The sequence below is a fragment of the Mytilus californianus genome, unplaced genomic scaffold (assembly GCF_021869535.1).
Source record: "Mytilus californianus isolate M0D057914Y unplaced genomic scaffold, xbMytCali1.0.p SCAF_2, whole genome shotgun sequence".
Taxonomy (NCBI): domain Eukaryota; kingdom Metazoa; phylum Mollusca; class Bivalvia; order Mytilida; family Mytilidae; genus Mytilus; species Mytilus californianus.
Genome location: NW_026262668.1, coordinates 134,667,424 through 134,739,512, shown reverse-complemented (window position 1 = coordinate 134,739,512; position 72,089 = coordinate 134,667,424). Strand labels below are relative to the sequence as shown.

Genomic DNA, 72,089 nt, shown 5'->3' with positions numbered 1-72,089 from the left:
AATTATATCATAAAGTACCTTCAATTAAAATCAGTAGATTTTTGGCTTCATGGAGAATTATTTTCATTAATCTTCATTTTCAAGCATCATTAATCAAGAAATTTTATAATGTTTACTAAGGTCTCACACAAAATTAATGCACTGAACATTGAACCTGAGCCCATTTCATATCTCAATTAAGGAAATAAATATAATGAGTCATAAAGACCAAAAATAGAAAGGAACAAAATTTAACAACATGGGATAAATAACTTTTATTACTTAGTAACTGTGTAAGATTCCTACAACTCTATTGAAATATGCAAATTGTTAATTGTTAATTGTTAATTGGTAGAATAAAGATTAACATTTACCCGAATGATACTCATAACGAGATTGGTACTTGTAACATAACGGTTGGGGAAGCAACTGTCAACCCTCTCGGAGCACCTGAGTTTATTGAATTTTTTTGAGTTGCAGTTGCTCAGTCTAATGTACTCTTTGTAGTATTTGATGGGCTGTTTTTGTTTGTTTTTTATGGGGGGAAGGGGGTAGGGGGTATTTTGCCCGTTTTTCTCTAACGCTTGGTCCATTTTTATAATACAATATGATACATGGCGTTGATACTATTTTATACTCTCCATCAGAAACGTCATTTTCAACTTCTTTTATCTTTCCTGACTGCTAAGTAATACAAATGCCTCATCCCTCTGTATTCTTGGCTCTGCTTTTATATTGTTCTAATACAAATGCCTCATCCCTCTGTATTCTTAGCTCTGCTTTTATATTGTTTCAATACTCATTCGTACACGCTTTTCCATTTCTAATCCCCTAATCATGATTTAATGAAACTTTCTGAAAATCTGTACCCTATAATGATATTGAGCATCTTCAAATTTTTTTTTGTTCAAATTATTTTTGGAGTTTCCCATTCCAAAGCATTCACCATCTACAATTCCTCCTAAACCCTTATTATATATAAAGTTTCTTACAATCGTAACCATATATAATTATTGTGCACAGATTTTGTTTTTAGATCAGAATCATTTTTCATGTTTTCCTTCGATTTCAATATAATGTGTGCACACTACATTACACCTTGAAGTTTATCATATCTGCACACATTTGTATCCGCTTCTTTTCATCAATCCCTAATCATAGTTGAATTAGGCCAAGTCAATGACGTCGTTTAAGAGCATTGAAGACAATAATTTTTAAAACATTGCACCAAATCTGTTTAAGGCCAGAAATAACTAGGGACAGAAACAAACTTTGTTATATTGAATGATGCTTTCGAAAGAATGACTTCAACTTTACCAATAGAGACTCTTAGTTCAATAGTTTGATAGCAACAATCCTGTGTCAAGCTGTTATAAGGACATAATGATACAAAACGTCACAGGAACTAGAGACGTATAAACTGGAAGATCTTTTTCTCCTTAATTATGCAGGGTCTGCAAAATTGTTGCTATATAGGAATGGACAGTTAACAATTGGAAATATGAATTCCTCCCCTCTGTCGTAAATTTGAGCTCTGAAATCGACATTCATTATCAATGTTATTTAAAGTAAGTTACTAAACAGACAAGCCTATCTGTGGTGTCTTTTATTTCAGGTTCGATATGTATTCCAGAAGTCCCAAAACTATGAAGTATTTAGTGAAAGGACTTCGTTTATACAGCGGGACGTGAAGTTAAAGGATGCCATCTTCTTGCTGATAAAAATCACGTGAGGGGACATTTGCCACATCTCTGGAGAGGCAACCCTTATATACTTTTTCAACATATAATAGCATTTCTGACTCTATGAATACTATTATTATATAGATATAAGAAGATGTGGTATATGAATATGTCATGTTAAAATGTTAAGTTGTGAATGATCATGTTTGTTATATGTATATGCCAAAATGGGGACCTAATTTAGAAAAATAAAATATATATATCTTTATCTAAACAGAGCAACACGAACCGCCTTTATGCCTACCTCTGATCTCAAAACATGATACAAAGAAACAAAAACCGCAAACCTTTCAAGATATTAACCTTCTTAATATGGACATCGTTGATTGGAATGAATAGATTATCCTTAGCACTGCTAAACTGAGTTTCTGTATACGAACAGCAGTAAGCATTTGAAATATGTGTTAAGTATTAAGCATATGTCAATGACAGCAGTATTAAATATATACCTTTAAAAATTATTCGATATTATTCGGGTTTTGGTTTTTTACAATTATAGTTTGCTGTGAAGCTCACATTTGTATGCCTGCTAGATTATCTTGGCATATAATAGAAAAACAAAAGACATGGGGTATCCATCCATATGTCCTTTCACTGCTGACAAAAAGTACTGGTTATAACGTCTCTTGATGTAACATCTACAGATCAGCATTCTTCTTATCAAATGCCAACACTTCATGTACATTTAATAAGTTAATAAACTAGCAAAAGACTAATATGTGTCACTTATCCATCTACATCGAAATATTTTACAAATTGTTCTGAGTATAGTTATTTAGTATATTATCTATTATTGCTCTTTAAATATAATTTTAAATTGCATTGCATTATACTCTTTGTTTTCAATTTTCTCTTTGTTATATTTTGTTTTTTTGTAAGTTGTTTTTTTTTTTTTTTTTAATATGCTTCGTCTCGGTTTGATGATTTAAGCCCCGTTTTAATGTTAACAGTTTGTTCTTATGAAGCGCTGTTACACCACTGTCTCAGAAACTCACAAACAGGTTTAACCCCGCCACATTCATCAAGTGCCTGTCCAAAGTCAGGAGCCTGTAATTCAGTGGTTATCGTTGGTTGCTGTCTGTATGTGCCTGTCCAAAGTCAGGAGCCTGTAATTTAGTGGTTATCGTTGGTTGCTGTCTGTATGTGCCTGTCCAAAGTCAGGAGCATGTAATTTAGTGATTATCGTTGGATGGTGTCTGTATGTAGTTATCAAAGGTACCAGGATTATAATTTAATACGTCAGACGCGCGTTTCGTCTACATAAGACTCATCAGTGACGCTCAGATCAAAATAGTTATAAAGCCAAACATGTACAAAGTTGAAGAGCATTGAGGACCCAAAATTCTAAAAAGTTGTGCCAAATACGGCTAAAGTAATCTATTCCTGGGATAAGAAAATCCTTAGTTTTTCGAAAAATTTAGAGTTTTGTCAACAGGAAATTTATAAAAAAAATGACCATATAATTGATATTCATGTCAACACCGAAGTGCTGACTGCTGGGTTGGTGATACCCTCGGGGACGAAACGTCCACCAGCAGTGGCATTGACCCAGTGGTGTAAATAGTTATTAAAGGTACCAGGATTATAATTTAATACGTCAGACGCGCGTTTCGTCTACATAAGACTCATCAGTGACACTCAGATCTAAACTCAGCAGCCTGTAATGCAGTGGTTATCGTTGGTTGCTATCTGTATGTGCCTGTCTAAAGTCAGGAGCCTGTAATTTAGTGGTTATCGTTGGTTGCTGTCTGTATGTGCCTGTCAAAAGTCAGGAGCCTGTAATTCAGTGGTTATCCTTGGTTGCTGTCTGTATGTGCCTGTCTAAAGTCAGGAGCCTGTAATTTAGTGGTAATCGTTGGTTGCTGTCTGTATGTGCCTGTCTAAAGTCAGGAGCCTGTAATTTAGTGGTTATCGTTGGTTGCTGTCTGTATGTACCTGTCTAAAGTCAGGAGCCTGTAATTCAGTGGTTATCGTTGGTTGCTGTCTGTATGTGCCTGTCTAAAGTCAGTAGCCTGTGATTTAGTGGTTATCGTTGGTTGCTGTCTGAATGTGCCTGTCTAAAGTCATGAGCCTGTAATTCAGTGGTTATCGTTGGTTGCTGTCTGTATGTGCCTGTCTAAAGTCAGGAGCCTGTAATTTAGTGGTTATCGTTGGCTGCTGTCTGTATGTGCCTGTCTAAAGTCAGTAGCCTGTAATTTAGTGGTTATCGTTGGCTGCTGTCTGTATGTGCCTGTCTAAAGTCAGTAGCCTGTAATTTAGTGGTTATCGTTTGTTGTTGTCTGTATGTGCCTGTCTGAAGTAAGGAGCCTGTAATTTAGTGGTTATCGTTGGTTGCTGTCTGTATGTGCCTGTCTGAAGTCAGGAGCCTGTAATTTAGTGGTCATCGTTGTTTGCTGTCTGTATGTGCCTGTCTGAAGTAAGGAGCCTGTAATTTAGTGGTTATCGTTGGTTGCTGTCTGTATGTGATTGTCTGAAGTCAGGAGCCTGTAATTTAGTGGTTATCGTTGGTTGCTATCTGTATGTGCCTGTCCAAAGTCAGGAGCCTGTAATTTAGTGGTTATCGTTGGTTGCTGTCTGTATGTGCCTTTCTAGTCAGGAGCCTGTAATTTAGTGGTTATCGTTGGTTGCTGTCTGTATGTGCCTGTCCAAAATAAGGAGCCTGTAATTCAGTGGTTATCGTTGGTTGCTGTCTGTATGTGCCTGTCTAAAGTCAGGAGCCTGTAATTCAGTGGTTATCGTTGGTTGCTGTCTGTATGTGCCTGTCCAAAGTCAAGAGCCTGTAATTCAGTGGTTATCGTTGATTGCTGTCTGTATGTGCCTGTCCAAAATCAGGAGCCTGTAATTTAGTGGTTATTGTTGGATGGTGTCTGTATGTGATTGTCCAAAGTCAGCAGCTTTTAATTTAGTGGTTATCGTTGGTTGCTGTCTGTATGTGCCTGTCTAGTCAGGAGCCTGTAATTCAGTGGTTATCGTTGGTTGCTGTCTGTTTGTGCCTGATTAAAGTCAGGAGCCTGTAATTTAGTGGTTATCGTTAGTTGCTGTCTGTATGTGCCTGTCCAAAGTCAGGAGCCTGTAATTCAGTGGTTATCGTTGGTTGCTGTCTGTATGTGCCTGTCCAAAGTCAGGAGCCTGTAATTTAGTGGTTATTGTTGGATGGTGTCTGTATGTGATTGTCCAAAGTCAGCAGCTTTTAATTTAGTGGTTTTCGTTGGTTGCTGTCTGTATGTGATTGTCTAAAGTCAGCAGCCTGTAATTTAGTGGTTATCGTTGGTTGCTGTCTGTATGTGATTGTCTAAAATCAGCAGCCTGTAATTTAGTGGTTATCGTTGGTTGTGGCTGTATGTGCCTGTCTAGTCAGGAGCCTGTAATTTAGTGGTTATAGTTGGTTGCTGTCTGTATGTGCCTGATTAAAGTCAGGAGCATGTAATTTAGTGGTTATCGTTGGTTGCTGTCTGTATGTGCCTGTCCAAAGTCAGGAGCCTGTAATTTAGTGGTTATCGTTGGTTGCTGTCTGTATGTGCCTGTCTAAAGTCAGGAGTCTGTAATTTAGTGGTCATCGTTGGTTGCTGTCTGTATGTGCCTGTCTGAAGTCAGGAGTCTGTAATTTAGTAGTTATCGTTGGTTGCTGTCTGTATGTGCCTGTCTAAAGTAAGGAGCCTGTAATTCAGTGGTTATCGTTGGTTGCTGACTGTATGTGCCTGTCTAAAATCAGGAGCCTCTAATTTAGTGGTCATCGCTGGTTACTGTCTGTATGTGCCTGTCTAAAGTCAGGAGCCTGTAATTCAGTGGTTATCGTTTGTTGTTGTCTGTATGTGCCTGTCTAAAGTCAGCAGCCTGTTATTTAGTGGTTATCGTTGGTTGCTGTCTGTATGTGCCTGTCCAAAGTCAGAAGCCTATAATGCAGTGGTTGTCGTTGGTTGCTGTCTGTATGTGCCTGTCTAAAGTCAGGAGCCTGTAATTTAGTGGTTATCGTTGGTTGCTGTCTGTATGTTCCTGTCTAAAGTCAGGGGCCTGTAATTTAGTGGTTATCGTTGGTTACTGTCTGTATGTGCCTGTCTAAAGTCAGCAGCCTGTAATTTAGTGGTTATCGTTGGTTGCTGTCTGTATGTGCCTGTCTAAAGTCAGAAGCCTTTAATGCAGTGGTTGTCGTTGGTTGCTGTCTGTATGTGCCTGTCTAAAGTCAGGAGCCTGTAATTTAGTGGTTATCGTTGGTTGCTGTCTGTATGTTCCTGTCTAAAGTCAATAGCCTGTAATTTAGTGGTTATTGTTGGTTACTGTCTGTATGTGCCTGTCTAAAGTCAGGAGCCTGTATTTCAGTGGTTATCGTTGGTTGCTGTCTGTATGTGCCTGTCCAAAGTCAGGAGCCTGTAATTTAGTGGTTATCGTTGGATGGTGTCTGTATGTGATTGTCTGAAGTCAGCAGCCTGTAATTTAGTGGTTATCGTTGGTTGCTGTCTGTATGTGATTGTCTAAAGTCAGCAGCCTGTAATTTAGTGGTTATCGTTGGTTGCTGTCTGTATGTGCCTTTCTAGTCAGCAGCCTGTAATTTAGTGGTTATCGTTGGTTGCTGTCTGTATGTACCTGTCTGAAGTCAGCAGCCTGTAATTTAGTGGTTATTGTTGGTTGCAGTCTGTATGTGCTTGTCTGAAGTCAGGAGCCTGTAATTTTGTGATTTTCGTTGGTTGCTGTCTGTATGTGCCTGTCAAAGTCAGGAGCATGTAATTTAGTGCTTATTGTTGGTTCTTGTCTGTATGTGCCTGTCTAAAGTCTGTATGTGCCTGTAATTTAGTGGTTATCGTTATTTGCTGTCTGTATGTGCCTGTCTAAAGTCAGTAGCCTGTAATTTAGTGGTTATCGTTGGCTGCTGTCTGTATGTGTCTGTCCAAAGTCAGGAGCTTGTAATTCAGTGGTTGTCATTGGTTGCTGTCTGTATGTGCCTGTCTAAAGTCAGGAGCCTGTAATTCAGTGGTTATCGTTAGTTCCTTTCTGAATGTGCCTGTCTTAATTCAGGAGTCTGTAATTTAGTGGTTATCGTTGGATGCTGTCTGTATGTGCCTGTCTAAAGTCAGTAGCCTGTGATTTAGTGGTTATCGTTGGTTGCTGTCTGAATGTGCCTGTCTAAAGTCATGAGCCTGTAATTCAGTGGTTATCGTTGGTTGCTGTCTGTATGTGCCTGTCTAAAGTCAGGAGCCTGTAATTTAGTGGTTATCGTTGGCTGCTGTCTGTATGTGCCTGTCTAAAGTCAGTAGCCTGTAATTTAGTGGTTATCGTTGGCTGCTGTCTGTATGTGCCTGTCTAAAGTCAGTAGCCTGTAATTTAGTGGTTATCGTTTGTTGTTGTCTGTATGTGCCTGTCTGAAGTAAGGAGCCTGTAATTTAGTGGTTATCGTTGGTTGCTGTCTGTATGTGCCTGTCTGAAGTCAGGAGCCTGTAATTTAGTGGTCATCGTTGTTTGCTGTCTGTATGTGCCTGTCTGAAGTAAGGAGCCTGTAATTTAGTGGTTATCGTTGGTTGCTGTCTGTATGTGATTGTCTGAAGTCAGGAGCCTGTAATTTAGTGGTTATCGTTGGTTGCTATCTGTATGTGCCTGTCCAAAGTCAGGAGCCTGTAATTTAGTGGTTATCGTTGGTTGCTGTCTGTATGTGCCTTTCTAGTCAGGAGCCTGTAATTTAGTGGTTATCGTTGGTTGCTGTCTGTATGTGCCTGTCCAAAATAAGGAGCCTGTAATTCAGTGGTTATCGTTGGTTGCTGTCTGTATGTGCCTGTCTAAAGTCAGGAGCCTGTAATTCAGTGGTTATCGTTGGTTGCTGTCTGTATGTGCCTGTCCAAAGTCAAGAGCCTGTAATTCAGTGGTTATCGTTGATTGCTGTCTGTATGTGCCTGTCCAAAATCAGGAGCCTGTAATTTAGTGGTTATTGTTGGATGGTGTCTGTATGTGATTGTCCAAAGTCAGCAGCTTTTAATTTAGTGGTTATCGTTGGTTGCTGTCTGTATGTGCCTGTCTAGTCAGGAGCCTGTAATTCAGTGGTTATCGTTGGTTGCTGTCTGTTTGTGCCTGATTAAAGTCAGGAGCCTGTAATTTAGTGGTTATCGTTAGTTGCTGTCTGTATGTGCCTGTCCAAAGTCAGGAGCCTGTAATTCAGTGGTTATCGTTGGTTGCTGTCTGTATGTGCCTGTCCAAAGTCAGGAGCCTGTAATTTAGTGGTTATTGTTGGATGGTGTCTGTATGTGATTGTCCAAAGTCAGCAGCTTTTAATTTAGTGGTTTTCGTTGGTTGCTGTCTGTATGTGATTGTCTAAAGTCAGCAGCCTGTAATTTAGTGGTTATCGTTGGTTGCTGTCTGTATGTGATTGTCTAAAATCAGCAGCCTGTAATTTAGTGGTTATCGTTGGTTGTGGCTGTATGTGCCTGTCTAGTCAGGAGCCTGTAATTTAGTGGTTATAGTTGGTTGCTGTCTGTATGTGCCTGATTAAAGTCAGGAGCATGTAATTTAGTGGTTATCGTTGGTTGCTGTCTGTATGTGCCTGTCCAAAGTCAGGAGCCTGTAATTTAGTGGTTATCGTTGGTTGCTGTCTGTATGTGCCTGTCTAAAGTCAGGAGTCTGTAATTTAGTGGTCATCGTTGGTTGCTGTCTGTATGTGCCTGTCTGAAGTCAGGAGTCTGTAATTTAGTAGTTATCGTTGGTTGCTGTCTGTATGTGCCTGTCTAAAGTAAGGAGCCTGTAATTCAGTGGTTATCGTTGGTTGCTGACTGTATGTGCCTGTCTAAAATCAGGAGCCTCTAATTTAGTGGTCATCGCTGGTTACTGTCTGTATGTGCCTGTCTAAAGTCAGGAGCCTGTAATTCAGTGGTTATCGTTTGTTGCTGTCTGTATGTGCCTGTCTGAAGTCAGGAGTCTGTAATTTAGTAGTTATCGTTGGTTGCTGTCTGTATGTGCCTGTCTAAAGTAAGGAGCCTGTAATTCAGTGGTTATCGTTGGTTGCTGACTGTATGTGCCTGTCTAAAATCAGGAGCCTCTAATTTAGTGGTCATCGCTGGTTACTGTCTGTATGTGCCTGTCTAAAGTCAGGAGCCTGTAATTCAGTGGTTATCGTTTGTTGTTGTCTGTATGTGCCTGTCTAAAGTCAGCAGCCTGTTATTTAGTGGTTATCGTTGGTTGCTGTCTGTATGTGCCTGTCCAAAGTCAGAAGCCTATAATGCAGTGGTTGTCGTTGGTTACTGTCTGTATGTGCCTGTCTAAAGTCAGGAGCCTGTAATTTAGTGGTTATCGTTGGTTGCTGTCTGTATGTTCCTGTCTAAAGTCAGGGGCCTGTAATTTAGTGGTTATCGTTGGTTACTGTCTGTATGTGCCTGTCTAAAGTCAGCAGCCTGTAATTTAGTGGTTATCGTTGGTTGCTGTCTGTATGTGCCTGTCTAAAGTCAGAAGCCTTTAATGCAGTGGTTGTCGTTGGTTGCTGTCTGTATGTGCCTGTCTAAAGTCAGGAGCCTGTAATTTAGTGGTTATCGTTGGTTGCTGTCTGTATGTTCCTGTCTAAAGTCAATAGCCTGTAATTTAGTGGTTATTGTTGGTTACTGTCTGTATTTGCCTGTCTAAATTCAGGAGCCTGTATTTCAGTGGTTATCGTTGGTTGCTGTCTGTATGTGCCTGTTCAAAGTCAGGAGCCTGTAATTTAGTGGTTATCGTTGGATGGTGTCTGTATGTGATTGTCTGAAGTCAGCAGCCTGTAATTTAGTGGTTATCGTTGGTTGCTGTCTGTATGTGATTGTCTAAAGTCAGCAGCCTGTAATTTAGTGGTTATCGTTGGTTGCTGTCTGTATGTGCCTTTCTAGTCAGCAGCCTGTAATTTAGTGGTTATCGTTGGTTGCTGTCTGTATGTACCTGTCTGAAGTCAGCAGCCTGTAATTTAGTGGTTATTGTTGGTTGCAGTCTGTATGTGCTTGTCTGAAGTCAGGAGCCTGTAATTTTGTGATTTTCGTTGGTTGCTGTCTGTATGTGCCTGTCAAAGTCAGGAGCATGTAATTTAGTGCTTATTGTTGGTTCTTGTCTGTATGTGCCTGTCTAAAGTCTGTATGTGCCTGTAATTTAGTGGTTATCGTTATTTGCTGTCTGTATGTGCCTGTCTGAAGTCAGCAGCCTGTAATTTAGTGGTTATCGTTGAATGCTGTCTGTATGTGTCTGTCCAAAGTCAGGAGCTTGTAATTCAGTGTTTGTCATTGGTTGCTGTCTGTATGTGCCTGTCTAAAGTCAGGAGCCTGTAATTCAGTGGTTATCGTTAGTTCCTTTCTGAATGTGCCTGTCTTAATTCAGGAGTCTGTAATTTAGTGGTTATCGTTGGATGCTCTCTGTGTGTGCCTGTCCAAAGTCAGGTTCTTGTAATTTAGTGGTTATCGTTGGTTGCTGTCTGTATGTGCCTGTCCAAAGTCAGGAGCCTGTAATTTAGTGCTTATCGTTAGTTGCTGTCTGTATGTGCCTGTCCAAAGTCAGGAGCCTGTAATTCAGTGGTTATCGTTGGTTGCTGTCTGTATGTGCCTGTCCAAAGTCAGCAGCCTGTAATTTAGTGGTTATCGTTGGTTGCTGTCTGTATGTGATAGTTTAAAGTCAGCAGCCTGTAATTTAGTGGTTATCGTTGGTTGCTGTCTGTATGTGATTGTCTAAAATCAGCAGCCTGTAATTTAGTGGTTATCGTTGGTTGTGGCTGTATGTGCCTGTCTAGTCAGGAGCCTGTAATTTAGTGGTTATAGTTGGTTGCTGTCTGAATGTGCCTGATTAAAGTCAGGAGTCTGTAATTTAGTGGTCATCGTTGGTTGCTGTCTGTATGTGCCTGTCTGAAGTCAGGAGTCTGTAATTTAGTAGTTATCGTTGGTTGCTGTCTGTATGTGCCTGTCTAAAGTAAGGAGCCTGTAATTCAGTGGTTATCGTTGGTTGCTGACTGTATGTGCCTGTCTAAAATCAGGAGCCTCTAATTTAGTGGTCATCGCTGGTTACTGTCTGTATGTGCCTGTCTAAAGTCAGGAGCCTGTAATTCAGTGGTTATCGTTTGTTGTTGTCTGTATGTGCCTGTCTAAAGTCAGCAGCCTGTTATTTAGTGGTTATCGTTGGTTGCTGTCTGTATGTGCCTGTCCAAAATCAGAAGCCTATAATGCAGTGGTTGTCGTTGGTTGCTGTCTGTATGTGCCTGTCTAAAGTCAGGAGCCTGTAATTTAGTGGTTATCGTTGGTTGCTGTCTGTATGTTCCTGTCTAAAGTCAGGGGCCTGTAATTTAGTGGTTATCGTTGGTTACTGTCTGTATGTGCCTGTCTAAAGTCAGCAGCCTGTAATTTAGTGGTTATCGTTGGTTGCTGTCTGTATGTGCCTGTCTAAAGTCAGAAGCCTTTAATGCAGTGGTTGTCGTTGGTTGCTGTCTGTATGTGCCTGTCTAAAGTCAGGAGCCTGTAATTTAGTGGTTATCGTTGGTTGCTGTCTGTATGTTCCTGTCTAAAGTCAATAGCCTGTAATTTAGTGGTTATTGTTGGTTACTGTCTGTATGTGCCTGTCTAAAGTCAGGAGCCTGTATTTCAGTGGTTATCGTTGGTTGCTGTCTGTATGTGCCTGTCCAAAGTCAGGAGCCTGTAATTTAGTGGTTATCGTTGGATGGTGTCTGTATGTGATTGTCTGAAGTCAGCAGCCTGTAATTTAGTGGTTATCGTTGGTTGCTGTCTGTATGTGATTGTCTAAAGTCAGCAGCCTGTAATTTAGTGGTTATCGTTGGTTGCTGTCTGTATGTGCCTTTCTAGTCAGCAGCCTGTAATTTAGTGGTTATCGTTGGTTGCTGTCTGTATGTACCTGTCTGAAGTCAGCAGCCTGTAATTTAGTGGTTATTGTTGGTTGCAGTCTGTATGTGCTTGTCTGAAGTCAGGAGCCTGTAATTTTGTGATTTTCGTTGGTTGCTGTCTGTATGTGCCTGTCAAAGTCAGGAGCATGTAATTTAGTGCTTATTGTTGGTTCTTGTCTGTATGTGCCTGTCTAAAGTCTGTATGTGCCTGTAATTTAGTGGTTATCGTTATTTGCTGTCTGTATGTGCCTGTCTGATGTCAGCAGCCTGTAATTTAGTGGTTATCGTTGAATGCTGTCTGTATGTGTCTGTCCAAAGTCAGGAGCTTGTAATTCAGTGGTTGTCATTGGTTGCTGTCTGTATGTGCCTGTCTAAAGTCAGGAGCCTGTAATTCAGTGGTTATCGTTAGTTCCTTTCTGAATGTGCCTGTCTTAATTCAGGAGTCTGTAATTTAGTGGTTATCGTTGGATGCTCTCTGTGTGTGCCTGTCCAAAGTCAGGTTCTTGTAATTTAGTGGTTATCGTTGGTTGCTGTCTGTATGTGCCTGTCCAAAGTCAGGAGACTGTAATTTAGTGGTTATCGTTAGTTGCTGTCTGTATGTGCCTGTCCAAAGTCAGGAGCCTGTAATTCAGTGGTTATCGTTGGTTGCTGTCTGTATGTGCCTGTCCAAAGTCAGCAGCCTGTAATTTAGTGGTTATCGTTGGTTGCTGTCTGTATGTGATAGTTTAAAGTCAGCAGCCTGTAATTTAGTGGTTATCGTTGGTTGCTGTCTGTATGTGATTGTCTAAAATTAGCAGCCTGTAATTTAGTGGTTATCGTTGGTTGTGGCTGTATGTGCCTGTCTAGTCAGGAGCCTGTAATTTAGTGGTTATAGTTGGTTGCTGTCTGAATGTGCCTGATTAAAGTCAGGAGATTGTAATTTAGTGGTTATCGTTGGTTGCTGTCTGTATGTGCCTGTCCAAAGTCAGGAGCCTGTAATTTAGTGGTTATCGTTGGTTGCTGTCTGTATATGCCTGTCTAAAGTCAGGAGTCTGTAATTTAGTGGTCATCGTTGGTTGCTGTCTGTATGTGCCTGTCTGAAGTCAGGAGTCTGTAATTTAGTAGTTATCGTTGGTTGCTGTCTGTATGTACCTGTCTAAAGTAAGGAGCCTGTAATTCAGTGGTTATCGTTGGTTGCTAACTGTATGTGCCTGTCTAAAATCAGGAGCCTGTAATTTAGTGGTTATCGTTGGTTACTGTCTGTATGTGCCTGTCTAAAGTCAGGAGCCTGTAATTCAGTGGTTATCGTTTGTTGTTGTCTGTATGTGCCTGTCTAAAGTCAGCAGCCTGTTATTTAGTGGTTATCGTTGGTTGCTGTCTGTATGTGCCTGTCTAAAGTCAGAAACCTATAATGCAGTGGTTGTCGTTGGTTGCTGTCTGTATGTGCCTGTCTAAAGTCAGGAGCCTGTAATTTAGTGGTTATCGTTGGTTGCTGTCTGTATGTTCCTGTCTAAAGTCAGGAGCCTGTAATTTAGTGGTTATCGTTGGTTACTGTCTGTATGTGCCTGTCTAAAGTCAGGAGCCTGTATTTCAGTGGTTATCGTTGGTTGCTGTCTGTATGTGCCTGTCCAAAGTCAGGAGCCTGTAATTTAGTGGTTATCGTTGGATGGTGTCTGTATGTGATTGTCTGAAGTCAGCAGCCTGTAATTTAGTGGTTATCGTTGGTTGCTGTCTGTATGTGATTGTCTAAAGTCAGCAGCCTGTAATTTAGTGGTTATCGTTGGTTGCTGTCTGTATGTGCCTTTCTAGTCAGGAGCCTGTAATTTAGTGGTTATCGTTGGTTGCTGTCTGTATGTACCTGTCTGAAGTCAGCAGCCTGTAATTTAGTGGTTATTGTTGGTTGCAGTCTGTATGTGCTTGTATGAAGTCAGGAGCCTGTAATTTTGTGGTAATCGTTGGTTGCTGTCTGTATGTGCCTGTTAAAGTCAGGAGCATGTAATTTAGTGCTTATTGTTGGTTCTTGTCTGTATGTGCCTGTCTAACGTCTGGAGCCTGTAATTTAGTGGTTATCGTTTTTTGCTGTCTGTATGTGCCTGTCTGAAGTCAGCAGCCTGTAATTTAGTGGTTATCGTTGAATGCTGTCTGTATGTGTCTGTCCAAAGTCAGGAGCTTGTAATTCAGTGGTTGTCATTGGTTGCTGTCTGTATGTGCCTGTCTAAAGTCAGGAGCCTGTAATTCAGTGGTTATCGTTAGTTCCTTTCTGAATGTGCCTGTCTTAATTCAGGAGTCTGTAATTTAGTGGTTATCGTTGGATGCTGTCTGTGTGTGCCTGTCCAAAGTCAGGTTCCTGTAATTTAGTGGTTATCGTTGGTTGCTGTCTGTATGTGCCTGTCCAAAGTTAGGAGCCTGTAATTTAGTGGTTATCGTTGGTTGCTGTCTGTATGTGCCTGTCTAAAGTCAGGAGCCTTTAATTTAGTGGTCATCGTTGGTTGCTGTCTGTATGTGCCGGTCTGAAGTCAGGAGCCTGTAAAATCGTTGGTTGCTGTCTGTATGTTCCTGTCTGAAGTCAGGAGCCTGTAATTTAGTGGTTATCGTTGGATGGTGTCTGTATGTGCCTGTTTAAAGTCAGGAGCCTGTAATTTTGTGGTTATCGTTGGTTGCTGTCTGTATGTGCCTGTCTGAAGTCAGGAGCCTGTAATTTAGTGGTTATCGTTGGATGGTGTCTGTATGTGCCTGTTTAAAGTCAGGAGCCTGTAATTTTGTGGTTATCGTTGGTTGCTGTCTGTATGTGCCTGCCTAAAGTCTAGAGCCTGTAATTTTTGGTTTCCAGTGTGGATTGTTTCAGATTTTGTCATGCCGGAGCGTTTTATAGCTGACCATTCGGTATTGGTGTTGTTCGATAGGCCTTACGATGACCTATAGTTGCTTACATCCACGTCATTTGGTCTCTTGTTGATAACTGTCTCATTGGCAATCATACCACATCTTCTTTTTAATATTACGAAGTTTATTAAACCAAATCAATTTAACATGGTATATAAATAAATATAAGCAATATCAAATAAATGTATGTAAAATGTTTTCAATAATCAGCTGTTTGATTAGTTGATAAGGTATTTGTAACATTATTTGTGTTAATATTTTTCAAATTATCAAATAATTCATCTATTGATGCAAACTTTCGAACGCTAACTACAAATATTCTTTGATCCATCCGTCTAGCTTCTTTATGCATCGCCTATCTGTTTGATCGTTTAATTTAACGACGCATAAAATATTTGTTAATAATAACTCTTTATTAGATGGCAGGTGCATCTACAATTGTACATTATAAGTTCTTCTCTTTTTCTTTGTAAATTTATGAATATATTGTCTATATATTACTGGTTTGATATAGTTATTTAGCAAATTTTCATATTACATGTATATGTGTATAATTTAGATATCCGATGCAAAGAACCATGGGCATGGCTTTAACTGTTATCTATCATTGACAAACATATGTATTTCATATTTAGGTTTTGTACGTGAATGAAAAAGTAACACCACTACATACATAACCATAACAGACACTCGCAGGTCAACTGATAGTCTTGTAAAAAAGATATGATTCTTCACACCGCCACTGCTTGTTATACATTGTTAAGGTTTTTTTTTGCTGGTTTATATTTAACAAATAAATGAGGTGGACAAAAAGTAATCTCATTTACCAGAAAACATATATGTATGTAAATCTGTTGTAATCCCCTTAAAGTTCTTTGAAAGTCATTTATAAATAATTCATGACCAAGATTCTAATTTTTAAAAAATAGGCTTAAGCGCCTTTACCGCACTTGTAAACAATTGAGAAAGACAAAAATAGAACACCTGCAAAGTGATTAAATGCTAGAAATAATTCTTATGTTTTGTGACGCTTTTCTGCGAAAGCCTAAAAGGTCGTTCGAGGTGCTAATTTGGTAAATTCGAAATCTAATATCTAAATTCTATACGCAGGGTTTGAAATTTAAAAAAAAAACAATAACTAAAGATTTTAGATACATTTAACAGAAACAAAGATCTTTCATTGCTATTAAATTCTGTAGATGACTGTTAAGATAAAACAAAAGACAACTACCATACATAAAATACGTACAATAAAATTCAGTACAAAGAAGCAATTAACCCTGCCTATATATACGGTTCAAATCACAAGTTAAAAAGTGTACATGAACAACAATGATAAACAAAATAATTTCACCTTGCCACATGGTCAAGTTCCAGTCTCAAGTCGGACATATCGTACGAGGTTGTTGATAGTTTTATATTCATGTGGTTGTCCTTTAGTCATTGGGTATTAATGGCAGATTCTTGATCGTCCTTGCAAGATGAAGACACTATGTTTAATTCTAGAAAAATGATTTTAATCCTTATAATTCTAAACGATGTAGTTTTTTCGTTATACTTTCAACTTTCTTGTTACCCAAAGTTATTGCGCATGAATATATCACAATGAAATCGACATAGTGTTTGCATAGGCTAAGAAAGAAGTTTCGTCAATGAGGCCTATCGAAGTGTAAATCCGAACTAACCAATCGCATTCAAGTTTAGAATGTATATAAAATATCAATAGTGATGCTCAAATTGTGCTTGCAATGAAATAAGGCCATTCTGTTCATAACATGTAAATCAGAAACCTGACAATAAAATCACGCAATCCCGTGTAAAACGTGTATATTTCAGAAGCACCGTGTTGTGTGCACAGAAATAATATCAAACAAATGTTACAGACTTTTTGTATCAATGGACTTAATATCTCATGTGGACGATGCGTATTTTTTCCTATGGTATCATAAACAAACTATCAAAATTATTTTTGTCGGTGTTATGACCATGTATCGTCCACTGTATGTATACAAAGGAGTCAAATGTAATTCGCGTGAGATAAGCTAATTTGGTTTTGGAAATGAAATAGTTGTGTTTTATTTCAAATGGTTCATTGGGTTTGAATTAGTATTTGTTTATCCATTACTCTTTTCTAAATTAGATTATACTAATTAATTAAATATGCTTTATATTTTATTCTTTGAATTTAATCATAAACGAATATATTGTGTGATTTCCTTTCAACACCTAAAAAGCAGACGCAATCCATCAATTGTCTGCCAGATACCATACTTGTGTTTTATTGCTTGGACTTATGGGGTTCTATATAACATCAAATAATATTAGAAGCTTTTTGATAATGAAATTATCCAGTCTTGTATAAATTCATCAGGAAAAAAAGATGAATGAAAACAGTGGAAATCTAATAAATCAAAACATTGTGCTGTATTGGTGACCACTAAACAAGATACTTCAGTAGATATTCCACAACACGATTTTTTGGTCATAAACACAAATCCGATTAAGGAGTATATACATGAAGAGGAATAATTTGGCTGTGAAAGTGAAGAAAAATGGTAAAACTCGTCGATCTTTTCAAAATAACGAAATTTTTATCGGTGATATAGTGCGGTAATTACAAGTTAAGAATGTCACCATAAACTGGCGTCATAAACATGTCAGAATTCAGATACATGTATTTGAATTCATATGCTCATTGCAAGTTTGATCCTTTCTAAAAAAAAGTCATTCCCGGAATCATTAATTTTATTTTAAAATTATAATTTGAAGCAGGTTTTCTGTTTACTTCTCATCTCATCAAGTTTGGGCTTCCGGAAGTTAGTTTCAAGAACGTCCTATAGGTCTTTGGTCTTCTTTTTTTTCTTAAATAAAATTGAGAATGGAAATGGGGAATGTGTCAAAGAGACAACAACCCGACCATAAAGCAGACAACAGCCGAAGGCCACCAATAGGTCTTCAATGCAGCGAGAAACTCCCGCACCCGGAGGCGTCCTTCAGCTGGCCCCTAAACAAATATGTATACTAGTTCAGTAATAATGGACGTCATACTAAACTCCAAATTATACACAAGAAACTAAAATTAAAAATAATACAAGACTAACAAAGGCCAGAGGCTCCTGACTTGGGACAGGCGCAAAAATGCGGCGGGGTTAAACATGTTTTGAGATTTCAACCCTTCCCCTATACCTCTAGCCAATGTAGAAAAAACAAACGTACAACAGTACGCACAGTAAAACTCAGTTTAAGAGAAGTCCGAGTCCGATGTCAGAATAGGAAACAAAAGAAAATAAACAAAATGACAATAATACATAAATAACAACAGACTACTAGCAGTTACTGACATGCCAGCTCCAGACCTCAGTTAAACTGATTGAAAGATTATGTCTTCATCATATGAATATCAGGCACAATCCCTCCTGTTATGGGTTTAGTATTATACCGTCATAAAATATATGAAAAGAACATAACCCGTGTCATGCCAACAACTGGTTTTAGAATAAATATGTTTAATTCCGATGCAAAGACCCTACAAGTGAATCAATATTAAAGCCAAAATATGCAATTTTTTATGACCTGACAACAGTATCGTAACTATATCCCTTCTTAATAAGTCTGTTTAAAGGTTTTGTTAGCTTTTGAGGTGAATACTGACATTTTTGTGCTTTGTAAAGAATGTTACCATAAAAGATTGGATGTGAAATACCCGAACGCACAATTGAAGGTCTTAACGATAACTAAATGAATACCCGTATGTGATGAATGACAGCAACAAAATTACCCAACTAAAGGAAAAGCAATCGTTCAACAAACACTACACAGAAGTAAAGATTCAGCAAAACAAACCCCACAAAACGGAGGTGAACTCATGTTTTCTGAAAGGGTAAAGATTTCCTGTCATATTTATCAACGATAGCCCCTTACATATGATATCGTAAGTAAAACTTTCAGCTCACTAACATCCTTTGCAACTCTCTATTAAGAAAACTCTAGATCTGCGTTATTTTATAAAAAAAAATATATAACTGAAGAACAATTTCGAAAAACGTTCGCAGAATTTATCAAACTCTGAAAACTACTAGCACCGCATACATAGAATAAAACTAGGATATTCGTTATTCAGCGATGCTTTATATTATGTGTCTTTATTAAATACTGAGAATAAAATTGTGTTCAACATTTACTTTACTTAGCGGCTTCGGAGTAACTTTGTATGTTATAACGTAAAAATAAACTTAAACAAGAACTTAATTGGCTAATAATCAGCAGGAGGGACAGAAACATGAACTTCGAATTAACCAGAAAGTTTATACATATGTCAACATATATCAAACTCTCTCACTTATGAAAGATAGCCACAGAGTTCAGTAAATACGATTGATATCTATTAAGACAACATGTTACAAAATAGGCTATTCTTTAGTCATTTTATTTCATATTCATACTTTATTCAATAAAGAGATCAAAAGTTTAGACTTTGTATTATTATTGATTAGCTAGTGTAACCTCATTCAGTTGTAAAATTGACAAATCCACACGTTCATGCATTAAAACGATCTTAAGTTCTTTTACAAATAAAAGTATAACTGTTTATATACTGCACAGGACAATTCTACACAACACTGTAACTTGAGAACGAGCATGACTTCATCTAAAGTAAGTCTTCATATACGAAATATAGATATTGTTGAAATGTTTAGGGCAGAAATAAAAAATTCTACTGTGGATATAAGTGTTCTATTTTGAGGTACTTTGAAATAACAAATAATATAACTGTAAATAAGAATTGAAATAAGTCAAAAATAGATTTCAAAGTTTAAATCGACATTCAATTAATAATTTTTGTTATTTCATTTTTTTTTTCGTAACATTTGGTAAAAGAGAGGCTGGAGATACCAAAGGGACATTCAAACTCATAAGTCGAAAATAAACAACGTCATTTCGGAGTCTTTTATAGCTGACTATGCGGTATGGGCTTTGCCCATTGTTGAAGGCCGTACGGTAACCTATAGTTGTAAATTTCTGTGTCATTTGCTCTCTTGTGGAGAGTTGTCTCATTGGCAATCATACCACTTTTTATTTTTATAACGCTATGGCAAAACATAATAGGTCCAAAAAACAACAGTATACAAAATACAACATAGAAAACTAAATACTGAGCAACACGAATACCAAAAAAAGCGGGGATCTCAGAGGCTCCCGGGAGGGGGTAAGCAGATCCTGCTCCACATGTGGCATTCGTCGTGTTGCTCATGTAAGAAAAAAACCGGTAATAAGTCTAAATCGGTAGGTCATATTCGAGGAAAAGAGAACGGGATTGTGGTTACAACAATTGGAACATATCCGTCGTCATCTGTGTAACAGATATTCCATAACGGTCAACCAAATCGTGATGGCTTCAATAAATTTTTAAATGGATGATTTCAACTTCACCACTAGGAAATCTTGGTTTGATAGCTATATTTTGAGCAGCAACTCTCTATCAAGGAAATCTTGAAAGAAAATGAAAGCCCTTGAATATTGATTCAACTGGAAGATATATGTGACCCGCCATGACATTTCCAGGCTTATGGCGGTAAACGTCATAATGAGAAAACGTCGATGTAAAGTCACGTAACGTAATCGGGGCACCTACTATTGAATGTCCATTTATATCATGCGGTAAAATAAAGTTTAATTTTTTCATGACTTCAGGAAATTTGAATTTCATATTCAAATATACAAAACAAGTAGATTTTAATAATTTAGATTAAAATCCCGTTTTGAATCGCGTTCTAAATTCAAACAATTCAATTAGATTTTATTGCGTAAATCACTTTCTCCTAAATCATTGATATGTTTTCGATTATACAAAATGGTTTAAAGTATATCACCATTGCTAGATATTATTTAGAAGAATAAAGTAACTAAAAATTATAACTTTCCCGAATCAAATTGCAGCATGAACACCAAGTGAACACCAAGTTTTTGGAGTAAATCTCGTTGTTTCACATTGTAAGGGAAATAATGAACATATGTATGGACAAGCAAGATATACCTGCCCATGAGGACCCCAATAGTGTCTCATCCCATGTTTATTCCTAGTTTTTTTTATCTATGACTGTCTTAGAACTACATAAACAAAATGTATGTGTTGTTGAAAGTTTTCTTACATCCCTTTCACCTACATGCCCTAATATTATTGATCATGCTGTTTGATATTTCATCTTACTCTGCATTAACAGGTCTTAATTCACTTTGTCAGGATTCATATACAAAATGTATTCGCCAATAAGATAATAGATACACATTAGAAAGCATATAAAATAATACACAGCTCATTGATGGTTTATTATATATTTTGTTATACACTTTCTTAGCATTGATGTAGTTTTCATTACGAAAGAAAGAAAAAATTTAAGTCATTATTATTTCGATTGCAGATTCCGGTACATTGTTGTTATGGCAACCGAATTAAATTATTCAGTTATTTAGTTATTAAAACTACAATTACATGTTGATTTATTGAAGACCGTACTTTGACCTATAATGGTTTACTTCTATAAATTGTGACTTGGATGGAGAGTTGTCTCATTGGCACTCATACCACATCTTCTTATATCTATTTACTCATTTTGACCCTGGTATCTCCATTAGACTAAAAATCTCATGGCTTGTTACATATATACTACATATGCAGCTACTGCTGGAATGTTGCTACATAGAAATGGAAAGTTCACAATTGGGACGCTGAAATTATCTCTTTAGTCGTGAAGTTTTGTTCTCAATCGACCCTCATTGTCAATTTCTAGATATAATTCATGATATGAGGTGTATCTATTTTATCTTTTATTTCAAGTTCGATGGGATAGATGCGTTCAACATAGTCACCAAACTTTGAATTATTCAGTGAGAGGACATCAGCTACATAGCAGAAAGTGAAGTTAAAGGATAATGCTAGCTTCTTTTTCTTATTCCAAGGAAGCTTGTGTATAATGTCATACTAATATGAATAAAGAACAAGTCGGAAAGAAGAGAGCACATTTGGCTTCCATGGACATGCCAATTGCTTGTTAAAAACATCTCCTCCAAAGGTAACAAGTATGTTGTCAATTAAGAAATCAAGCATTCTAATCATTTCAATTTCAGAGTGGTGTTTTTTTTTACAAAGAACGATTTATTTCCGTAAAACAAGATACTTGTATCTACGTTTGCCATTCTTTTTGATGAAACAAAGCAGGACCAACTCTTTTTATTTGTTTTTTAGTTTGGATTGGGGAGATATTATCGGTGTCGAATAGTAAATTAAAGAGCCGATAGGTTAGAGATGATCATAGCCCTTGATCAGATATCACCATCTTAATTTATAAACGAAAATATATTTAGATAAAATTCCATAAAACAGTTATTTGTGAACCGATATTATTATAAGTGAGATGACACCCAAGGGAAGTCAACCAAACATCGTATCAAAACGTTATATATAATCTTAATGGATTTGATAATGTATTCGACCTTTGAAAGTTCTATTGGGAAATTTATAACTATCACTATCCGGGATTTTTATGACACAGAGAAATATATATTTCAACTTTAAACGTATCTCATAAATCAAACGTATTGCAGTTAACCCAACGCATTACAGGATAAGCAAGTCTCCTGTGTAGAACGAGCTTCTGGTATAAGAACAGAGTGAACGTCTTATGTCGTATTAAGAAGGTTTCATGGATTTTTGACTTGATCAGTAAAATCCCTAAAATCCGTTTTGTTCCGAGTGTGTCCTTTTTAGGTTTGAATTTAACAGACAGCTAAATTATATTGTATCGAGTCCATAATCTTTTTCATCTAATAATAAGCTTTTATGTGGCTACTTAGTTTTATAGATTAAGTAATGCATTTGTTAATTTAATTTTTGTTATATCATTTTTATTTTTATTTCGACAGCTGCAAGGTAGATGAAGATGAAAATCAGACATTAAATTTAACATACAAATGTATCTTCTTTATAATTTCTTTGAACACCTCGCGGCTCTGCCCTAATTATATCTAGGAGAACACCATGGCTCTGTTCTCATTAACTCCTTATAATTGTACGTTATCTGTGTAAAGTAATAATCCCCTTAAAAGTCTTCCTTTGTGCAAGATGCTTTGGAATATCGTTTGTAGTTTATAATTCAGCGATTCTCTCAATGGGAACTCTTTACTTGGACTGTATCCCGCAATTCTGTCCTTGGTATAAATGTAGCTCATTTGTAAGTCAGATCATATCGAACATAATCTCACAATCTATAAAGAATTAAGGATATTAACAAATAATTCTAGTCGTAAGATATTACAAGAAGTCAAGAAGACACTAGACAGAAAGCTAAAGTTTGTACTTCAGTATTGACATAATTTTGAGCATATTTTTCTTAAAATTTCTCGTTGATAGATTAAGAAACTAAGAAGAAAATACGGTTCCATATTCCTCATGCAAAGTTGACCTTAAATGAAGGTAGCTAGAGTTTTGGGTCCCTTTTGGTTATAAATCTCCTAACGATTCTAAGGTGGCTTTGAAATGTTAAGGACGCACGACATTTAGGAAATGTTATTTTCATTTAGTAGGACTGGGTCGATAACACTGCTGGTTAACTGTTAGTACCCTGTGGTATCATCAACTCAGTAGTCAATGCTTCGGTATTGCCATGCCTTTTAATATAATTTGCCAATTGATGGATTAAGAAATTAATTAGAAAAATGAGGTTCGAAATCCCTTAGACAAAGCTGACCTGAGATGAATTTGGCTATTCTTTCTATGTCCCCTTTTATTCATACGACTGCTTATGTTTCTACATATGTATAAATCTCCGGCTCTCAAATGCTTAAGTTGGAGGTAAATCCAGAAAAGCACTTCGGACCAAACAAATCATACGGTGTTTATTTTCATTGAACAACACGAAACCTTCCAAAAATTGAAGATGACCTCGAATCCTGAAGAAAATTTTATCAGTTCTTACTCTAGAATTCTAGAATTTTTCCAGTTTAAATCGCAGGGTACCATTCATTTGGGATGTATAAATACGCAGCCACGTTCAATTACTTAACCTTTGTAAAAATCAATTTTTTTTTTAAATCATTATCAAACTGCTATTTATTTGGGATGTGTAAATACGCAGCCTCTGTTGTAATTACGTTACAGTCGTCAAATTTGAAATATTATAACAGCTTAAATTGGTCAGTGCTGTTCATTGGGAATGTATTTCTACGCAGTCTTTGTTGTAATATCTTAACTTTCGTCACCTGTGAAATTTTAGAAATGTACCAGTTCATATCGCACATTACTATTTTTTGTAAGTAGCATATCTATGAATATAAAAAAGAAGATGCGGTATGATTGCCAATGAGACAACTCTCCACTATGCAGTCTGTTGTATATAACTAACCTACGTCATTGTATAAGTGTTGTTGTGTTCGGTTTTAATTGTATAAATTTAAAGATGGGTATAGTTAAATCAGAATAAATTGATATGATTCATTTTACATCATAATCATACTGATGAAGGATATTTGTTATCCGAAATACTTATAGATAATTGCATTTAATGTTGCCTTTTTTTAATATTTGTGTTGTTTTGTACACATTTTAGGCGTTTAAATAATTTATTTATTGTGTACATGTATCGTTACTCGTAAAGATCCAGCACCCTCGTAAGAAAGATCATTGACTAATATCTAGAGGTTTTAAATATTTTATATATATATATATATAAATGTCTGAATAATAGCCAAAGATAAATCTTACTAGGCGATGGATCATATAAATATGCAGTACACTGCAAAATATGATATATAATATGCAAGTCTAAAAGGGTACAACATCTCCAAAAAAATAGTAAAATCATGAACAAATATCAAATATTTCGGATAACTAATATCCTTCATCAGTAAGATGTCAAATGATTCTTATCTTGACATGTGGTAGTCGAACTGAAATACTAATCTTGATCGTCATACAAATTATCACGAATCATCAAATACGCTGGTAATTTTTTTCAATATAGATGTTTGGGAGGAGGAATAAATTCCTTAAAACTGTGAGAGTCCTGTACTGAATCCTGAGTTACAGGAAACAAGTGATTATAGGGACTCATTTTATGTTTTTCATTAATGCCCTCTGGGAAAACTGTCCTTAACTTTCTTACCCAAAAACTTTCGCGAGCATGTCTGTCGCCCTTGACCAACCCTCGTTGTGGTCTATGATCGTGATGGTAAGGTTTTTTATATCAGCTTGGGCGTGCCCATGTGATCTCAAATGACGACTTACGGGGTGGTCATATATATGACCCGACATGACATTTCCAGGCTTATGGAGGTATAACGTCAATTTGAGAAAACCGTTTACTTTCAAGGTTACGTCTAAATTCTGTATGGGGACATGCAAGTCTATTTCTATGATAAATTTAAAGTGTTGATACTTGGGTAAATTGATGATTGCATGGATCGCTAGTAATTGTTAATATTTTATTTTTTACCACATATATGACAGCGATATTCAAAATGAAACAATGCACACTAATCATAGTATGAAGGGTACTCTAACAGGTTAAAAATTGCTGGAGTAAGGCATATTCGAATTTGCTTAAAGACGTTCACTGTATAAAACTAAAAGCAAAATACAACTTCTCTTCTTATACAGTTCCTACAGATAAACAGTTGATCGATTAGAAATAACTAATTGTATTTAAGAAGTATTTGCATATATAATTTCACCAGGTTTATACAATTAATTAAGAAACAATTGTAATTGTTTTTTACGAAGATATACATAAAACTTTTTAATAATTATCTAAAGTAATCTAAAATCGAACAATTATTTCAATTTGATACATTTTGGACAAAAAATATGATGTACAATGTTCAATATACTAAAGTAAAAAATACGGGAAAAAAGCGAAAATAAACCCGTTTTTGAGACAATGTATAAAAGAAAAATATGTAGAATAAATAAATCAGACTTCGTATTGTTGAATATGGTCTCTTTGCATTTTTTAGCAAAACTCTTTTAATTATGTTTCATATGTGATGATAAAAAGCATCCACACTCTAAATATATCACAGAAATATACTTGTATGTCCTCATAAAGAATTTGACGTAACGTTGAGAGTAACAACGTTTTTCTCTCATTGACGTTGTACCTCCATTAGCCTGGAAATGTCATGGCGGGTCACATATTATAATCAAAGATCTAACAAATTAACAACTAGTATAAACATATTTTGTTTTGGATGCAATTAAGATGTTACAAGAACCAACAATTAAATTTTACATAATGCATTCGAACTGTTTGTTTTAGGCGCGTGCTTATTGACCATAAACGGACTTCACTTACAGAGGGGGAGGGGCGTGCTTTTAACATACACCTCCTCTAGCAGGTTTAGCTGAGGAGCAGCTGAAATCGACAATAAACAAGTTTAAACTCACCATCACGAATTGGTTGACCAATACGATGTGTCAGTGGCTCAACTCCCAAGAGACATGATTTCGCTGTCCTTAATCAATCTTTAAATACCAGAATAGTTATCTCGGTATCGTTCCCTTTCATATATTTATGCGACTCTCTTTTTGGGGGAAAATCGGTAAAATACTGTTGTCTGTTATTGGTCTTTTTACTGCGGCATACATGTAAAGCGTGTATATTTTTTTTTAAATAATTCACCAGATATTGACATATGTAAAATGTTCTTCTTTCGGTTTCTGCATCATTACACCCGTATATGGAAAATAACAGATAATTCATTTCATCAAATATTGTCCTGTGAAGAGGTTTAGAGATGATAAGGCAGTCAGTATAAAAAAAGTAACACACAAAACTATTTGTATGTTTAATCTTTTTTCGCTCATTTTAATCGAAATTTAGGCTTGGAAAAGACGCCACTGCACGTATAAACAATTTGGCAAAATCTTTCAAAAAAATTAAACTCAACGTATGGTATACAAGGCCACATATATGGGTAGGGATATACAACGAAAACGCTTTGTTTCGTAAATAATGATAGTTTTTACCCTCAACCCGATTTATTTTTTAAACATAAACTTGTTCCTGATAAAAGCAGTTCAATTGTATACCCAGTTCATTTATTATTGTAAAGGATGGATCATTGAACACATGCTACTCTAATAATAAAAAAAATACCAACTGTAAAATTCCAATTCATTTTTCTCTTCCACTTCCTGACACTTTAAGATATCGCATTCATCGCTCAAAAACTTTAAATATATCAGCAATATCAAAAATAAATATTTGAATAGTTTTAGGAACATTTGAAATCACGAGAATTGATATCTCAAACGTAAAAAAATTAATATAAAACTGTAGAGAGTAATGAACGTCAACAACAAAACTATTTGATTTCTGGATAAGGATATCTTAATTACAACTAATCAAACAAATGTAATTCACAATAAATGTAATCAAACATATTGAACGTTGATATGTTTATATTCTGATAACTTCATTTGTCTGACATCTATTCTGTAATATGTTATCAACGTATTTATCTCAATCAAAATATGGTCATTGACAGCATTTTGGATATTACGACACCATGAATACAGGAATCATCTGATGTGAACCGTCATCCTTTTAATTTTATCGTATGCGGAAATGGCTTTTGTTTAAACTTACCTCTCTTGTGAAATAGTTTTTGCAAACGTTAAACTAAACACAAGCATGTCTTTATATACATTATTGCAATTAAATGTTCGGTTAGCAGATCCTAATCACTCCATAAATCAATACAGTTTACCTTCCGTATACTCGACTAAAGCTTCGTCATTGACAGATATAAACACGCCTTTATTACACCTTATCATCCAAACGCTTTCCTTTGATACTTTCATATTTAATGAAATCTGTAGATTGTTGAATATAGAATGATACTTCATAGTGCTTAAGTGTTTTGTACTTTCATTAACAGGATTGTTTCCGTTTTCTTCATCAAAGGTACGTCCAATTTGTCTTTATTGTAATGATATGATGATCACATACTGTTCACAATAGTGTTTCGAATACATATATTCTTTTACAAATATAATAGTAAAGTTTATTTGAAACATTTAATCAAAATAATTAATTTGTAAACTATGAGTAATGAATTTTAAAAATAAACAATATTATATAAATAGTATATACATTATACCTTTATACTTTCTAAATGGCAATCATACGGAAAGTTGTTTGAAGTGTGTGTCTCAGTAGGTTATTTTTGCATCTACAAACAATTTGCAAACGGTGGATAAAACTCAAATCAACAACATTGCTTAAATTTTAGTTCCTAATTTTAAGTGGCAAATATTTCATATCAGGACAGAATGAAGTTGATTAATTTATGTCGTATGTTACAAATGTTAGATTTAAATCAGTAAAATTCAGAATGACCTGGAAATGGTAGCAATGAGATTCGTACTGTTGTATCTGTTGTATTGAGGATAACACTAATATCAATCTTTCCAGGCAAAGCAAGGCACGTCTATTCTTATTAAGAAATGCCGACATATTTAATCTTTAAAAAAATGAAAACCAATAATGACGGCTGTTTTTTTTAAATTTATAAACATATATTATAAACTTAAATATATGATTTAACAGACAATTAGAATTAGTTTCTTCCTCTATATCGAAGTATATTCATAAGTGATCAGAGAAGTGAGGTTCCGTGATATCAATCCATGTTCATCATTATGCTTAATTATAATCAGGTTTTTCAAGTCATATTGAAAACTAAATAGTGATGACCGGAATCCTTCAATTGATTGCAACTTCATAATACTGTCCTTCCTAACAAATAGTTCACTATATGTTAGTGGACCTTCTATTGTTTGTATGAACCGAAGTCAAGAATATTAAATGTGTTTTGATTATTGTAAATATTTGGTAGTGCTCTTGTCTTTGACAGTACAGTTTAAGTGATCAAAGAATATTTATTAAGCACTGACAAGTTTTGAATTACGACTTCATATTTAAACGACTCCATCGGTCTAACATAAATACATCCTTAACTTTATGTCATATTTCATTGATTTCAACTATCAAATTTTATTATATTATGTATGTTTCCAGTTCATAAACTTTAATAATTGTTTTTAAACTAATGTTGAAACTTCCCAGGTAAAGTTGATCTTGGGTGGTTTTTATTGCTGTAAATACCATGTTGGTAAAGTGCACTCAGATGTTACATATGATTTTCTTCCTGTATTTATGGTTTCGAGGATACCTTATTTCATTCTTATAATTAGTTTGCAGTGTTGACTTTTCAGAAAGCTCTGTGCCCTGGGACAATTGAGTAAGATCACTCAACTTTCTCAAGCGAGCATAGCATACCTCGTTTGTCATGATAAGAAAATTCCCATTTATAATTGGTAATTTTGTGGTTCTTACCTTTAAGAAGAAGGTGTGATAAGGTCACTTTTTGGTCCCTTGAATTCGGAAATCAAAAAGGATATTAAATCTACAAAAAAACATCTTACGGGTGTCCAATAAAACATTAGTCTGACACATATCAAGATTCATAATTTTGAATTTTGTTAAAGGCTCCAAAATTCTTGCATTACGTGCAAAACTGCAATAACGGTCGAAATAGCCACACTTTGAGATGTTGTCACTAATATTAGATATGAGAAAAGACTTCACCCAAAATGATATTTTGCTTCAAAGCGTATTTTATGAACATGTCAATGTGTGTAAAATATCTTATTTTGATAAAGCATTTGCTCCTATCTATTTTGTCCTAAAATTATGTGTAAAAAATGCCATTTTGGTCAAATCTGTAAATTTTAACATGTTGATGATGTCATAGTTATATCACAAGTGACCTTTTGCACTGAAATGTCCAGATTATAATGAACTGTTAATTTATCAATAAAGTTAACATAATTTTTATTTTTTTTTCAAGGGCCAAACGATGGGTCTCATCATATCTCTTCCTTTTCCGATTGTATTTTATGTCGCATCATTTCTTTGTTTGACAACAGTATTGATATAAAATTATATTCAACAGATTACTTTGTTTTGAAAATCTTTGTCAAAATTATATTTAATCTTTCTTATTATTGTTATTTATTGGTTACAAGTGGCTTTTCGGGAATATGGAGTCTCGTGTTTGCAAATGACAATTCAGTCTCTTATTTTTTGTTGGTATTTGAGAAGATGGGTACTTGTTTGTAGAACCACCCTGGTTAGACTGGATAGGAAATACTTCTTATCTTTTTTCTGGATGGGGTATGAAAAGGTGTTTTATGGTATTTTGGGAACCCTTTGATTAAGAAATACATTCCATGGGACGTTTGTACATGCTCTTTTTACAAATTAAGCATCATGTTTTTATTGAAAACTGTCGTATTTACGTCTGTTGTTATTTTCCCTACTAGCTGTCTAAATATAAATGTTGACATTTCACATTCCTTTGATTTTTACGCTTGTACTCTAGCAAATATTTTTCATTCAAATTTAATTCACTTGATTAAGAATGTTTAGGTACTATATAGAAATATAGAGATGTGGTATGATTTCAAATGGGACTACTATCCAACAGATCAATAAGTCACATTGGATTTGAAGCTTACATTACGAGTTCCAGTAGTGGAGCAGGATCTGCTTATCCTTTATGAGCACCTGAGATCAGCCCCAGTTTTGGTTGAGTTCGTGTTAATCAGTCTTCAGTTTTCAATGAAGTGTTTTGTGAACTTGTTCGTCTTATCGTCGTCTTTCATTTTATTGGGTTGTCAGTTTCTCTCGACTGATGCATTGTAAATGTATCCATGTAATCTTCCTCCTCTTTTTTCGTTATGAGTCTTTAATCGTCCCCCCAATGATGTGTAGTTCTGTACCTATTTACTTTCTTATTTTAAGCCATTTGCTTAATAACTTTTCTGATTTCAAATATCTCGCATATCATACTTTATCTAAAATTCTTTGTTCAGCTTCTCAAAGAGTTATATTGCCAATTTCAACTGAATTTTTCACACTCTTTGGTTTAAACATATTTTATTTACGAAAAAAGCCGAAAGTACACAAAATAATCAATGTTTGGACATCCTCTCCGTATATACAGTATATTACAATATGTATTTTAAAGGAAATATGTATATGTACTTACAATTTTGTAAGTCATTATATATATATTTAGGGAAATAAAGAAAAATAAGAAAAGACAGAAAGAAAAAAAAAAGGATGATAAGAAGTGACGTTTAAGTGTGCCTGGTTTTCACAATCTAGTATTTTTCATATACAGATCAATCGTATTATATTACAAACTATAAAAACCTCTTTGTGTCTTTGATATAAGCAAAACATTTCTAAATATTTCTTTATTTTGGTCATATGTTTAACTTCATATTACCTCTGGACGCAAGACAAAGCTGTCAGGAAACCAGTTTATTAATTTAGATAGTTCTAAAGTCTGAGTAAAGGGAGCAATCGAAAAAGAAATGTGTTGATTCCTCTCATGGAACTCCACATTGACAAGAAGCGTCAGATACAATATTGATCTTAAATAAGTCGTCGTTGGTAAAGACTGCTGAGCATATCCGATGGTTTGATAACATTTTGTGCTTTATTTGTCAAAAGATAAATTGCAATTACGTTTATTAAATATGACAAGGTATGGTGAAATTCCGAAGGGTGATGAAACCTTGTAGAATTCGAATTTTAACTATAGAGACTTATGTATGTCTATAAGATTTAAGTATTTTTCAACGATAAAAATTACTGTTGAAGACAACTTGTAAATCATTGTTCCAAATATTATTTTTTTATAGAACAATATCCATAGCAACTTGCATGAATCATCTAGTACTTGCTTCTCAATATACATGTATATATATATAAATAAAATACTACTAAAATAACGATGTACAATGTGTTAGCCGGCATGACGTAAAAACGACGAATCAAAGAATTCAATTTTATGTATAACTAATATAGGAAAATGGTGTTGTTTAAAAATTACACCATTCCAGGCCCTTTTGTTTTCCACATAATTTATAATACCAATAATTTACAAGTTCCAGGGCGAATCCGATACCGATACCAATAGTATATGTCACATGTAGTTTCCATTACTGTAAATCTCCCTCTATCAGGAGAACCTGGAGTTCTTCCTGTAGTTGTTTAAATCTATGTTAAACGATAGTTTCGGCACTATTGAACAAGTCTGTTTTCTTCCACCTCAATACCACTATTAATTTTGGTTAATTACTAGTAGCTAAAAAATAAATTTAGTTTATGGTAACTTGAAGTTTATTGTAGTAAGAAAATCAGGACTTGTTCAAACAGAAAGATTTTGAAAGCAAAAAAATGTGTTCATCTTACAATCAGCATGACTTTATAATATGACAATACAAATGCTAAAGATCCAGGATAAAATTAGGCATAGGTACTTTAATTCAGTGACGGACCCGCGATGTCGCGGGAGTGTTCTAGTATGATATATATTATTTTGTATTTACATTGTGTCATAGGTCAAATTTATTTGTTCAGTGTATGTTCAATGGTGTTAATATGTCCTTTGATTGAGTTAAGCTATTTCAGTTGATATTTTATAGTGTGTCTTTCTATGTTGTGATGTTACACTATTGTTTCAGAAAAAGGGTGAAGGTTTGGTACCATTAAAACGTTTAAACCCGCTGCATTTGTTTGCACCTGTCCTAAGTCAGGAATCTGATGTTCAGTAGTTGTCGTTTGTTGATGTGGTTCATAAGTGTTTCTCGTTTCTCGTTTTTTATATAGATTAGACCGTTGGTTTTCCCGTTTGAATGGTTTTACACTAGTAATTTTTTGGGGCCCTTCATAGCTTACTGTTCGGTGTGAGCCAAGGCTCCGTGTTGAAGACCGTACTGTGACCTATAATGGTTTACTTTTATAAATTTTTACTTGGATGGAGAGTTGTCTCATTGGCACTCATACCACATCTTCTTATATATATATATTTGTGTAGCTTTATTTCTGTTTTGCTTTAGAATGTTCTTGTTATAAATATTTTGGATAGATACTTATATTTTGGATAGATACTTATATTTTGGATAGATACTTATATTTTGCAAAAAATTTTCAAATAGAAGTCTTGTTTCATTAAGTTTATTTTTTAATAAAAAAAAAAAGAAAAAAAAGAAGAAAAGAAAAAAAAAAAGTTTATTTTCATAGATAAAATCGTAAAATTAAGAAATGGTATGATTGGAATTGAGACAATTTTCCATCAGATAACAAAGGACTAGCATGTAAACAATTATAGGTAAATTTACAACCTTCAACAATGGGCAATACCCAGTCCGTATAGTATGCAATGACAATGAAAACCAACAGCCTGATTTATGTTAAAAACAACAAACGAAAAACAAATTAGGGAGATACACGACAACCATTGATTTACAGGCTTCTGACTTGGGACAGACAACTTATAGTCTTTGATACATTATTTTTGTATTTGTTGTTATTGACTTTGAACCAGCCTTCATAAATACAAATTAGCTGTTTACAAAATGTTAAATTTTTTGAAATACTAAGGAATTACCTTATCTGTATTTAGCAAAATCTTTCGGAATTTTGGATCTTCAATGCTTTTCAACTTCCTACTTTATTTGGCCTTTTTAAGTTTTTTTTCATTCGAGCGACACTGATGTGTCTTTTGAAGACAAAACGTGCGTCGTCTGGTGTGCAAAAATTCAATCGTAGTATTTATGATGAGATCATTTCCATTAACACTGTGAGTATTATCAGATTGGTACTCTGTGTCTTAAGTCTTTTTGTTAGTTGTTTGGGTTTTTGTGTGTGTGTGTGTTTTGTGTCGGTCTGATGAGTCAAGTCTTTTTCAATTGATTTCCATTGTTTGTTCTTATGTTGTGTTGTTACATCACTGTTTCGGGTAAGGAGGAGGGTTCGGCGCTCGCATACATGTTTAAATCCTCGCACTCTGTATGTTCTTGTCCAAGGTCAGGAGCCTGTAATGCAGTGGTTGTCGATTGTTGCTGTATATCATAATTAATTTTCGTTTATTGTGTTTTACATAGATCAGACTGTTAGTTGTCTTGTTTGAATTGTTTTACATTTGTCATGTCTGTCCTTTTATAGCTTGCTATGCGGTATGGTGTTTGCGTTTTGTTCAAGGCCTTACAGTGACCTATAGTTTCTAAGTTCTACATCATTTTGTCTCAAGTGGAAAGTTGTCTTATTGGCAATTATATCACATCTTCTTAATTTTACATAATGAATGTGGCGGGGTTAAACATGTGTATGACCACTCTTATTACCTCCTGGTCTAACCGTAGATAGAGGTGTAACAATACAACAAAAAAACAAACTATAACAATCAGCTAAAATAGACTTAGATCATGATATCGGAACTTAGCACACAACACACCAAGAACAAGATAAAAAGCGCAAACTGCTCATCTATGAGTATTCGCAGTTATTGAAAGCTGGTTCACAGCAATTCCAACTAGTATATGTTTTCTAAGACTAAAGAAGAGATGTGATATATACCAAATGGATAGCCAAACTTGTAATTCGATACTGACAACGCCATGGCAAAAGTTTCAATCATTTCAACTCTAATGGATTTAGAATGTTAGAATGTTACACCATTTAGGAAACTGTTTAACACTGTAAATAACAGTAAAGATTGAAACGTTTTTTTAAATGACCTTTGCATGAATTAAAGTAAGGAGAAAGTGTCCTAGTTCCTTGCTAAAATGAAATAGTATTAATTAACTTTCAACAACATTTATTGTATTATATATCAGAGGACTTTTAACACTCAATTAGAAAACTCCTTATTGATGTATGTAAGTTGGTATATATATATGGATGAATGGATGGATGAATGGACGGACGGTCGGTCGGTTTGGACGGATGAATAAAAGTCTTTTGGCACTGAATTTTAATGAGTTAACATGTGTATTGTTGTTTGTCAGTATATGATGCTCCCTCGGTTTATAAAATACATAGAGCAAAAAGGTTATTTCTTGACTGAGTTTAGGTATTATTCACTAATTGATTATCAAAATCCATCCACAATACGAGAAAGGAATAAGCTTGACTTAAAAATTCGAAACACCGACTCTATATCTAAATTTAAGAGAGAATTGAAAAATGAAAATGTTCAGAGTAGAGTTGCGCCGTATTATATGTACGGTCCGAGGAAACTGAATATTATTTTAACTCAATTGCGATGTTCCGCTTCATTTTTAAACTCTGACCTTTTCAAAGCTAACATTATACTGGATCCTTCGTGTCAGTGTGGGTCTGATATTGAGGATGTCCATCATTTTTTTTTAGTTTGCCCAAAATACACTACATGTAGAGAAATTTTACTTAACAATCTTAATTGGCTTACTGAAAACTTTATTATTGATACTAAACTATTAACTTGCGGAGACCTTGAACTTTCGAATGAACAAAATCTCCTAATTTTCAAACATGTTCAAGATTTTGTTAAAAGGTCTAACAGATTTCTAGTACCTTCATAAAATATTATAGCTACCGGCACGGATGATCATCACCATCAAACCTAAGTCATCATCACAGAAAATATGATTTGCTTCTTTTTCTTTTCCTCCTTTTCAATTCTTCTTGTTCTTTTCTTCTTTTTATTTATAGTTCGTATAATATTTAATGAATTTGTTCGCTTTACATGCATGCTCGTAATGTTATTATTGTATATATACTTGTATTGTAATATGGAGAAGACTTCATAAGTATGATTTACTTGTGTCTCATACATTTTGCTGATATTTAGCAAATAAAATATGTTTAAACTAAATCAAAATCATCCTGACAACTAAGCACACGTATTTTTTGCAAAGAACATTCTCCAAATAACATATTCTAGCTTGAAAACTATAGAAGTTCAACAGACTAAGTATGCAACATATATGAAATGTTAAACAAATATTGACTAACTTTCATTCTATAAATAACTAAATCAAATCATAATCCGGACAATATACATATCAAACATTCTGCGAAAAAATTCACGATAGCTTGAAGACTGTAGGAGTTGGATTGATAAGCAGTGGGTAAATACTTGAAAAGTTCATGAAAATACAAATCTTAGCAATATGCAAAAATTAAGCTTGTGTACCAATACCAATATTCTAGCTGGAAAACAAGTGAAGGAAAAGTCTGCGCAATGCACAATACATAAAATGTGTATGCACTCATACTTACATTACATATAAAAATAAGGAGATGTGGTATGATTGCCAATGAGACAACTATCAACCAAAGTTCAAATGAAGTGGATGTAAGCAATTATATGCAACCGTACGGCCTTCAACAATGAGAAAAAACCAATAACGGATGGTCGGCTATAAAAGGCCCCGAAATGAAAAATATGAAACAATTCAATTGAGAAAACTAACGGCCTAATTTAAAACAAAACAATTTACGAAAAACAAATATGACAAACATGAACCAACGACAACCACTGAACTACAGGCGAAGTATGTTTCATAGGAATCTGTAATTTTGATTTGTAGACAATAATCGCGTGGCCTTCCAATATTATATTTTATTTCTCAATAGAATACAACATTAATGATTGCACGTGCTTCCAATGCCTTCGTCACAACAATGCATATGAAAAACAAACGAAGAGATCGATCAAAGTCGAAATTTCATGGTTTTAGCATAAATATGTAATTATAAGAATTGAAATCTTCTTTTTGAAATTTTAAAGGGTTGTAAAAGCATTGATCTAACGAACATTTTTAGTTTGAAGCGCTTTATACGAAGGTGCTTCGGTCAACTCCTTTCTACCTCAATAAAATTACAAAAAGAAGCATTCAATTCTTAATTTTAATTTTCATTTCGTTGATGTCTGTGATGTCGGAAGATTTATCAAAACATTTAAAGAAAAACTAATTGCAGTTGGTTCAGGATTGATATCAGGTTTGCCTTAAGAAGTATGCTAAATTTACAAAATATGAGAAATAAGGATTGTTTAATATTTGTAGTAGTGTTAAATAGTTAAACAACTAAAACCTCAACCATCTATTCGATATATTTCAAACAAATGTCCAGAATATATTCATATTATTTCAACAGAAATGTATCATTGAATAAACAATATTTATAATCATGAATTTCTATAAACCCCCTATAAAAGGTCTGTGAATCGGCATCATCATTAATTAAAGATTGCCACTCGGTTAATCGCCTTGATGGCAGATTTATAAAATTTAACTTTATGGCATTGCCAATTTGTCATCTCATTTGGACGTAGCTAGTGCCAAATATTTTTGACGATTTTTATTTCATTGATTTTTTAAAACAATTTGTTTTCCTACGTGAATGACATTCATTGAAAAATGAAGTGACCAGAAGATACTTTCGATGATGACTAATCGTTTTGTACATTAGTAGATTAACTAGGCACATCTCCATCTTGTACGACAAAAGAGATGAATGTACAGTAAACTGATATTACATGAAAAAATACTGTTCCATTTGTGCAATTAACGTGTATATAATTGTTGCTAATTTAAAATTCACCCATCTTGTCTACTTGTTCGTCTGATAAGTCTTTCCTCACTTAAAAACTCCAATTATGTCATCACCAAAAAGCATATACTAATTGAAAAAAGATCATATTAATCTTGCAAGTGAATATTGTACAGTGTTACACAATAAGTATTCTCCACCTACATTTTTTAGTTATATATTTCATATTATAACACATGTTTTCCAAATATTATTTCGAGGGCATTTGTGGTTGGATTAAAAAAATGACTTGAAAGATACAGAATTGTCTAAAGTTTATTTAATCTTAACTTTGTCCTCATTTGTTTGTGTTTACTCCTAATGGAAACATGTATATAAACAATTACAAATTAATTCGGTTTAAATATATAGCAAATTTTAAGATAAACATAATACTTGTGTTTATATCATCAGAAAACGAGAACGCTTCACAACAAAAATATAAACAAATAAACAAATACATTTGTGATAATTCTGCTTCAATTGAAATCCAACTTAATAGTTTTTAGAAAATAAAATATAGTCTGATTTATATGAATTAGAAGTTGTAAAAACAAATGGCTTAAAAATTAAGACAAACGGGTATGATAGAAAGTGAAGTTTTTTCTGTGGTTTATACATGTTTTACTTTTGTGGTTTAATTGCCTTTCATGTCATTTTCAATGTTTTAGTGAAAGAATCAAACTGGAAATAAGCCTAAAGGTTAAGGGCTTTGAGTGGTGGGTCTTTCCAAATTAAAATATTGAAACTGGTCAAACTTAATTGTATTAATCTAATGTTATTATGTTTTTTGTTTTCTATACTTTATTGTACTGTAATTGAAAAAAATGAGCCATCAAAGATACTAGGCTAATAAATTTGTACGTCAGACACGTGTTTCGCATACAAGAATCACCAAACTCAGTGATGCACGAATAAAAAAAAATAAAAGCCAAATAAAATACAAAGTTGAAGAGCATTGTGACCATTTGTAAACCTCTGTATGTGATATCATAACTGCATTGTGCTCAAATTGAAACAAGGAACTACAGTAAAAAGGAAGATACGGTTGTATAAAAGCAATACACTGTGCAGCATATTACCATAAAGACATTTTCCTCGGTCGCTTCATTTATATTTTAGATAGAAAAACTTACTCCTAATATTCCCTACTCGATAACCCCTTAACACATTGCGTAATAACTGAATTTATTTGAATGTAAATAAGATTATGACAATTATCATACACTATAATTGAATGTAACGTCGAAGCTTGTTTATATTTTCTTGAGATTTGAGATAACTTTGTGCCTCACGCGATTCCTCGTCAATTTTGTTGATTTAACCTTATAATACAGTTGTAATAGCAAAATAATTTTTTATCCAAATCTTATGAATTTCGCCAAGTTGTAATCATCTGATGAGAATAATCCTTCAAATAAATGAATTTATAACCACCGTTACAGTACAATATAATTCGGGAATGAATCTTTTTTCCATCTGTTATCAATAAAGTATTAATGTTCTCGTTCGTTCTTTAACAGAATGGTCTGGAATTTCTAACTAACACTATTAACAATTTCCATTTCTGCCAAATTGTATATGTGTTATCTAATAGACATCGGACGTATTAGTTTTATCTTCCATTCTACATTCATCTGCTATTATAAAATACAAATGCAAGATGGAAGTTCGACAATCAGACGACCCTAAACCACTCATAGAAATAGGAATTTCTTGTCAACCAAATTTCATCTTCCCAAAATCACTGAAACTCAAGCCTTGGGATATTTTTTTCAATATAGTGTCTTCGCATGAATATAAAGACCATTTTCTTCTCATGTAAATAACTTACAAAACATATAAGATAATGAGATGACTAGAGGCTCCAAGAATAATGCATCGTTAACCTTATATCTGCTATGTTCATTGTAGTCGGAGATTGTTCTGACACGTGCCGACCTTTGGGGGAGGGGCATGCTTGGGAAACATGAAAATTGTCAAACTAGACTTGGGACGGCAAGTTTCTGCCTCGAAATCGTTATAGATCTACTGTCAAGAAAATAAATCATACATAAGTCGTTTTATTATCAATTCTTCTCTATACAATATGTATCATTTATTTGCGTTCTATCTCCTGTAGCACAAACGAAAGCTTTCTAGACTTGGGCTAAATGGTTCTTGATTGTTGATAAAGCTCATCTAGACTTGAGCGAAATACAGCTTGGTCTGATATAGCTCATCTAGACTTGAGTGAAATAGAGCTTGAAATCTGATATAGCACGTCGATCTAGACTTGAGCGAAATATAGCTTGATATCTGGTATAGCACGTCTAGACTTGAGCTAATTACAGCTTGATATCTTATATAGCTTGTTTATAATTGAGCGAAATTGAGCTTGATATCTGATATAGGTCGTCTAGAATTGAACAAAATAGAGCTTGAAATCTGATATAGCACGTCAAGACTTGAGCAAAATATAGTTTGATATCTTGTCTAGTCTTGGAGCTGATTACAGCTTGGTATCGTATATAGCTCGTCTATAATTAAGCAAAATTAAGCTTGATATCTGATATAGCTCGTCTAGACTTCAGCGAAATATAGCTTGATATCTGATATAGATCGTCTATCTTGGTATCGGAAATAGTTTCTAGACTTGAGCGAAATATATCTTGATATCTGATATCTCTTGTCTAGACTTATGCGATATAGAGCTAGATATCTGATAAAACTCGTCTAGACTTTAGCCAAATAGAGCTAGATATCTGATATAGCACGTCTAGACTTCGGCGAACTATAGCTTGATATCTGATAAAGCACGTCTATAGTTGAGCGAAATAGAGTTTGATAGACAGGTGTCTATTGTAAAATGCCGATTGTTGTGCTGTTATTCTATTTTAATCTTTTCCACATTGTTCTTTTATTGTTTGTTTGTCTTCAACACAAAATGTCTCTAATATTATATCCATATTTTTGATATTAAATCAATGCGATATTAAACAAAATCCTGATCGAAATATGCCGTAACAGGTTTATATAATAGATTTGTAATGTATTGTGCAATCAACAAAATATCTTCTAACGGCTAAGATTTTAATCTTGCTTATCTACCGTCATACATTGTAGATGTACTTTTGTTTCTTAATGACCAAGATTACTCATGATGCTGTGTTATTTTTTTTATTGTATAGTGCACTACGTATACATTTAAACAATAATTTTATTTGAACTAAGGTTTAAAAAATAACTTGAATTGAACTAAATTTTAAACAATAATTCTAAAACAACATCGTTTAACGTTCATTTTGATTGGATAACGTCACCAATTCACAATAGCACAATCGATGCTATGAAAACGTACGCATAAGCGCAGATGACTTATGACAGATTTTAAATGTATGATTTGACGTTGTTTTCTGTTAGTTTCATTAGAATGGAGAAAACAATATTGTATTTTAAGCTCCGACGGCATCAATTGGTGATTTGATGCCGTCGGAGCTTAAAATACAATACAGTTATCTCCTAATTCTAATTGAACCAAGTTCAAAGTAGTTCGATAATGCACTAGGTATACATTTAAACAATAACTTTTAAACGATAACTTTAACTGAACTAAGTTCAAAGAAGTTCGATAATGTACTAGATGTATATACCACATCTTCGTAGTTTTATATGCACAAATCTGCTTTAAAACGAAATCTGTAATTGAACTAAGTTTAAGATTGTTTTTACGCACAAACATGTGGAACTGTACTATTAGATCAGCAGTCCTTGCAAAGATTATTGTAATATAAACCCAGGTTTAATCCACCATTTTCTACATGTGAATCCTGAGCTTTTTTTTTAATGCTGTAAATAATTTGTAAAAGAAGAGACCACTTTATAGACAGTGATTTAAATATTATACCGTCCATGTTACCTGCACGATAGTACACAAACTATCCTAGCATCCATAACATTACATTTTCTCAAGCGATAAACTAAGAGCTATATATAAACAGTATATTCTTTTTACACCCCCGCTCGATGGAGGGAGTATACTAGTTTACATTTGTCCGTCCGTCCCATGAAGTTTTCGTCGCATTTTTTTCAGAAACTATCAATCAGAGCTTCCTGAAATTTGGTATCAAGCTTCATGTCATGTCGTTTGAAAATTCTTTGTATGCCGTATTAAGCGTTTTCACATCCATCATCCATCAACTTCCTGTTTACCGACTACTTTAGCGGTGGTATTATCAGTAAGCAATAACTCACACTACATTTGGTTCCTGTCGCCCTTTCTTGTATACGTATATTTTCTGTTTAAAGTAAACTACGTCATACAATTATTAATTGCCAGAGTCGAAAGAAGGGAAGCTTATTAATGTATTTTAATTTTTGGTACAATTCCATCAAATTTGTTTTGAAAAATGCATATTTTTAGATATATTTATACAGACATTAAAACCATAAAGTCGGAAATGCAGTATTCTAGTTAAAATAAACAACAAAATATCACAAAGTATCCATAAAGACAACTGGGAATTTTAGCTAGCTATAAAACCAGGTTTAATCAATCCATATTTTTTCTTCGAAAATGACTGTACTAAGTCAGGAATATTCCAGTTGCTTTCACTCGTTTCGTTGATTGACAACTTTTGATTTTACCAGTTTTTATCGACTTGCCATTTTTGAATTTACTTTTTTCAACCAGTTTCACTGTTCACTAACAGATATGCATGTGGTCTCTAGTGGAAAGTTGTTTCATTAGCATTCATACTACATCTTCTTATTTTTATATAACATTGTATATGGCTGAAGTCGGTATGTCACAATCAAGAAAAAGAAGTTGCCATTTGGGATTATAGCTACCACAAGGGGAACATATCCGTGATAAAGATATACCAAAGGGTCGACCATGATAGCGTACGTAAAGCATTTGACGTGATAAACTCAACCTTACAATTGTGATCCCTTGGCTTTTTATAAGCAACCCTTTCTCAAGGAAATTATGATAGGAAACCCAAGCCCTTGATTATCATTTGATTCATATTATTCCAATTTCCAGAACAAATCTTTTACTATACGCGGTTTTTGACGTCATCTAAAAGTTGTATGGGCAAACTGGATCCCTACTGAAGTGACAAAGTTATTGTGTCCGATTGGCATTTGTTATGTATCCGTCCTTATTCATAAGTTTGTTTATTAGTAAATCCTACCTGCAGAAATATATTAGTTATATCATTTATCACATTCATCTAAGCCATACTATGGAAAATACCCCCATTAATATATTCATTCCTTTGTTCAACGTACTGATGTAGACTGTATGCCCAGCAAACGAACCAAATGACGTAAAATTACGTCCTCTACAACCAATGACTGTGACGAGAAGGTAACGATTGTAATCAAGAATATTAACGTGTTGTTTTCAATTTTTTAACTTATAATTCGATATCCTGGCATATTAACTTATCAATTGTTGTGTGAAGCATCATCGAAAGTACCGGTAATTATGCATAAACGTATTGCAACGGAAATAACGAATCGAACGTCATTCGTGGAGAAGGATCTGAATTAGAACTATCTTTCTTAAGTTTTCAGTGGTTTGTGGCCTGCTGCTTGCTTTTTGTTGTTTAACCATTGTATAATCATTGTGCATGAGGTTCATAACGTGTTGTTTTCATTTTTTACATCACTGGGTCGATACCTCTGCTGGTGGACTATCAGTCCCCGAAGGTATCATCAGCTCAGTAGTCAGTACTTCGGTACTGACATGATTTATAACAAACCTTTCTAAAATTGTCCGTTTATAAATTTTGAAATTATGTAGAAACTAAGGTTTCAACTCCATCAGGCAAAGTTTACCTTAGATAGATTTGGCTATTTTTAGGTCCTTTTTGGTCATATAACTCTTCAACTGTTTCGGTTCTTATACATCCTTGGCTTTCAAATATTTGGCGTTGAGCGTTCCTGATGAAGGTAAATCCAGAAAAGCGCTTCGGACGCATGAACTTTATAATGTGTTGTGTTTATTTTTTAGTGTTGTATGTTTATTATGGTTTTTTTTTATTGTCCCCCTGGTGTCGTCTGAGCTTAATTTTCTTTTTTATAATGTAACCGATGAAGTATCTTGAAAAAGTCGTTCTAGAATAGTATGTTGCAGGACTAAACGAATATTTGAGTTCAGAATACTTCGTTTTTTATCGTTCTGTAAATAACAACAAGGTCGGAGAGAGATCCATACACAAACAAATAGTGTTTTATCCTGCAATTTACCCTTGACACTTTAACGTTTACTCTTTTAACTTCACACCGTGACTTTGATTTTTATAGAAGTCAACATCGCTTAAAACTCGGACCGCGAATTAACTGTGACCAAGCAGTAATATATATCATTATTGTTCGCTCAACAAAGAAACCGGATAACAGGAGACTTTATTAACGAATTGACTGCTTCTTTTTTAATTGGATTTGGGTGTAAAAGCGTTGACCGAATTAAATTTTTCTGCGCTCCATGATACTTAAAAATATGTGTATTCAACGCTTTAACAACCCTATGAAATTACAAAAAGAATCAGTTGAGTCTTGTAATTGCACGTTTATGTTCAAACCAGTCAATTACGAGTTAAATCAAAAATCCTCTTGTTTGCTATTCTGTGCGTAATTGTTTAAACTTGGTCATGGATAGCACGTGCATTGATAGATGTTGCATTTTATTCGGAAATAAATTAAAACTTTTAAAATGCCTCGGCCAATCAAAATTACGGAATCGTTTATCAGTTCTATGTAATGAAATTTTTCGAATATGAATACATCAAAACATTGCTATTAACCTGTTATTTGCACAATAGTTGGATGATTGCAGGATACAATCCATGTCAATTTAGAGAAGACACGTTTTGACACCAGGATGACCAAAATATAAAAGAAAACACACAATAGGCTACGAGTAAAATGTTATATATACTCCATTATGCGGTCAACTGGGTTGTTTAAGTATAAGCAAATAAGTCAATATGATACATGTTGAACTGATTTTTGAACAAATAAATATTTTCTATTTTAAGAAAGCTTAGAAGATGGTACATGTATCAGTATGTGTATTTGTAAATAAACCATTCGAACATGTGTAAGGTTCCAGTCTGGCGATTACTTGAGATCCTTTATTTTCAGGTAAGACATTTGATGTTTAAATATTCTGTCATATAAATACGGCATTGTCAAACCATTGAGGGAATTTTAATTTAGCGTTCGAACACCAACCTCGAGTTTGTTTTTTTTTTTTTGTTTTTTTTTTTTTTTTATGAATGAAATACACTGGTTTACCCAAAGTTAATCGGTGTAAACGACGAACATTCGGCTCTTACTGTGACATATTAACATAAGCATTGTGACCTAGGAAATGTACAGATATGTTCACGAATTCGAAAGTCGTCTATATCGTGCTAAGTAGAACAGGTTCTGAATTCCGGGTAATTTTTTAAATCAAGGCGACAGTAGTTTACTTTTGATTTTGCCATTTGATTAGGGACTTTCCGTTTTGAATTTTCCTCGGAGTTCGGTATTTTTGTTATTTTACTTTTTACCGATTTTCAAATCTCGTAAATCAATTAGGAAAAAGCAAGGTAACAAACAAAAAACTGAGAGAATCGCATGAACTCCAATAGGAGCGAGACCCAAATTTGCATGGACTGGGTAAGCATCTCCTGCATACATGTTTACATTATTATGATAGAATAATAGTCGGCCTCTTGAAATGTTTCTCAATTGATAATTTAGTTAAATTATAAATTAATTTAACTTTACATTGTATGATAAAGTCGTAAACCTTCAAAAGTTTAAAAGTATTGCGAAAGACGAACAAGAGTATATACAAATAAATGATAATGAAACAATAGATTAAAAACAGCAACATGATCGTCTTAAAACGATGAAAAGACAAAAAATAAGACACAACACGTAACAAAGAAAACTAAAAATTGTTTTGAACAACGGAAAGGGGAGGTAAATAAAGGCAACAGTAGTATACCGCTGTTCGAAAAGTGTTTATGAAGGTAGAGTTCTTGCTGAATGAGTGATATTATGAATATATGAATAAAAGATATTAGGTATTTATCTACGACACAATTAACTAGAGGCCGACAGGAAGTCTTCAATATTAATTCAACTCTAAATCTGAATAAAACTTGTGAGTAGTTTATTCTAAAATATCAAAGAACTGCCATCAATACTTTATTCTCCAAAATAACCAACAACAAAAAACAATTCAAATATGACATAAGTCGTGTAACTATTTTCAAATTTATCAAGATATTAGTCGCTTAACTTATGTTTTAAATTTATTTTTCAAAATAGGATTCGTGTGTCTTAATATGTTGAATTCATTCAGAAATTACATTAGTTGTGTATCTATGTACATTTTATTTAGATATGACATTAATTGTTTATCTTTTGTTAAATCCATTTATTCTTATGTTAAATTTATTTAGATATGACATTAGTTAAAGTTATAAACTACAGGTGAATGTCTCTAACACTAAATATTTATCAAATATTTAATTATAATACAATATAAAAACTTTACATTTTTTCACAAATGCTAAGGCTTTCTACCTCAGGAATAGATTACATTAGCTGTATATGGCAAAACTTTTAGGAATGCTCTTCAACTTCGTACTTTAACTTTTTTTTATTCGAGCTTCACTGATGAGTCTTTTGTAGACGAAGCGCACGTCTGACGCAAATACAAAATTTCAATCCTGGTATCTATGATGAGTTTATAATAAAAGAAAGTATATATTATAATATGAAAAAAGAAACAGAACACTTTGAAGGATCAGAAGTTATGACTAATGTGGAGAAAAAATATATGCTCTCAAATTTATCATAAATATTATTCCAATTGAATTGGTCTTCATTCATCTTAACGAGGCCAACGCACATCTTCATTTTTTAGCTGATGTTCGAACGTGTTTGTACTGTAGAAAGAACATGTAATTATCGTATTGAAATACATAAACAAATATGCTTGCTGTTTGGTGTGAGCCAATGCTCCGTGTTGAAGGCCGTACCTTGACCTATAATGGTTTACTTTTATAAATTGTAACTTGGATGGAGAGTTGTCTCATTGGCACTCATACCACATCTTCCTATATCTATAACACATACGTCGTGTAACTAATTTTAAATTTATAAAGATATAAGTAGCTTAACTTATGTTTTAAATTAATTTTTCAAGATAAGACGTTATTCGTATGTCTTAATATGTTGAATTCATTAAGATATAACACTAGTTGTTTATCTATGTACATTTTATTTATAGATATGACATAATTGTGTGTCTTTTGTTAAATCTATTTAATTAATTTTAATGTTATATCTATTTAGATATGACATTAGTTGTGTATCTTATGTTAAAGTTATTTAGATATGAAATTATGTTGTGTATTTAATGTTAAATTACAATGAAAATTCATAATCAGAGATAAGGTAATTATAGTTAACAATATCTGATTTGTGAATTGTCTTTTTCTAAAACCTTAATATATTACCAAAGTTAACTGTAGGTAAATGTCTCTAACACTAATTATTTAACATGTTTAAAGGATTAGAAGTTGTGACTAATGTGGAGAAACAATATATATGCTCCCAAATGTATCATAAATATCATTCCAATTTAATTGTTCTCTTCATTCGTCTTAATGAGGTCAATACGCATCTTTACCATTTCCTTTTTAGCTGATGTTCAAGTGTATTTGTACTGTAGAAAGAACATGTAATTCTCGTATTGGATCACATATACAGAAAGAATTTGAATATTTTTCGTGTGCTTGGTGCTATGATTTTTTGTTCCAAACAACACACAAAACTTTAATTGCATCGGAAATAGTTCATTATCTGTATAATCCAATAGAAAACAGGATAATATTACCTGATATCAATAATCAGACTGACGTAGATAACGTATGCTCAACTCTTGACAAGGATGAATGTCAAAGATGGAAAACATGTTGTCGTGCAGCTTCCGCATGTTGCCAGAAGCAATTATCAATTCCTTTGGGTGATTTAAATAACACATGTGATCGAACATGGGATGGATGGATATGCTGGGACGACACAAATCCAGGACAGCAAGTTTACCAGTCGTGTCCACTCTATCTTACATTTGCAGTGCCTTCCCGTAAGTTTACTTATGCACTGTAAACAAATATAAAACTTATATGATACATCACTCAGATTTGTTAAATTTATATAAAAGATACTGCTTATGACACAATAACGTTTGTGTAAAATGGATTTAATACTTGGAACTGTTTTATGTGTGTTATAGTATTTGTCGGAACCAAGATTTGAAAATTCAACAGAATAAGAAGTTATAAAACAAAAACCAAAAATAATATTCAATGTAACACTAGAAATTTCCCCCGTTTTTTAAATATTCAACAGTAATTCTGTGTAAATCAACATAGAATCTGAATTTTATCAAACTGTAAACATGGGGTCCATACTATATGACTTTTTGTGAAAATAAAAGGTGGCACGTCAAAGAGACATTTACCAATAATGAAAAAAATAGTTTTTAATCACAAGATAAATTAAAGTAATAGATAGTATATACTCCTAGCTAAACAGCATAACTATGGTTTGTATTATAGTAGATGCACACACCATGATATTATTTCAATTTTCATTGATATGCATAGCACATCTCCTTATTTCTATATAGTGGTAACAAAAGGACACAATGATGTCCAATCTGAAACAAAATGAGGTGTAATCGTTATATAATTGTTCTATTTTGAAGGTTAGGCTGGTAAGATCTGCCTATCAAACGCTACATGAGTATATATTGTACTGTTTTTAAAGCTCAAGATGTTAAGACATGCCTATCAAAAGTTATATGAGTACATTGTGTATTATTTTAAAGGTCATGCAGTTAAGACCTGTTTATCAAACGCTACATGAGTACATCTTGTTCTGTTTTACTAAGGTCAAGCTGTTAAGACATGCCTGTCAAACGCTACATGGGAAAGAAGGGAAGGGTTTGAATGGACCGATTATCAACCATGTCTTTATGTTGATGTAAGTGATTTACAAGAACAATAAACGTTTACCCAAACGTCAGTGTATAGAAGACTGGTAGGGACATTATGTGTTTAATTCCTCATTTCTGTTTTGACATATCTTATTTCCACATTGATATTTCTCACTTTTAAGTTGATATGTCTCAGATCCAAGTGGACATTTCTCATTTTCGACTCGATATTTCTCAGTTCAAACTTGACATTTATCACTTTCAACTGACAGTTTTTACTTCCAACCTGGAACTGAGAAATGCCGATTTGAAAGTGAAACATGTCAACTTGGAAATGAGAATTATCAAGTTGGAAATTAAAAAATGCTAACAACAGAATGTCCTTATCGGTCTTCCGTAGAATTGTCCATTTCCGTATTGTATTTATTAACCAGCGCATCTATCTTAATGGTACTTGTACCAAGACAGTCTGGGGACATTTTTTTGTAGGATTTATATATATATATAAACATTCGAAAGATTTGGGATTCTCAATTTTCCAAAACATCTTTCATGGTATATATACAAACAACAAAAGCGCATTTCTGAATTTACCTTCATCATGAAGGTCAAAACCAAATATTTGAAAGCCAAGAATGTATTAAAGCCGAAGTATCCTAAGAGCCAACATAGTAATGTAAAACATGCAAGCACTTATTTCTTATTCTTATTTGTTACACGTTTTAATCACTAGACATGCGGCAATACTATGGCAAAAGAATGTGCTCCTAGAGACATTCGGCAATACTATGGCAGTGGAAAGTGCTCCTCTCTTCACCGATTTGTTCATTTTTTTAGTTACAACAGATATACTTCTTCTAAAGGCTCTTCCTGTCCTGTCGTGTAATGTTGTCATTTTAATGTTATATTTAACATTGCCATAAAAGCAGGAGGTTTGGCTAGCCACAAAACCAGGTTCAACCCACCATTTTTTTCTTTAAAATGTCCTGTACCAAGTCAGGAAAATGGCAATTGTTATCGTATAGTTTGTTTCTGTGTGTGTTGCATTGTCGTTTGTAGTTTGTTCACTTCAGTGTTTCTGTTGTTTCGTTCTCCAAATGTACTATATTGTATTGTTTATTTGCGTAATTCTCTGTCCGTAATGTTGTACTGTATTCATGTCATGTAATGGTGTCATTTTAGTGTTATATTTAAGATTGCCATAAAAGTACGAGGTTTGGCTAGCCACAAAACCAGGTTCAACCCACCATTTTTTTCTTAAAATGTCCTGCACCAAGTCAGGAAAATGGCCATTGTTATATTATAGTTCGTTTCTGTGTGTACATTTCAATGTTGTGTTTCTGTTGTGTCGTAGTTCTCCTCTTATATTCGATGTGTTTCCCTCAGTTTTAGTTTGTTACCCGGATTTGTTTTTTTCTCAATCGATTTATGAATTTCGAACAGCGGTATACTACTGTTGCCTTTATTCTTCATGAAGAATGAATGTCGCTTTTTTAACTCACGTTTTCATAAATGTTTATAGATTTTGTGATTTCAATGTATGTAGTTTGGTAACCATCCATCTTTTTGATCTTAAACGAAAAATACAATAGATGCCGCTAAGTCTACTTCATACCTTAACTCACGCCTACAAATCGACAAATAGCATCTCTTGGAAACGACGCTATATGAAAAAATAGCTTAAAAGATTTTTCCATTGTGAAATGTACATTTTATTAAGAAATATTCAAAACGCACATGCATTCTCTCGGTTGGTTGGATCAGAATTTCATTGGCTGCTCACAAAAAAATCACTGACTTTATGGTCCATATAAGTAAAGTTGAAATCATTTGTTCAATAATTACTTGACGCCATATCAATGTCACCGTTATTGAATATATTTGTTAAATACTTCCATGTATGTGTTCCATTTTTCGTCATCTCAATTCCTTTTTCCGTTTTCTCATACACTTTTATCAGTCAATACGGCTTCAATTATCGAATGTTTACTTGTCGGGTACCGCCTTACAGTCGTAAAAAGACGGAATTGCTTACCATTTTAGAGCACTTTCGTTTTGTGCGAGTGTGCATGTGTTCATGGAGCTAAATATATAGTTTTTCTGAACTGTAACACGCCCTTCTCTGTATTTTTCATAAAAGTATGGCCAACCTTGTATTTCTACTATTTAAGGTTCTCAATGCTCCTTTATATCTCATCTTTTATTAGAAAATAAATATAAAAATAAGATAAAGTAAGGAATGAGGAAGTTTTGTATTAATTGTTTTGGTGACATTATAAAATGTTTTTAAAAATGTTCCGATGATTGTCGCTATTATGCATGTTATAATACAGAAATTACATCTAAAGCAATAGATATATAGCAATAAATTCAGATTATAAGTCTAATTAACCCGTTTATTTCATTATGTAACTGCCATTTTAGGATCTGAAGACATCTATATATATAGGATTTGCGTGTAGTCTTGTCAGCATTGCAGCTTTATTTCCTGCCATTGTTATTTTTATACGATATCAGTAAGTGATTTATTTTGATATATCAATATTTATTGCATGCTTTTTTAGCATTTATAACTGGAATTTGATTTTGTTAAATACTTTACCAATATTTGATCAAGACAATAAAATCATAATATATACAATGTACCCAAAACTGTGCACTCCGATAGTTTAATAAATTTATAACGTATTTTTAAATATACCGTCCAACGAGTACTGTACTGTTACTTTTGTCACATGGATCATAATATCTATCAAATGATACTTCATTAGATTTTCCTTTTCTTCATGTCTGAAGGGTTAATTGAGATACAAAATACTCCTCAGACCGACTCAAATTAAGTTTATTATATTGATATAAAGACATGAATAATAATAGAGCCCATTCATTAATCAGTTTACTGAGCTGAAAATGTTCATGCTTTTAATTCTAAAATAATAAACAAGTCTGGATTTATAATCTTTAAGAGAAATATGTGCTTGCAATATATTTCTATAAGACGATGAACAGATAGACATATATGTGCTTTATATTACTTTAAGACGATGAAAAGACATACATATATGTGATTTATATTTCTATAAGACGACCAAAAAGACAGACTCGTATGGGCTTGATATTTCTATAAGACGATGAGCAGACAATCATAGATGTGTTTTGTATTTCTATAAGACTATGTAAAGACAGAAAAAGATTGTGCTTCATATTTCTATAAGACAATGAACAGACTGACACATATATGCTTTATTTCTCTATGAGACGATAAACACACATACATACATATACTTGCAATATATTTTTATATAAGACTATGAACAGACATACATACATATGCTTTATTTTTCTAAAAGACGATGAACAGACTGGAACATATTTATCAGTTATGGACAGTACGTTGTAAAAAAGTCTCTTTTAAAAAACGCATTTGACTAACAGGTCGAACAACTGATGTTCTTAACTCTACTATTTAGAAAAATAGCGTCCATATACTTAAAAAAAGAAACAAGGCTTTCGGTAAATGGAATACCATTTGAATCACGTGGTCGTAATAACCAATGAAAAAAAAGAAGAATGCAACACCATCTGTAATATATGACCATGAACAGAACAACATACACATGCTTTATATTTTTTATAAAAGAGAGGCGAAAGATACCAAGGGGAAGTCGAAAATAAAATGACAACGCCATGGCTAAAAAAAGACCAACGGACAAACAAAAGTACACTAGACACAACATAGAAAACTAAAAACACGAACCCCACCAAAACCTGGGGGTGATCTCAGGTACTCCGAAAGGGTAAGTAGATCCTGCCCCACATGTGGCACCCGTCGTGTTGCACGTGTAAGTACAAACCTCGTTGATAAGTATAGTTCGGTAGATCACATTTGGTGAAAAGAGGACGAGATTGTAGTTATGACAATTGGAACATATCCGTCGTCATCTGTGAAACGAATATTACATAACGGTAAACCAACTTGTGATGGCGTCCGTAAAATTTACTAAGGGATGATTTCAACTCCAACATTTGGAACTCTTGGTTTAGAAGCTTCCTTGTGAGCAGCAACCCTCTATCAAGAAAATCATGAGACGATAAACAGACTGACATATGTGTGCTTTATCTTTAAATGCACATACAATACACAATACATGTAGACTTGAAATAGACATAAATGGGAGACTTGCAAGTCATTTCTTTTCTGTTTTAGTTGAGTTCTAAATGCAGGTACAAACTATACCCAGAACAATGTTTGTATGCATTTATCACAAAGAATTAAAACTTATCCCAAACAGGGTATAATAAATTCTATAATGTTATACAGATGTTCAGGTTTTGCTAACATCACAAGTATGTGAAAAATATGCAACTAAGTTGAAGACTTCATTCAAACAGATAACATTTAAAATAGAGATGCTGTGATTGTTTTAATATTATATCTTCATATTGGATTATATGCATTTTTATGTAACTTATTACAGATATTATACCTTTGTTATTCATGCTTCCACATTTCATTGCAGAGCACTCCGCAAACAACATAGAATTCGTCTACATATCAATTTTTTCTTGTCACTATTGCTCAAGGAAAGTGCCGTTGCATTGTGGGATATGTTGGTGACATATGAACGCATAACTAACAGCGACACTAGCAGCACTGTTCTGGCTCAGAATGGAGTAAGATTTTTATTTGTAACAATTATTAAAATAAAATAATCATGAAATATATTTGAATATAATTAGCTTTTTGCTAAGTAATACTAGTGCATAGTTCGAGTTTAATTCTTTATATGTCTTAAATGAAAGATCTAGTATCACCTCCATGCAAAAACTGACTTTGTTCAATATAAGTTGGCTGTGTTTTCCTAAGATAACCTGTCGAAAAAGTAATTTCAATCTTCCATTTCGCACGTATTTGTCAAGATATGATATTACAAAAAAAAAACATCAACATTTTTTGTCTGACTTGATCCGGTTTTTTTTTGTCTGACTTGATCCATTTTTTTTGTCTGACTTGATCCGGGTTTTTGTCTGACTTGATCCGGGGTTTTGTGTGACTTGATCAGGTTTTTTCTGTGACTTGATCAGGTTTTTTTGTGTGACTTGATCAGGTTTTTTTTGTGACTTAATGCGGTTTTTTGTGTGACTTGATCCGGTTTTTTGTGTAACTTGATCCGGTTTTTTGTGTGACTTATTCAGGGTTTTTTTGTGTGACTTGATCCGGTTTTTTGTGTGACTTGATCAAGTGTTTATCTGACTTGATCATGGGGTTTTTTTTGTGACTTGATCCGGTTTTTTGTGTAACTTGATCCGGTTTTTTGTGTGACTTATTCAGGGTTTTTTTGTGTGACTTGATCCGGTTTTTTGTGTGACTTGATCAAGTGTTTATCTGACTTGATCCTGGTTTTTTTGTCTGACTTGATCAGGTTTTTTTGTCTGACTTGATCCGTTTTTTTTGTCTGACTTGATCCGTTTTTTTTTTGTCTGACTTGATCAGGTTTTTTGTGTGACTTGATCAATTTTGATCCGGTTTTTTTTTGTCTGACGTTTTTTTTTTTTTGTCTGACTTGATCAGGTTTTTTGTGTGACTAGATCAGGTTTTTAGTCTGACTTGATCAGGTTTTTAGTCTGACTTGACCAGGTTTTTTGTCTTGACTTGATCAGGTTTTTTGAAAAGATGCACGTTGTCACCTATGTAATTTTTATGTGCATTTTAATTTGATTTGATACTTTTTTCATTAATACTTCCCTTTTTTAACACATTAATATTGCTTTCTTGCTTATGGAAAAATGTATAGGAACAAAACTTGACTATTTTGTAATAAAGTAATCTTTTATAAAAGATGAAGTTCATAACAGACATAAAGACATAAGAACATTTTACCTTTTCATTATGAAAGATTTAATTATTCTAATTTCTTCTGTCGATGTAACATTATAGAAATCCAGCAATCAAGCGATATTAATTCAGATTATTTTAATGAGAAGTAATCTGATTAAAGTCTGGTAAGTATCGACAGAGCCTTCAATTATACAAACATAGTTCTTTGAAATATATTCAATTCATCACAGTGCACTTTCAGATAAAGACGCAGTATAAAGACAGAAATAGAACATACATATAGAAATAAAGTACTTTTTGAAATAATGTCTGTTTAGCTTTGTTAATTTAAGACAAAAAGTACGATATCGGATATCTTATTGTTTAAAAAAACACACTTGTCAAAGAACTGAAGTATTGTATTTAAAGCGCATTCCTAGATTAACATCATGTGGTGCCATCGATGTGAAAAGTTTCGACATAGCCTCTCCTTCCCCCCAAAAAGAGAATGAAATACACCTTATACCTATATACACTGTTATATAGATATAAGAAGATGTGGTATGAGTGCCAATGAGACAAATTTCCATCCAAGTCAAAATTTATAAAAGTAAACCATTATACCTTTATTTACACAGGCTGGATGTAAAATATTGTCCTTTCTAAAAATATATGCTAAAGGTGCCAGTTTCACTTGGATGTTTTGTGAGGGTTATTATTTACACCGACTGATGAGTGATGCCTTCTCTCCACCTCGTTCACTAATACCTATATTTGTTGCAGGATGGGGTAAGTTATGAAATCAATGTTATAACAAAAGTATTACATTTCTTTATGCGAGCGTTGCCGAATATTGTATTTATATTCGAATTGTAATTATTGATATCAAAGAGGATAGAGAGAATATAGATTATATAATTCAATGTCATATGAAAAACAAAATAATGAATAATACCACCAATTTGTTCAAGGAAATGATCTTACAAATTTACATTTGTATACTTCTGTGTGACCATTCTGGGTGCTTGTTCAACTGTAGCTACCAGGTCTATTCAATATAAAATTAAGAGTTTTTGTATGGTTGGCAATGAGACAACTATTCACTAGTGACCGGTAAAGGGCAATGATATAAGGCTTGTTATACGTACAAACAAAATATCTAACACTTTCCTTTGACAGAGAGGATTCGGCATCAAATTGAGGTTTCAATAAGTCAATGAATTTCAGCAAAGAGAATAAAAGGAAATATGAAGTAGCTTATAGGTCAATGAAACATAGAAAAACCAAAAGACGTCTAGATGTCAACAAATAGTTCTCTGTACATTTAAATCAGCTACTTGAAAACACTTTTATTTATAATTCCCTATTAGCTACAAATCGTTAATAAGAGTCCTATTTGAAATGAAGCTATGCATATTATTAATTTGGGGCAGCGCAAAACTGTTGCCTTACCTATGTTTTGCAGTACAAAATGTTCCACCACGATGACAAATAAATCAATAAGAGTGAGAGTGGAGTATTCCATATGATGATTTACGATACAATTGGCCTAAACTATTGTTCACGATATATATTTCAATTTAACGGCAAACAGTAGCTGAAAATTGAATCTGACGAATGACTTTTGGGCTAGTTTAATGCTATTATAGTAGTAGAAAAAAATTTCTTTACGTTTGACGATAAAACCCATTCCTAACCTCTGAATTTTTCAAAATTTTCCATAACTTTGACATAAATTGCTTAAGTTTAAATGCTTTACATGATTTTTTAAATAAATACCTTGCTATCTTTTCAGCCATTCCTTTTGTGTCAACATTAATTTATGCAGTTCTTCGGATTGTGTATGCAAATGAAAGGTAGGAATAAGTTGCATTCAGTTAAATGCTTATATTTTCTTGAATATTTACAGATATCACATTGTCTCAAAATAATTTTTTTCTAAACTTCATCATAGTGTCTTGTGGATTGAAAATGAATATATAAACATATAACATGAAATGATATGGATTTTATATTTTAGCTGTTGGTCAACCAGTTATGGTCATTTTGAGTGGATCTTTGATGCTCCTAATCTTGCATGCCTTCTTGTGAGTATACACGCCATTAAAGACAACATTCATTATTTATATTGCTCATTTTTAAATGAAATAAGATACATAAGCGAGCTTTTTCTACTTTTAAAATGCACTTTTTAAATTCCATTAATTTGTATAAGATTGATTAATCATTATAAACTAGATAATATTGAGCTCACATCTGTGTGTATACTTCTATACTTCCAAACTTTAAGTCCAGGACGCAGTGCTACAAAATCACTCCTTTATGCATGATCTATTTTTCTTGCCTTGTAGGTGAACTTAATATTTCTGTGCAATATATTACGTATTTTGCTGACACAGATTCAGTCCCATCCAAATGAACCGAGTCACTTCAGGTACGAAATTGATTTAATACTTTTAAAAACAGAAACAGGTAGAATGTGATGCTTTGCCGGCCATTTCTACCCTGTTTAAAGCAGAGTAAAAATAAATTTATATTTCCAGACAATGCATGGTTGTTTTCTGTGTACTGTAACTCTTGCAACTGTTTCAAATGAAACATTTTGGGTAAAAACCAACCATTCTGAATTTGTAACAGACGCCGTAAGCATTCTGTGGCATGTATTCTTTATTGACGTCTTTTAATCTCGTAAGTTTAGATTTGCACCAGATAATCAATAAAAATAAAGAGATGTGGTAAGATTTTTCAATGAGACAACTAATAACCAAAAGAATAAAGGGCAAGGATGTAAACAGCAACCGAAACCATATGGCCTTCAACAATAGGCAAATCCATTCGCACGTCCCGGGTAACAAAGTGTGAAACAATTCCACAGCGATAACTAACGGCCTAATCTAGGCCTATCAGTGACACACATATGGTTTAGAGGTTTCTGTTTTGCGACAAGCATATTCAGAAGAATTGTTGAAATTGTAATAACAAAACTAAGAAATGCGTAGTAACATATCGAAAATCAAATATAAGTCGCACTGGAGGTAATTATATAACCGTACTAATAATTTTTTTTCAGACAGGTCTTTGATTTGCCTCCGAAGTGTATGACCGCTAACGTCACTACTAAAAATATTAAAGGTATTTGGTTCTCTTCTAGATGTCTCTCTGTAGTTTTTGCTGAGATGTACATTAAAATTTTGTTCTTTTTCAGTCAGAAAAAATGTCTGAAACACTGTTTATTTTGCTCACACATTGTTGTCAATATAATGGAATTACATATGACTGTCATACAAGTGAGAGGTTGAGCTAGCTATAAAACCAGGTTTAATCCACCATTTTCTACATAAGGAAATGCTTGTACCAAGTCAGGAATATGACAGTTGTTTTCCATTCGTTTGATGTTTTTGAGCTTTTATTTTACCATTTAATAAGGGACTTTCGTTTTGAATTTTCCTTGGAGTTCGGTATTTTTGCTATTTTACTTTTTTATACACTCTAGAGCAATTCACAATTTCAGTGTTCTTATCGGATTATTTAGAAATATGCAACGTATATATCCATGATTTCCTAAACATACTAATATCTATTGCAGAAGGGCAGTTAAAGCGACATTTGTGTTGATTCCACTGTTCGGGGTTCAGTTATTTGTCACTATATATAGAATTCCTACATCATCCCCTGGTGGTCTGGAATACGAGAGATTTTCTATTGTTACTAACAATCTTCAGGTGAGACATTTGAAACGTCTGTCGGTACATTTTTGAGATAAACTATAATAGAAAATGGAAGTATTATTTAAATTATAACTATTTCATTACCAATTGCATCTCATTATTTTGCTATGTTTCGTCTTTTTTTATATAAATTTTTTAACAACTTTTAAAAACGGCATCATATTTTGACTTAATATCGTTCTCGCGTATTGTAACAGAAAACCTGTAATATGACATTACACGGCATTGTATTCAAGTATTATATCTAAAAGACATAACAGACAATTAAGTAGATACAGAAATTGCTTGGTATCGGCAATCATCGGCTCTTTTTGACAAATTTTCAAAATAGCTGAAATAGCATGAATAAATTACCTTCATTGTATTTGGCAAAACTCTTGGAATTTGGGGTCCTCAATTTTCTTCAACTACGTATTTTTTTTTTTGGCTTTTATAGCTTTTGTGATTCTAGCGTCACTGATTCGTCTTTGTAAATGAAATGCGCGCGTCTGACGTATATGTTATGCCTTGTATCTATGTTGAGCTTAATCATAAATGCATAATACCGATTTCTTCAATACCCATAACACGTGTTCTTTGAACAGGCAAACTGCTAACCAAGAATTGAGAAGCCAAATACATAACTTGCACAGGGGCCTCGGTGGCCGAGTGGTCTAAGTAGTTACTACTGTAATCACTAGCCAGTCAACACTTAGGTTGTGAGTTCGAACCCCGCTCGTGCGGGTGCACTCGACTCCAATCTTAATTAACTAGGATTGTCAGTTTTCCTATCGAAGGTCAGTGGTTTTCTCCGGGCACTCCGGCTTCCTCCACCAATAAAAACTGGCCGCCACGAAATAGCCCCAAAGCGGTGCTTAAAAGTGGCGTTAAAACACCAAAAATCAAAAATCAATCATAACTTGCACAGATTTATGAAAATTTTCTGCACAGAGTATCTGCACCACATTTGTTATTCTTTTATCCTTAACACTCAAAAATATAAAAGTTCTGAAAGGTTTACAATATCACCAATGTAGCAGAACTTCAAATATCGAAAAATGTAAATACATATTATATGTAAAAAATGATATTTCCAAATACACACTGTTTGAGAATTTTACTAGTACACACATACACTGTTTGAGTATTTTACAAATATACATACATACAATGTTTGAGTATTTTCTTTTAGTCTGTAATTGGTCGTCAGTGGTTTCGATATAGTCTCAGTAAACACACCAATACAGTGTCGGATGTACTATTTTATGTTTAATATGTTGTTGTCTTGCTGTCTCTTGTTTCATATAAATGTAAAATAAATGTTGTACTATAAAACTTATTCTATTGAAGCATACTTTTATTACAGGGGTTCTTTGTAGCGTTGATATTTTGCTTCCTTAATAATGAGGTAAGCAGCCATATACAACTTCAAAGATGTTTTAATAAACTAGTAAGTTTTCTTTCCCTTCTTTAAATTATCCTTCAAAGCATAATTTAACTTAAATTTTCATTGTTTTGCATAAGGATACGATTTTTTCTATTACTGCAGTACAGTTTGAAATTGTGTTTTATTTTATTTTTTTTATTTGGGGGGAGGGTTGCGGTCAGAGTTTGTAATTTGATTTTGAGTACAAATCAGGGATTTCCGAATTAATAGCATGCGATCAAATCAGTTTTATTATTATATCCAATTTATTTATATAAATAAGTAAATGAGTACAATCGACGAATAATCTCCTATTTCACATAAATTCAGCATAACACATATGCATGGATTTTTTTGTGTACTGCAGTTCAAACGTCCTGACTTTTTACAAAAAAAGCTATTTACAATATAGAAATGGACACATGTATCAAAAGACCTAAACATATAGCTATGTCGATCAAATTTCACCTTTTTAATTTAATGTTTATTGCGGTTTTGAATTCATTTTACAAAAACCTCGCAGTAGTATGGCACAACAGAAATCACTGAATTCTAATAAAATGGCCACAAGAACAAGGAACTCGTAGATTTGATCAATATTATACATGCTTGCTTATATTTCTATCTGTAATATCTTAATTTTGTCATATAAAAATAACGAGATGGGTATGATAACTAATGAGACAATATCCATTAGAGTCCAAGAGATGGACAAAAGATACCAACATTCAAACTCATAAGTCGAAAATAAACTGACAACGCCATGGCTAAAAAAGAAAAAGACAAACAGACAAACAATAGTACACAAAACACAACATAGAAAAACTAAAGACTGAGCAACACGAACCCCACCAAAAAAACTGGGGGTGATCTCAAGTGCATCGGAAGGGTAAGCAGATCCTGCTCAACATGTGGCACCCGTCGTGTTGCTCATGTTAGTACAAACCCGGTAATAAGTCTAATTCGGTAGGTCACATTCGGGAAAAGGGGACGGGATTGTAGTTACGACATTATGAACATATCCGCTATCATCTGTGAACGACGTGGTGTAAGCACCTATAGGCCACCCGAAGACATACCAATAGTCAGGCAAAAAAGGCCCGACATGAAAAAATGTGAAACAATTCAAACGACAGAAACAACAGCCAGATTTATGAGGAGAAAAAAGAAATAAAAGATATGACAGACAGGTACCAAAACAGCCAATAAACTTCATACTCCTGACTTGGGACAGGCACACACATATTGTGGCGGGGATATTAGCATGTTGGTGAGTGCTCACCATCACCCCTTACCTTTGACAGTCGACAGCGCAATATCAGCAAACAGTAAAAATATTTTGGAAATAGATTGTCTCATACGAGTGGCACGAAGCACAAAACACAGCAAACATGAAGACCAAAAAAAAGGGAAGTACTGATCTAAGAGTACAAGCAGTTACTGAAAGTGTATGTTCAACGCAAATAACAACAAATAAATAACGAATGTTCTCCAAGACTACAGTATCGATCAGTGTTTGATTCCCGTTCGATAACTGTGAAATGGATTACTTCCATTGCATGTAATTAAAACAATAAACAGAAAAAGTAAACATTTTGTTTCAAAACAAAATAAACCTTTGGTTACAGGTGATTTCAAATATTCGACGGTCATGGCGCCGAAGGGTACGTGACAGAGGAGCATCACATTCCAGGAGAACAGACTTGACATCAGTCAATATGTCCTTGACATCTAGAACTGACGCAGACTTCCATTGTGTTAATAAACCTTTGTGTGACACTAAGAATGAAAACGGAGGCAGCAGTCTTGATAAAGGTGACAACATGTTTTGTCCTTATGACGAAAGTTCTATGAAAAGAAAACATAATACTGACATTTCAAACTTATAACAGTTCGATGTGATGTGGATCATATTTTGATTTCTTCGGTTTTTTTTTTATTATATTTGTCATACTCCGTATTTATGACGATGGAGAAGTCTTCTTTGTAATATATACTGAGGATCATTGATATGTTTACAATTAAAAACTTTTTTTATAAGTGTATCATTTTTATTTTCCATTTAATTTTTCAAATTTGATTCAAACTCCTTTAAAGTAGTTCCTTTTAAACAGTTTTAAGCACGTAAATGATTCAGTGATATTTTACAAAATCACTACCGATGTTTTGAATTAGAAATAACACTTCATAAATTCGTTGCGTTCGAAGAGCTTTTCTGGATTTTCTTTCCTCGGGAACGCTCAAACCAAAACCAAACATTTGAAAGCCAATAATGTATAAATACTTTGATACGTCAGTTATATGATCAAAAGGGAAATAAAAAGAAAAGCCAAATCCACTTAAATCCACACAAATGAAAGTTTATTTTTTTCGTGAAAACATCTATAATATTGGCACTACATAAAGATTGAACAATGCAACAACTGGTAGGTTGTTGTTACGAAATACAAAACAAAACAAAACACCATTTTATTAATTTCGTGTGTCTGACGCGCTTTTTACCAAAATAATGTTAGTACTGAGGCACTGACTTCTAAAATGGTGATACCCTCGAGGACAATTTTTATTTTTGTATTGACTTTCATCATGAACGCTTAAAACTTTACATTTGAAAGCGCAGGATGTATAAAAACGTAGAAATGTTTGAAGCAACACGACCGAAATTAAACTAAGAAGCTAAATTCATCTTAGATCAATTTTGCCACAGGGAGTTGGAACCTTAGTCTAATGATAATTTCTCAATTAATTAATTAATTTAAAAAATTATATTTATTTATCATGTCAGTACCACAGCATTGACTACTGAGCTGATGATACAATACCCCCAGTGGTAGTAAATGAAAATTAATATTTATGAAATATATAAAGACTTAAAATTAAAGTGACAGTTGCTTTGGTTTGTCGAATTGGGAATAAGGCCAAAGAGTGGGTTTGTCATAAAATTATCAAAATGAAATATTTTAGTAAACTTTATTTGTTTTTAATCAATATATTTTGTTTCAATAGTCTCATAGCATGTTAAATAAATAGGGAAACAGAATTTTGTCGGTAATTATACAGGAAATCAAAAGTAGAAATCAAAATTCTATCAAATGTTGACTATGTGATCGGATCATCTAGTTTACATTTTTATAAGCCAACAAAAAAAAAATAGAGCGAAAAACGTTTTGGAAATTAGTCGGGTTATTCTACACAATGCACTGAATAAACGGTAAAATAACATGAAATGTTCAAATGCTATAGAATTAAAAGTACGGATTGGAAATTAAATTCGTCCATAAGTCTAATAAGTAATGTAATTGCATGATGACATTTCCCAGCATGGAAAAGTGCGTATAAAGTTGTGATAATCTGAAGATACGGGATTGATAATCTAATAATAGACCAGTTTCTGTTTTAATGATTTTTTATCTAGTTGAAACCTACATAGATTGATACCTTCATTATGATTTCTAGGGATAAGATATTCCTTAGTTTCGGTTCATTTTCATGAACGTTATTCTTTCATGGGCATAAACTTTCCTATGGTAATACTATTTATAAAGAAAAAAAATAATTTAAAAATGCCTTTATTAACATTAAACGGTACTCATTTCACTGGGACGTTAATGTTCCGAAATTAATCAATGGTGAAGCTGCCTAGATTACATTGTATGAATGAATTACTTATCAGGATACATATATATATATATATATGTGTTGTTTTTCATAATTTTTCTCTTCTTCATTACTAATTAACATTGGAAATAGCAAAAATATACATAAAAAAAACAGGAAAAACAGTCCCGTCAATCTAGTTTAGGTATTGTTGACAGTAGATTAGGATAACAGTAGTTTACCGATGCCCAAATCTTGTAATACAATTAGGGAGAGAAAAGTCTAAATCACAAGCAAATTATCAGGGAATCTCATGAGCTCCAAAAGGAACGAGATCGGTTGTGTCGACAGGGTAAGTGTCCCCTGCTATGTATGCATCACCCGCTATGTGAATTCACTCACAGTCAAAATGTCACAATCAGGAATACGACACACTCGGTTAAATTACAGATCAGACGATTGTGCTGGTATTTAAAAATTTGAGACCGCGAAAACATGTCGTTCACAAATCTTTTACCAACACATCGTATCGGTCTACCAATTTGTGATGGTGACATAAAACTTAGGTAGTGTCCATAACAGACATTCTTCCTCATAAGTCTGTTGGAGAAGTTTTGTGTAAGATGCACACGACAGTTAATGAAGCTTGTATACTGTGAACATGCACGAACGTAACGTTTTAACTAAGATAACTAATTTAAGAAGCACATTCAGGAGCAATACACAAAGTTCAACTGCATATGGGATATACATTTCCCAACTCATTCGGTATTCAAGAGATTGCAGCTGCTACTCAGACTTTATGAAACGTCACCAGTGTCTGAGTAGAATATTGATGAACCAGGGTTATGTCAAAGAACGGCTCGTCCTTTTTCTAAAAAAAAGTCCATCGGAAGATACCAAGACCTTGATGATAAATATTCCGTATCAACTTCACAAATAATACATGATGGTCTTGAAGTATAGATTCTAGGTACTGATGTTGTTTATCATCTTCATACCGTGTTATATTGTTCTTTTCATTTGTCTTTGTATATTTTTAACCTTTACTGTTTAGTCGATTTTTTGTTATATACTTCTGGCGTGGCTCGATATAAATACATCCCGCCATTGTGTTATTGTGCTGTGGTATTTTTTGTATTTTTGTATTCTTTTCTTTCATTTTTACTCATGTACTTTGTCTACAGAGTGTCTATATGCCAATTTTTGTTTGTTTTTTGTTGAAATAGTATTTTGTTTTATAGTAATTAGGATTATAAACTTTGTTGACTGCTGTACTCCAATTTTTGACATTCTTACCTTTTATGTCTGTTTGTTTTGCTCCATCATTGTTGTCAATATAATGGAATCAATGCGACTGTCATACAAGTGAGAGGTTTAGCTAGCTATAAAACCAGGTTTAATCCACCATTTTCTACATAAGGAAATGCATGTTCCAAGTCAGGAATATGACAGTTGTTTTCAATTCGTTTTGTGTTTGATTTTTTTTATTTTGCCCTTTGATAAGGGACTTTCCGTTTTGACTTTTGCTTGGAGTTCGGTATTTTTGTTATTTTACTTTTAATTAATGTGGAAAATATATTTTCTTCGGGATAGGAAGCTTATTTTTACTAACAGATACAAAACAAAAGCAGATATGGTATGATTGCCAATTAAAACTATCAATCAGAGTTCAAATGTAGTCGATGTTACCAATACGTGTGATCCATATCATTTCCATTACCAGAAATACTATTTTACTATACTCTGATTTCTCACGTCGTTTAAACGTTTTATGAGCTAACTGGATCACTGTATTTTTGAACTGATTAAGTAATTGTGAATGCTGGACATTTTTCAAACACCCGTCTTTGTATTTATGAACATAATCCCTGCGTAAAGAAATATATTAATTGTATCATTTAAAAGCAGTTATCGATACAGTCATAAGGAATTTACCCCCATTAGAATATTCATCCCCTAAAACCAAACACGTTGACGGAAAGATAACGATTGGAATCGAGTGTATTATAGGCAACCGTACGGCCTTCAACAATGAGAAAATCCCATACCGTATTGTCGGCTATAAAAGACCCCGACATGCAAAATGAAAAAACAATTCAAACGAAAAAACTAACGGCATAATTTATAACAATACAATTGACGAAAAACAAATATAACAGCTACTAAATCTAGACTTCTTAATGATTTAGTAAAAATCAACTCTGCAAACTCCATTATGACTTATTTGACCGTTCCGCAGTAATTATGTCTAGGTGACCACGGATTCTGTATGTAGTAGGAAGCCAAAAACGCGTCAAAAGCGACGTTTTACTGGCTTTATGCTTTTCAAGTTTTTTCAGTCAGTACAGGTATTTTATATTCTTTACTAGGAAGAACGACTTATAATAACATTTCAAACTTTCACAGTTGGTCATTTGTTTTAGAATTCACATTCTCTTTATAAAGCTAAGTTTATGGTTAAACAAAAACAATGTATTATTGGGCTATAGTGTGACGTATCACAATTGCTTATAACTTAATTTCAGTCTTTCATATTAGTAAGACGACGGGTACCTAAGTGAAGCACCTGATTAGCAATTAGCTATGTTACACACTTGTGTTTTATTAAATCAGCATTCGGAATAAAAATCAGAATACATCTGAATAAAAGACAAAAACTGTATTCAATAGAGGAAAAGATAAATTTCCTCACATGCACTTTGTGATATTAATTGTCTTTTCCGTGCAGCGTGATAATCTGTTTAATGTTTTATATCTATGTTAATTGTAACCTGCAGTTAGAGTATCGACACTTCACTTTGTCATCTAATTGCCTAAAGTACATCAAATTGATTGAAATATGTTTTCTGTAAGACTGTAATTATTTAAGCTGACTCTTAAAGCAAAAATGCTCTTTCAGAAAATAGCATGTCACTTGAAAAAGAAAATTATGTAGCTACATATTGAACATGAAGTTTGCACCGTACACTTTGATTGTACGTGTTAATATTTGAATGAGTAACAGTAAGATGAAAAGCTGAATACTAAATGACGTACATACAGTAATTAATTCAAAGTAAGATGTACTCTTTCAAGTTTTATTGGTAGATATTATACTTTTGATTATTAACGCTCTTCAGCTTTGTATTTGATTTGGCTTTTTTGATTATTTTGATCAGAGCGCCACCGTTGAGTCTCATGTAGACGAAACGCGCGTATGGCGTACCCAATTATAAGCCTGGTATCATTGATGAGTTATTATAGTAACAACTTTACACAAAGCCATAGGTCTAAACGTGCAGAAAATCAACTCTGTAGAGTATCTTTCATGCCCATCATAGTTTACATAGAAATCATCCGAATATTCCAAGTAATGTAATATAGTTACAAGTTTTTGACTTGGGATTTGTATCTTCTTCTGTAAATGCATCGGTATTAAGATTTATATTCCATCTTGAAAATGTCTTGTGTAGTATTAGTAGACGGGTACAGTATTGGTCGTATACCTTGGTCTGATATATCTCTAACCATTAAAACTAACTACTGTTCCTACTCAAGACCTTTGCAATGATACACACACCTTTTCCAAAATTCGTTTTTCTAATCAGGGTTAAGATGCAAAAGATATTAGCGATATTGTCCTTCTAAGTTGACAATAATTCCTTCGATTTGTAGGTTAGTTTGTAGATGAACAATATCAACAACTATTGATCTTGAATTGACTTTGACCAAAAGAAAGATATCACTTTGTAATAGCATATACATTTACATTGGAAACCTTAAATGTATTTCTGCATCCGGTCAATGTTCAGCATACAATGTTTTCAGGGAAGTCCTTTTACATTTGCGAAGTAATTCATTATTAGTTATTATGACATAGCGCAAGTCAAAACAGTGATACGGAGTGTTAATTAACCTATAATAGTCTTGGATAAGCTGCATTCATTTGACTGTCGGGTTTTCCTCGTTGACAGAATGATTTCAGCAATCTTTTTATCGACACCAATGAATAATCTTGCCAACCCGATGTAATATTTGTGTAGCAAACCAACATAACAGGTATTCCCTGTCAAATGCGGTAGACATGGTACTTTTTGTAACATAATATAGTGCAATAAACTTGTTTAAGAAATAAAAGAAGGAAAACATTGTTAGTCGTTCTTCCTCGTGACCTTGCTAAAGTAGCATTTAGTGAAGAGCACCCTAGGCCTATGTATTAGTTCACAAGACAAGATCTACGATTTCTTATCAATTTTAATATAAGCTAAGGCAGACGACGTATCATTGTTATAATAGGAAATCCGATATCATCTGACCGTTATAAATCCTACTTTTAAGTTGTCTATTAGCATCAATTTCAAGAATATGATCCAGATTGAACAAAAGTGTACACGCTGATCATGAAATGTCTCGTCTGCTTTACTGATTTTAACTGAATTTCAAGTTGAGGTTTTGAAATGATTATATATACCAAATATAATTATCCTACTACTCATAATACGTGGGAAAATCATGTGATAAATATCTGTCTCTTATGATTGTGGCCTGTTTTTTAGTTCGTGCATGAAGAGATATTTCTTGTATCACACTGCACAAAAAAGGGATACGAAAACTGAGTCAATTTTGATTGACGTATCCATCACCAGGAGACGATAAATTACGACATTTCCATTGCCTATTCATAAGGTCACTGTTAACTTTCAAAGATTAAAAGGCGATGTTCATTTCGTCCATGGCAGCGGACATATGTGATATCTTCAATAATATACAAAACACACACATTTTTCACCTGGAAATCTTCTTTTTGTCAAATTTTATTTCATTTTGAAGCGTACAAAAATAATTAAAATGTCTGATGTTAACGTTAACGCCGGAAAAGGACATATGAAGTCATACTGGTATGTGCAAAAGACTTAATCAACATTTTGTTTTTATCTAACACAATGAGAGTGTTGATCACGAGACAAATAGGTTTAACAACTCGTGAGAATTGAATGTAGCTTGATATCCACTCTCGTTATCTAATTTAGATAATAATAATAAACTCGCCAAAGGCTCGTTTAAGGCTCGTTTATTATCATAATGAATTTAAAAAACTCGAGTTGAAATCAAGCGATATCTAATTCTCACTCGTTATGAAACCTACAAATACAGTTTTATAAGCAGTTGCTGAACCATAAAAATGAGGTAAATTTCAAATGGAGATTTCAAAACAAAATACATATGTATACATGAAATGAGGTATCCAAGTCTTCTACCGTCTTATGTACGATGCTTTAAAGTAAGAATTTACTATCCAGCCGCAACAAGATTAGTATCGGCATTTCTCGCATTCTACAACATTCGTCACAGACGAGACAAAACCAACGTTTTAAATTAGCTTTCGTTTTTGTGTGCTAAAACTGTATTAAAATTTATCTTGCAAGTTCGATATAGATGAATATGTTTATCATACAAGACACGATTTTAACATTATTATTTTAGTATATGGTTTTACTTATCTCTTAACGTTTAGTTAATATGTTGCTGATAACATTTTGTGATATTTCAAACATTTCAATTATCTAAAAACAGCTTATCATGTCTTTTAAATCTTAAGCTAACATCGCTGTAGTAATCTTCTGATGTTATGTTAACAAATTACTATCTTTGATAATGCAACATGCTGTTCAAAGAAAACAAATTATAGAACATAATCTGTCTGTAAACCAATTTGATATGTTATGGTAATGTGAACTCACGGCGTTGATATTCTTCTCTCAGCATATGTATACAAACCGACAAAGTGTTGATACAGACTGAATGATACATTCCAATAATGCAGTTCAAAAGCAAGTATTAAATACATAAATACGTGTATTGGCAGGGTGAAATATGAAGAATTTGACACAATATTTACAGTGACAAACTAGACTTTGTCAAGAAGAAATATAATGTTAATAAATAAAAAGACACAAACTGCATAAAACATAACACATTACGAAAATACTCTAGCTAAATTTAGGACTTCGTCAGGGTGAGCAGTTCTGCAATACTATGATTTAATAACAGAAAGTCATAATTCAAATGGTCATCATTTCATGGTCGATTTTTTGGTTGTATTTTTTTTCTTTTGTATTTGCAATGTTCTACAAAGTATTAGAAACACACAGCATACTCTTCAGTTTCAGACATATCTAAGATATATTTGAATGACCGTGGTACACGGTCTCCTTGATTGGAAACTTAGATAATATAATAACTGAAGCACGCCAAACGGACAGTATATATACAAAGAAAATGCTTGAGGACGGCCAGTGCCTAAGAAAACCATCTGTTTAGTAGTCAGTACTTATTCTGATCATGAATACTCTTAATGACACATATATACTGACAATAAATTGTGGAGTTGATAATTTATTGAGTAGTAATTTCAAGGAGATTTTGACACTTGTTTTAAAGTAATATTAAGAAGGTTTTGACTCTTGCGTTTCAGCCAGTTTAAGATCCAAAACGTTTTTATTTATTTTTTTATTTGCTCCAAAAACAATGTAGATGCAAAAGAGACAAAGACGTGTTTAACCATGCAAATGGCTATCATCAATATATCCTATCTCCTAATTTAAAGGCAAAATATTTTAATAACTTATTTTATGCAGATGACGGAAATCTTTAGTTTTATTCTTAATTAACTTTTGCCTTTCCCTTTGGGGAGCCCCTGCACTAGATCTTGTGAAAAACCTTTTTTAAGTTTGAGGATTTCACCATTAGGTCTTGTACCTAAAAAGTCTAAATTAGCTTGGCGATTAATTCATCACTTGTCGTACCCAGACAAAAAGTCTAATTCAGTTAATGCTGGTATTTCCGACGAATCTGCTGCAGTACATTATACAGATTATGAACTATTAGGTTTTAAATGGAATAATAAGTTCTACTATGATTATTGCCTTCCAATGGGATGTCGGACCAGTTGTAAAATATTTGAAGAGTTCAGTACTGCTTCAGAATGGATAGCATTGACGAAATAAGGTATCACTTCAATGGTGCATATTTTGGATGATTTTCTGATCATTGAGAAATCGAAAGAGGATGCAATTTCGAATTCCAAACTCAAGGCGTTCATCTATTTATGTGAAGACTTGGGGGTACCCTTATCAGCAGCACAATCTAGAGGCTATGCAGGCATATACAGGTCAAAATGGTTTTATGGTCCATTCCCAGAAAACTGGAAAAACATCAATATAATGACCTTGGAGTTTTACCCTATCATCTTAGCAATTGAGTTATGGGGGCCATTGTGGAGAAATCACTCTATACTATTATTCACTGACAATGAATCACTGGTTTCTGTGATTAATAAACAGTCAACATCTGATGGTCACTTATTAGTAATGTGGATTTTAATGGCTAGCATTCATCATTTTATCATAAAAAAAAACTTCCTATTTAAAAGATATTTTAAACACGGTTGTATAAAACTACTTTTAAAAGCGACTTTCACAGTTGCCTTCAACTTTGTGCACGCCGTCACACAGAGTCTCCCGGTAATTGTAATGCCAGACAAGTCCTGTATTGTATACAGAGTCTCCCGGTAATTTTAATGCAAGGCAAATCCTTTATTGTTTACTGAGTATCCCGGTACATTTTCCTGTGAGACAATTCGTGTATTATTCACTGCGACTTCCGATGCATTGCCATTAAGACAAACATTCTGTAACTAGACTAAGTTATCACCGCAGCTATCGAATGAAAAAGTCTAATAAAACAAAATGCCAAGGCAATCATGAAAATAAAAAGTTGACAACAATTTGCACCATGTCATCGATAATATTGTACACCATTCAAAATAGGGTTCTCAAGTTTTTAAATCAACCTTTCAAAGCCTCAACTCTTATGTGCATTTCTAGAATATAGAAGAAGCTATCAACATTGTCAGACATGTTATACCACTACATGTTCATGTTCATGTAATGACAGTCAAATTACCAGTGTCTGCTCTTCAGTCGGAGATTTTAAATGGATACGGCAATACTATCTCAATGCGTCGTGATCCAGATGCAACGAAAACGAGGCATTCGAAGGTGCTGACGTAAAAACGATGAAATATATTGCCAGAAAATTCTTAAACATTAAGATTTTATATAAATACCGGGTGTAAAGAAGAATGTACTGTTAATATATTTGTATCGATCTGATTTTTATAGTTTGTTCGTATGTTGTGCTGTAACACCACTGTCCCAGGTTAGGGGAGGGTTGAGCGTTAATAAACATGTTTAACCACACCACATTCTATGTCCTGTCCTAAGTCAGGAGCCTGTAGTTCAGTGGTTGTCGTTGGTTCATATCTGTCATATTTGTTTTGTTATAAATTAGGCCTTTAGTTTTCTCAATTGAATTGATTTATATTTTTCATGACGGGGCCTTTTATAGCCGACTATACGGTATGTGTCTTTCTCATTGTTGAAGCCGTAAGGTTGCCTATAATTGCTTACATCCACTTCATTTGAACTTGGGTGGATAGTTGTCTCGTTGGCAATCATACCTCATCTCCTTATTTTTATATTTTACCAATTAACGTGGTTTTTACTTGTTTTGGAACTACCATTAGTATTCTACCTTCATTTAAATCTGACAGATTATCAATATTATCAATATTATCTAATGAATTCTTTTTCTGTTTACCATCCTTTCCAGTTAAACAAAATGTTCATTCGTTTCATGCAAGTTTAATTCAATTTGTTTTCAAGTCGAATCCCTCAGTAAGCTATTTTTCAAAGGCTGACAAGTTGTGCTTAATTACAGGCCATAGCTTTGATAAATGAATTTACGATTCCAATGTCCAATATATCTTTATAAATGTGTTCAGACAATTACGGTAAAATACATTGCTTTCTTTTAAAAATTAGGTTCTTTCCTTGCCTATAACACTAATGAAATTTAACTGGATTTAGTTTATTTAAGATGGCACTGGTACATATAAATCAGACAAGCAGACGTTTTGAACTCCTGATATTTGAACGTCAGAATATTATCATAATGCCAATTAGTACATGTATTACGTTTAGCAGTTTTACTATGATACCCCTCCCCCTCAAAAGAACAAAACCAATTTTTTTTCTACAAACATACACTCACTTTGATGTAAGATTAACAGATCGATATATCTTGTTTTATATATATTTATAGAATATATATGCGAAGACGCTATGACATATGAGCATTTTACGGCAGAAAAAGTTGTCATTTTTTGAATTTAGACCAATGGGTTTGTCTTTCATAACGGTGAACGCCTTTCACTTCCAAAGAGCATGTCTTCGAACTTTAAAATGTGCTAATAGCAACCTAGGTTATTACATTAGGGTGACCAACCATTAAATATTGTGCCTTTCCGAAAAAATTTTGCCTTTCCAAAGGATCAACGTCAATTTTTCTTTTGTCAAGTATTTTATAATTTGAGCTTCTATTCGTTTATTTCTTTATTCAAAGAACCTTATTCATTGAATCATCTAACTGTGATTGATTTAAGTCATGGACTATATATTTAACTGTCAATAAACTGCATTTATTAAAGCTGTTACAGACAGACGAGATATTGACAATTCACTTTTGAATCGTATTGCCAAAGTTCATGTAATATATTAAAAAATATATTCTGTGAGAACAATAATTATTGATATTACATGTCGATTGGAACTAGAAA

General features: G+C 33.7%; 1 protein-coding gene across 2 annotated transcripts; it reads left to right on the top strand.

Annotated features, from left to right (window-relative positions):
* The first annotated feature begins 27,178 nt into the window (after positions 1 to 27,178).
* LOC127731102 (calcitonin gene-related peptide type 1 receptor-like) lies at positions 27,179 to 60,876 on the top strand. Of its 2 annotated transcripts, none has more exons than XM_052239970.1 (13): positions 27,179 to 27,353; positions 43,913 to 44,018; positions 46,584 to 47,025; positions 47,836 to 47,927; positions 50,305 to 50,396; positions 52,401 to 52,554; positions 54,337 to 54,487; positions 55,494 to 55,554; positions 55,719 to 55,785; positions 56,050 to 56,132; positions 57,285 to 57,420; positions 58,772 to 58,813; positions 60,460 to 60,876. In XM_052239970.1, exons 2-13 carry the CDS (start codon positions 43,971 to 43,973, stop codon positions 60,718 to 60,720), a joined length of 1,629 nt encoding a protein of 542 aa, XP_052095930.1. In that variant the 5' UTR covers positions 27,179 to 27,353; positions 43,913 to 43,970; the 3' UTR covers positions 60,721 to 60,876. The 2 variants fall into 2 exon arrangements, with proteins under 2 accessions (XP_052095930.1, XP_052095929.1); XM_052239969.1 differs by having other exon boundaries at positions 58,772 to 58,855.
* Positions 60,877 to 72,089: the final 11,213 nt, after the last annotated feature.

What these genes read in the sequence shown, in the direction of transcription:
- LOC127731102 (XM_052239969.1), top strand. Translation starts at nt 43,971, where the DNA reads ATGTGTAAGGTTCCAGTCTGGCGATTACTTGAGATCCTTTATTTTCAG. An exon ending in AACCATGTCTTTATGTTGAT is followed by an intron (nt 47,928 to 50,304) that starts GTAAGTGATTTA and finishes CTGCCATTTTAG; the next exon opens with GATCTGAAGACATCTATATA. An exon ending in TATATTTGTTGCAGGATGGG is followed by an intron (nt 54,488 to 55,493) that starts GTAAGTTATGAA and finishes CTATCTTTTCAG; the next exon opens with CCATTCCTTTTGTGTCAACA.